Consider the following 72,089-nt stretch of genomic DNA (forward strand, 5'->3'; position numbering starts at 1 on the left):
GTAGTTTTGACTAAATGATTTTAATTTCATACAAGATTATAACAAATTATTTCAAACCAATTAGATTTTGTTGGAAAAGCATGAGTGCACTTTGAAACTTTAAGGAGATTGTAAAACTAATCCATATGAATCAAGTGGTTTATTATGAGACTTGCTCGCGTTATACTTTGTTTACACAAACATGGCTGGAGCTTACGTTGCGACACCCCTTCCCCACCTGGGACAGTCAGATCACCTTTCTTTGTTCCTCACCCCCAAATATGCACCCCTCATCAACCGTGTGAAGCCATCTGTGAAGACCATCAAGGTGTGGCCTGCGGGGGTAGACTTTGTACTCCAGGAAAGGTTTCTACACACAGACTGGAGCATGTTTGCTTCTCAAGCCACCAGTGGCTCTCACATGGACATTGACCAATACACCTCCTCTGTACTGGATCATATCAATACCACCATTGACAATGTTACAACCCAGAAGCAGATCACCACATACCCTAATCAGAAGCCATGGATGAACGGGGAGGTGCGACTCCTACTGAAGACACGCAACACGGCCTTCAGATCAGGAGATGCACAAGCCTACAGCACAGCCAGAGCAAACCTGAAGAGGGGCATCAAAAAGGCCAAGCACTGCTACACGCTAAAGATAGAGGGACATTTTTCCAACTCTGACCCTCGACGCATGTGGCAGGGCATTCAGGCCATCAGTGACTACAAACCCACCCACTCCACTCGCGCAGCCACTGATGCCAACTTCCTGAACGAGCTAAATGACTTTTATGCTCGCTTTGAAAGAGACAACAGAGAAACTGCCACCAAGCTCAAACCCTCAGCTGACCACCCACCAATCACACTCTCCTCTACAGATGTCTGCAATGCACTGAGTCGGATCAGCGTGCACAAGGCTGCTGGACCAGACAACATCCCTGGACGTGTACTCAGGGCATGTGCGCAGCAGCTCGCTGGGGCCTTTGCAGACATTTTCAACCTGTCTCTTGCCCAAGCAGCTGTACCAACATGCTTCAAATGCACTTCCATTGTGCCAGTGCTAAAACACTCTAGCCCGACGTGCCTTAACGATTACCGCCCTGTATCACTCACACCCATCATCATGAAGTGCTTTGAGCGGCTGGTCCTGGCACACCTAAAAGATTCTTTACCGCCCACATTGGACTCACACCAGTTTGCCTACCGTAGCAATAGGAACACAGAGGATGCTGTTGCCATGGCACTGCACTTTGTGCTCACACATCTGGACAATAAGAACACTTATGCACGTATGCTGTTTGTTGACTTCAGCTCAGCATTCAACACTGTCATCCCAACCAAGTTAATAGCCAAACTTGGAGACCTGGGCATCAACACCTCAATGTGCAACTGGATTTTGGAGTTTGTGACCAGCAGACCCCAGAATGTTCGATCAGGCTCCATCTGCTCCACATCCATCACACTCAACACTGGTGTACCACAGGGCTGTGTGCTTAGCCCGTTTCTCTACTCCCTCTTCACCTCCGATTGCAAGCCTGTGTATGGATCTAATTCCATCATCAAGTTTGCAGACGACACTACGGTGATTGGTCTCATCAGCAACAACGATGAGACTGCCTATAGGGAGGAGATCCAGCATCAGGCCACATGGTGCACTGAAAATAACCTGCTCCTCAACACCACCAAAACGAAGGAGCTCATCGTGGACTTCAGGAAAGACTCAAGAGGCACACACGACACCATCCACATCAACGGAACGGCTGTTGAGCGTGTCTCCAGTTTCAAGTTCCTGGGGATCCACATCTCGGCGGACATGTCCTGGACAACCAACACCTCCAGCCTGGTCAAGAAGGCTCACCAGCGCCTCTTCTTCCTGAGGACACTGAGGAAGAACCAGCTCTCCTCGACTATCCTGGTGAACTTATATCGCTGCGCAATAGAAAGCATCCTGACCAACTGTGTTACAGTATGGTATGGGAGCTGCTCTATTGCAGAGCGCAAGGCACTGCAACGGGTGGTGAAAACTGCCCAGCGCATCACAGGGACTCCACTACCTGCCATCGAGCACATCCAGAGGAAACGCTGTCTGCATCGAGCTCACAGCACCCTTAAAGACTCCTCTCACCCAGCCTACAGACTGTTTACTCTCCTGCCCTCCGGCAGACGTTTCAGGTCCCTCCGGACCAGGACCAGCAGACTAAAGAACAGTTTTTTTCCAAAAGCTGTCTCTTTGCTGAACTCTAACCCTCGTTGACCCAACTCCCCTTATACATGGCTAACTCTCCTCTCCCCCCTCACATCTGCCTTTACTTTGTTTGCACTACTGGAATGCTCATTTGCACTACAAACTGTTTAATACAGCGACATCTGTTTACTTAAGCATCTTGCACTACTCCACCTTAACTTGAATATGCTCATTTGCACTATATCATACATTGCCACACTGCTCATCTTAATCTAACTTATTGTACGCATTGATTCTATGATCATATTCATAGTACATATTCACCTGTATAATCTGTTTATAGTAATAGTAATCTGTTTATTATATTTATATAGAACATATTAACCTGTATATTCTGTTTATAGCAATAATCATCTCTATTTATATCAGTACATAACCATGTCCTGCACCACTGTAAATACTGCACTTTCTACTATTGCACTTCTAGTTAGACCCAAACTGCGTTTCTTTGCCTTGTACGTGTACTTGTGTAATGACAATAAAGTTGAATCTAATCTAATCTAAATACAAAAACGCGCAGCAAAATCCTCACAACACATGCAAATTAAAAAACGCGCTGCAAAAGTTCACAACACATGCAAATACTAAAACGTGCTGCAAATCCTCACAACACATGCAAATACAAAAACGAGCTGCAAATCCAATATAATCAACGTAAATGAGTGAAACATTTTAGAGTGCGTAAATGATGACAGAATGGTCATTTTTGGGTGAACTAAACCTTTAAATTTTGGTTTATCAACAATTTGACAAATTCCGTCACATTTTGCATTATAAAGTAAATTCCATTTTTATGAATGGATTCTGCATTTCTGTCCACGTTTTCTGCATCGCGGAAATCATAGGGCCATAAATGAATGCTATAATATTGAATTTAAGACTTTCTGATCCAATTTAAGATATTTTTAAGGCCTTAAATTGTAGAAGGCAAAATTAAGACTTTTTAAGACCCATGGTCTCTGAATAGATTATAAGCAAAAAAACAAAAACAAAAAAAAACATTTCCTTGTAATCTCACTTCAGGAATATCTAGCATTATCCATCCTGGTCTCTTTAAATCAAATACACTGCATTACGATTTCATTTTGTGGAATAGGGTATTTCTACAGCAGCATCCCCTTGCCTTTTTTATTATTACTTATTATTATGTGTGCCTTATTTATGGAATAACAGATCTAGCAGGTGTTTTATGACTTTTAAAAACTATACCAGATAAATAAAGTGTTTTTACTACACTAAAATGTGCCTCAGGTCAGCCTTATAATAGCTGCATTGCACTATTTTCATCTACTGCGGTATAATAAAGCATTGAAATATTGGGGCAACATAAGGAGTATTAACCTTCAGGCAAACCTTTAATACAGCCTCAGTCATGACAAGAAGCCAATTCATTCGAGCCTAGAGGGAATGGATTTGGATCAGAGTCACGACACGGAATATGTTGAGAAAAAAAGAAAAAGAAGTTGTTTTCAAGGTTAGCTTGACCTCTAAGAAGAAGAAAAAATACAGCGCTAAGCAATCTTATTACGCCACTATCCAGTTTTTAACATCAGTCTCTTCTGCCAACCATATAATGATTACTGACCTAAGCAAAACTTTATTCTGTCTCTGGAATTGTGTCAAAATGCCTACAATAAAGAGCTATGTCATGATTATACATCTCACTCGAATGCAATTGTCTTATGCTAGGAATGCTGAGACTGCACAATAGCGACATTATGCAGTATACAATCATTTCCAGGGACTTTTGCTGCCAAATGAACATTGCTAAGCTATATAAGTCACAGTGTGTTTTCATTTTATGAAGTCAAAATATTGTTCTCGGAGTCACACACTAAAATTCCATTACGTGCACTTACTGTCCTCGGTGTTATGGCATGATACATCTTCAAGTCAAGCACTTCAACAGACATTTTATGGACTATAAAATTTGCATAAACAATGCAGCGAAGATTTAAAGTGCAACTTGACACCATGACAAAAGAAGATAATCTACCTCTAGGGAAGAGACATGTCTATTGCCTATGAATAATATAGTGAAATCAACCGCCCGGCATACAAGAATTCTGTTATGTTCTACGGTAAGAAACATTCTAGACTAATGCAAAACCGAATATTACTATCCGTATCCATTATGCAAATCATTACATAAGTGCAATGGGAACAAAATGTGGCTTTTTTATGATTCAATGAAAAATCTAATTAAACTGATTCAGTGCATTTGGTTTTGACATGATTGTGAATTAATGACAACAAAAAAACTAACAACTGATCAACATCACTAAAAAAGCTAATGTGAATACAACCATTTTTAACAAGATACATACACTTATATAACTAAATATGGAGGACAGTAACTCCATATCCAGTTAATTCTTCAATTAAAATTAAGAAACCTTCATGTGTGTTGCTTTTTACTATGAATAACTAAATGTGTTATTTTAGGTTCTCCGTCTTCCATCATTAGCCTCTGCAAGCATTTATCCACCAATTTGTCATTTTTGGTAATCAACGAATTTGGACAAGCATATTAGTTTTCATCATTATGGGCCTTTTCAGCTCATCGGCTGCTAAATTAAAGTTTTATTTCAGGGACTTGGAAACAATCCCGGCTAGATTACTGTAATTATATGTATGCAGGCCTGTCTCAATCTCATGTCCAGATTGTTCAGAACATGCAAGTGAGATTTATATAAAGAATCAAAAATAAGATCACATATCCTCTATTAGAATCCTATTAGATATTAACAATAGAGTCAAAATGTATTTTAAAATGTTGCTTTTAGTTGCTTAAAAGCAGATTATTTGCTGAAAAGAATTTTTAGAATGGTCTTTCTCCACAATATATTTGTAAACCCCTTCATGCATATTCTATGAAAGCTTCCACCACGGATTAAACAATAAAAAAAGTAATTGCAACTTGTCATGTCACAATTATGAATATCTCGGCATTCTGACTTTATAACTTGAGTTTATATATTTCATAGTTGTGAAAAAAAGTCAGAATTATTCTCACAATAGAGACTTTATAATTCAAAATTCTCACCTTTTTCCTCACAATTGGAAGAAAAAAGTCAGAATTGCTAGAAAAAAAGTTGAGTTTTCTCCCCTTTTATTAAGCAAACACAGTATTACAGATAAATACACATAAAACTAAAGCAAAAAACTAAAATAAACCATGAAAATGCAAATACCAGACAAATAAGATTACGAAAAAACAAGAAGAAATGCATTATACAAAAGGAAACAAATGAACAAACAAAATAAATAAAAAAGCAATATGAACATATAAAAACATACACTTAACACTCACAAATATATATATACATACACACACATATAAAACATAGACTTAACACTCACAAATATATACATATACACACACACACACACACACACACACACACACACACACACACACACACACACACACACACACACACACACACACACACACACACACACTGTACTCCACATCCAAGTACAAAGCAATGAAAGTATGATGTTATTTATTATTTTTACCAACAAAACAATTATTTATGAAGAGTTTATATCTTGCAATTCTGAGAAAAAAAGTGAGAATTGCGAGATTATAAAGTCAGAATTGCACGATAAACAATTAATAATTGCTAGAAACTGTAAATAATAATTGTGAGATTTTATAACACAAGTATGAGTTCATATCTCTTTTTTTCCTCACAACTACAAGTTTATTTCTCACAAGTCTGATATTCTTTATTTTTTCTCATAATTCTGATATTTTCCTGACAGAATTGTACGATATAAACACAGTTGCGAGTTATAAAGTCCAAATTCGGAGAAAAAAAAAAATCAAGTGTGAGATTGTGAGTTGATCAGTGAGTTGTGAGAATTTCTTTGTTGAGATTTTATAGATTTCATAGATTTTTTATCTCACAATTCTGAGGGGGCCATAATTCAAAAGCCAGATCATAATTCTGACTTGTAACCTCACTATTCTGACTTTTCAAGTTTAAGTTTAAGTTTAAAATCTGAATTCTGAGTAAAAAAGGCAGAAGTGTGAGATATAAACACGCAATTGCAAGAAAAAAAGAGTGAGATAAAAAGTCACAATTGCCTTTTTTATTTATTTTTTATACTGTGGCAAAAAGCAGCTTCCATAATACTCTGCCCTCAGGTCATGCAATCAACTTCCTTCTGTCCCACTCATGCTGTAAGGAAGATTTCTCAGCTCTGCTCACATCAGATCCTCCTCCTCCTTCACTGGCACTTTTAAATCCAGCTTAGAGGTCCATTTTTATTCTCTAGCTCTCGATTCCATGTAACTTTTTTCCTTTCTATTATTTAGATTTTATCTGACTTGACATGGAAATCCCTCTCTTTGCGACAGCCTGATTTTTATACCCTTGAAATGTAATGATACGTTATAATGTGGATTCAAATGTTTGGGGATATTAAAGTGTATAGAAACGTACAGTCAAAACAATTAACCTGAAAAGCTAAGCAGGAGTGACAGGAGTTTAATCTTGCCATAATTCCAAATTACTGACTAATTTGCTGCTTCCCGGCTTGTTCTTAAGTCAAATAGTAAAACGGTCTTCATGCAAACAGAAATGGCATGTGAAGGCTTCAATAATCTCTCCCAAAGTGCTTATTCACTTTGGCGACAGAAATGTAAATCACTAGATTAACCACAAAATACTGTTCCTTATATTCCATCTGCTTCAGCCTCATCTCCACCCTCCCCTCTGAGTCTTGGTATAGGATGGAGAAACTCTCGCCATTACAATCGTACGATACCGTGCCCTGATTTTCTTTTGTCATGACAACGGGAGCACTGACACACCAAAAAGGCTGCTTGGCTTCATCCCATACAGTGAGACTGATCATGCAACAGTCCTGGAGACACCAATTACACCATAAAAAGAAATAAATCCTTACATAAGTTTAGAAGTAAAGTACTGTGAATTAAAGAAAAGTGTGGTGATAATGTACCTTGATAGTTCCATGTAAAGCTTCAGTCCTCCAAGGCAAGCTGATACCTCCAACCAGATGAGTATTTAGGGATCTGTTATTCTCGCTGATCAATTCCAGTGGAAGATAACCATCAGAAATCTGATCTGGAGAGTAAAAAGGAGGATTTATGCACTATGGAACATTTATGGTTGTCTATCAAAGATAAGATACACAGTGGCCACAAAAATAATTGAGACAATTAATTCTTAATTTATGAACACTAAATTGCACACTTGTATCAATGTCTCTGCATTAGATAAAAAATATAAAAACAAAATGTTATTTTATTTTTTATTTCAAATCATTTAAACCAAAAAAAATATGTTTAGTGGATGTATGAGGTCAATCATAAAGTATCCAAATACCTTTTGTCTTCATTTTGAATAATATAAACTATCATTAATTTTTCATAAAATTATGAAATCATATTATTATTTATCTTTTTTTCTTTTTCTTTTTTTTTAAGGTTTATGAAAAAGTATCTTATTCTCACGAAGGCTTCGTTTATTTTATCAATAGATACAGTAAAAACTGTAATACTGTGGAAATTACTGTAATTTAAAGTCAAGGCATGGACTCCACTAGACCCCTGAAGGTGTGCTGTAATATCTGGCACCAAGACGTTAGCATCAGAGTCTTTAAGTTCTGTAAGTTGTGAGGTGGGGCCCCCCCGGATCAGACTTGTTTGTTCAGCATATCCCACAGATGCTCGATTGGATTGAGATCTGGGGAATTTGGAAGCCAAGTCAACACCTTAAACTTGTTGTTGTGTTCTTTAAACCATTTCTAAACCATTTTTGCTTTGTGGCAGGGCGAATTATCCTGCTGAAAGAGGCCACAGCCACTAGGGAATACCATTTCCATGAATGGGTGTACATGGTCTGCGACAATGCTTAGGTAAGTGGTATCGTGTCAAAGTACCATCCACATGGATAGCAGGACCCAGTGTTTCCCAGCAAAACATTGTCCAAAGCATCACACTGCCTCCGTCGGCTTGCCTTCTTCCCATAGTGCATCCTGTTGCCATGTGTAAAGTAAAAGATAACATGATACATCAGACCAGGCCACCTTGCTCCATTGCTTCGTGGTCCAGTTCTGATGCTCACGTGCCCCCAGTTGGCGCTTTCAGCAGTGGACGGGGGTCAGCATGAGTACCCTGACTGGTCTGCGGCTATGCAGCCCAATACGCAACAAACTGCGATGCACGGTGTATTCTGACACCTTTCTATCAGAACCAGCATTAACTTCTTTAGAATTTGAGCTACAGTACCTCGTCTGTTTGATCGGACCACACAGGCCAGCCTTCACTCCCCATGAGTATCAATGAGCCTTGCATTGACCCAGTCGTCTATCCATCACAATTTGGTCCTTGCTCAAATTCTTACACTTGCCAATTTTTCCTGATTCTAACACATCAACTTTGAGGACAAAATGTTCACTTGCTGCCTAATATATCCCACCCACTACCATGTGCCATGATGAAGAGATAATCAGTGTTATTCACTTCACTTGTCATAATGTTATGCTTGATCGGTGTATTATCTTTAATGTAATTTATTCCTGTGATGCAAAGCTCAATGTTTCCAGACTTCAGTGTCACATGATCCTTCAGAAATCATTCTTATATGCTGATTTGGTGTTTAATAAACATGTCTTATTATTATCAATGTTGAAAAAAGTTGTGCTGTTCTTTTTTAGGATTATTTGATGCTTTAAAACCTTTTAGGATGAATAAATAGCAATGAGTGACTTATTAGGATGATATATGATATACACTGTAAAAAATTATTGTAAAAATATATTTGTTTAATACATATATTGCCATATTTTATGAAATATTTCTAGATAATGCTATTTGAGCATCAAGTTTAAGACAGTGTTAATAAAATATTGTCAATACATGTTGAAAATACTAGAAGGTTAAAAAAAACGTCTGAATTTTGCTTAGAGCAGGCAAACATTGATATAATTGAGAAGCTGGTGCCATCTACTGTTGAGCATCTACATCAACTCCCAGGGTACCTCAGAGTAAAACTGGCCAACTGCTCAATAATGTGCTTATATGGTTATCATTTAATTGGACTTTGTGCACTCTATAATAATAACAAATATATAAATGTACCTCTCCTGCAAAACAGCTGGGAAAAGCGGTCAGACATGATGACTCTCGCTGTATTGTGCAGTTCAATGTAAGCAGTGTATCCATGGAGACCATACTCCGGGTCCACATCATCAAACAAAGCACTGACTCCAGTTGCTGTACATGGACTAGCAGTATGAAAGAGGGATAAGGAAGGAAAAGAAAGAGATTAACTATAACGTTTGTCAATTTACATTTTTGTACTGTCAGACTGTAATGACAGTATGTAATAGAGACAGTATAAGAACCGATGAGTCAGGGCTGTACACAGTCCCCAAATTCACCAGAAGATGGCGTTATTACACCACCAAACTATACTGACGGTGATACATGAGTCATGACTGACATTTAGGTTCCGACAAACACAAACACATCTGTGATTAAAAGAGAGTGAGAAGAAAAATTTACCACAGGGATTTTTAAAATTGAAATACACATCACATTTTGTGAAGTATTTAAGTATTTGGTATGCCAGTGTCATTAAAAGGGGACAATGCAAACAGTCTTTTGTAAAGAGAGATGAACCTGAATAAAAGGTTTTACAAAGAAGGAAATAAAAGAATACCTGATGGACGTGTGAAGACTTCTTTCCACAAGTTTGTGAAAGTGCAGGTTTACTATGACGAATGCAATTCCACATTGGTCCTGTTTAAGAAGCACAGAGTTGTTGGATTATAAATTAAATATTATTACTAATACTACTATTACTACTACTATTAATAATAATAATTATACATACAAATTTGGAATTGTAAGATTTGTTTGATAAAAAATACAACATATTATTACAATTTAAAATATCTGTTTTCTATTGCCTGAAACGGAGAATCTATTTACACTAAGTGCAAATGGCCCGCAGTGTTGGCAAATGTATGCACTAATGCCACCTATTCACGTCTGGTTGTGCCAGACAAAATGACAGAAGACATTGATTTGTACACTGCAGCAGTATAGGTGTAAAAAGTGTGGCAAAAAGTTGACGCAAATGTACCCGAGGTTCGAATACGACTTTTGCAGAACTCACTCTAATCCATTTTCCCATCACATTTCCGATCGGAAAGGCATTTTTTTTTCAATAAAAATTAAGAAAATATTTAATATATTCTAATATATTCAAAATATTCTATTGGAAATAAAATTTCTAACGTATGTTTATCGGTTAGGGGTAGGTTTAAGGATGGCTTAATTTATTGTACCAATAAGGCAGTATTTATTTCATAATTTTAACAATCATAAAGTTTGCAAACTATTTAATGTACAACAACACTTAGGTGCAAATATTATCAGCCACTATTTATAAGTATAAATATCATCTAACAAGCGTAAATAGCAGAATGCCAGGAAATGCTGCCATTTTCACTTATTGTAAATAGAATCTATTTAAACAGTGTAAATTGCATCTATCACTATTTGCACTCTGTCTTCAGTGTCACATGACCCTTCAAAATCATACTAATATGCTGATTTGATGTTTAAGAAACATTTCTTATCAATGTTATAAACAGCTGTGTTGCTTTACATGGGGAAAAAAACTATTTAGTCAGCTACCAATTGTGCAAGTTCTCTCACTTAAAAAAGATGATGTGATTTTTAAAGACTTTATTTGCAAATTATGGTGGAAAATAAGTATTTGGTCACCAACAAAAAAAGCTAAATTTCTGGCTCTCACAGACCTGTAACTTTTTCTTTAAGTGGCTCCTCTGTTCTCCACTCATTACCTGCAATAATGGCACCTGTTTGAACTCATTATCAGTAAAAAAGACACCTATCCACTCCAAATTCCACTATGGCCAAGACCAAAGAGCTGTCAAAGGACACCAGAAACAAAATTGTAGACATGCAACAGGCTGGGATGACTGAATCTGCAATAGGTAAGGAGCTTGGTGTGAAGAAATCAACTGTGGAAGCAATTATTAGTAAATGGAAGACATACAAGACCACTGATAATCTCCCTCGATCTGGGGCTCCACGCAAGATCTCACAATGTGGGGTCAAAATGTTCACAAGAACGGTGAGCAAAAATCCCAGAACCACATGGGGGGACCAAGTAAATGACCTGCAGAGAGCTGGGACCAAAGTAACAAAGCCTACCATCAGTAGCACACTACTCCGCCATGGACTAAAATCCTGCAGTGCCAGACGTGTCCCCCTGCTTAAGCCAGTACATGTCCGGGCTCGTCTGAAGTTTGCTAAAGAGCATTTGGATGATCCAGAATAGGATTGGGAGAATGTCATATGGTCAGATGAAACCAAAATATAACTTTTTGGTAAAACTTGTTGTGTTTAGAGGAGAAAGAATGCTGAGTTACATCCAAAAAACACCATACCTACTCTGAAGAATGGGGCTGGAAACCTCATGCTTTGGGGATGTTTTTCTGTGAAGGTACCAGGACGACTGATCCGCGTAAAGAAAAGAATGAATGGGGCCATGTGTCGTAAGTATAAGTCATAAGGTTTTGAGTAAAAACCTCTTTCAATCAGCAAGGGCATTGAAGGTGCAATGTGGCGGGGTCTTAGCCTAGAAATCTAGACGCACCCTAGCGGCAGCAAATTTAATTTGCCCGCAAGTGTCGTCTAGGAACTCTCAATACACGTCTGAGCTGTATTCCTCAGAATCTGGACGGGCCAATCACATCGTGTATAGAGTCAGCGGGTGGGGGCCATAATGACGACGGCCGAGTTGTCATTGCCCCAAAACATCACTGCTCTAGAGGAGATCTGCACGGAAAATGGGCCAAACTACCAGCAACAGTGTTTAAAAACCTTGTGGTGACTTACAGAAAACGTTTGACCTCATACATATAACAAAGTATTGAGATGAACTTTTGTTATTGACCAAATACTTATTCTCCACCATAATTTGCAAAAAAATTATGGTGGCCTCTATCATCTTTTAAAATGGGAGAGCTTGCACAATTGGTGGCTGACAAAATATTATATATATATATATATATATATATATATATATATATATATATATATATATATATATATATATATATATATATATATATATATATATATATATATATATATATATATATATATATATATATATATATGTTTATTCCACACTGCACAATTGGAAAATACCTGCCAAAATCCCAAAGTGACGCCCTGTCCAATATATAGCATCTTGACAATCTTGTCAGCAACACCCAACTCACTGTGTTCTCCTTGAAGCTTTATTTTGGACATAACAGATTTCCAGCCCGGCCTGAAAGACACAAGATGGAAGCAACTACATCACTCACTTAGGTTGAAAAAAAAGGTGTATCTTTTGTATTTTTGGCATCTACCACACCTGCAAGGAGCAGGGCAATCGAGGGGCACCCGTGACACTCCACGAAGCTCAAGCGAGGTGAGCTGGTTGAAAGGAGGCCAACTGACAGCGCCCCAGAACACAAAAACAGCCATACTGCTGAAAGAGGCATGAGACTGCTCAAAGGTGCTCCGCCGTCCTCTCCCATCAGTCACTGTGATCTCCCATGTAATGCACAGACTCCTGCCAGACACACATGACACAAACCCCATCTGACACCTCTGTTCTCAGAGTATTTAAGGGCAATGCCTTTTTTGTTGTAGAAGTGGGAAATTATACAAGATAAAAACTAGATATAACACACACACACATATATATATATATATATATATATATATATATATATATATATATATATATATATACACAAGTACATAAAATGTATCATAAAAGAGAGGTCTAAGCAGACAAAAATAATGTTTCATCTGTATATTTGTCTTGTTTTCCAGTAAAAAAAATAAAATAAATAATCTTGAACATCCCTTGAAGATACACTTATTTTTGTGTTTAATGTTAAATATAAAAATAAAATTCATTGTTTTGAGATTCAAGCTTCATGATTAAATGTTAAACGATAAAAGATTGCAATCCTGTTCACAAATGACTACAATTCACTATATCTATTAAACATTTGACAAAATTCAAATCTGCATTTCCCTGTTAAAAATGACACTTAAAATATTTGCCAAATTCACTTTTATAAGGTGTTTGAACACAGATGTGTGTCCTCAGTTTGTGTTAACAACCAGCCTATAATGGTAAAAAAAAACAAAAAAACAAAAAACAATTATAATCCCCAACAATCATTATCTACCTTTTATAACACACTGTTTCATATTTCCCCTTAGACTGGGTAAACCCAGCCTGATCTGCCGGCGATTTGATTTCGCCCTGCAACTCAGTCTGAAAACCTGTATATTAATTTCTACTGCTTCTGTTACACTTTTGCAGGAAACAATAACAGACTGGCTTATCTGGCACGCTGGTGGCAGGTTTAACATGATGACGGAAGCGATGGGTCGTTGCCCGCTGATCACGCTCTTGTGGTCTGATTGATTGAAGGACTATCCAATTACGTACAGCGTCATTTGAATAATGCTCGTTTATCACGCCTTTTGTGCAGTAGAAAACACAGAGCAGACATTTTACGCATCTGCTTATTAAAAAGTTACTTTCATATTCATTATAGTAGTGAACATCAGCTCGTCAGGCGAACGAGACACATCAGTGTATGTATTACAAATGTCAAAGCGTAGCATTTTGAAAACGGAAAAAAGATATGCCTTGTAACCTGAAATCGCCTTGTAGCTATACTGTTGTTTATTTTTTGTATTTTTTATTGCGTGTCTCTTTAAATGGAAATGAGCTGGTGCTCCCCTCCCCCTTCCAGGAGAGGGCTCATTCTTTACACGAGCTTCGGATACTCCATCAACAACAACACAGGTGAATCTCACTCAGCCTAAATGTTAGAAATAACCAGTTGTGGAGTGCAGACTTACATGTTTGAACCAGAGTCAGGCACAGATGGAGAGAAAAGGTTTCAACTTTTAGGCGTCTGCACCTTGACATTTGCATTACATTACAAGATTATATTATTGTAAACGTAATGTGCAGCTGTTAATGGGGCAGCAAAGATATGATAGATACGAGAGAACAAGATAAGCTTCTAATAATCGTTTAGTGCACAAACCATATGAAACACTTCAAATCAGAGCGACACTAAGAGCTTATGCACATCCGGGGTGCAGAATGATGTTCTTAAAGGGTTAGTTTACCCAAAAATGAAATGTATGTCATGACCTAATGTTGTTCCACACCCGTAAGACCTCCATTCATCTTCGGAACACAGTTTAAGATATTTTATATTTAGTCCGAGAGCGTATGCAAGTGAATGCACACTATACTGTCCATGTCCAGAAAGGGAATAAAAACATCATCAAAGTAGTCCATATGTGACATCAGTTGGTTAATTAGAATCTCTGGAAGCATTGAAAATACATTTTGGTCTTCTGTTCCGTGTTTGTTTTCAAACCTCAAATAAAGATTCAAATGGTCATGAATCAGTGAATCGATCAATGATTTGGATCGCCAATGTCACGTGATATCAGCAGTTTGGCAGTTTGACACGCGATCCAACTCATGAATCAATAAGCTGATTCATGACCGTTTGAATCTTTATTTGAGGTTTGAAAACAGACGCATGAAACGAACTATCGTGTGATTGGTCATACATTTAAAGTGGGCTTGGTTAATGCGGAGAAATGCAGATGATCGGCACCTGCTTTTCTCGTGAAGTATGAATGTACTGGCCAGAACGAACTTTTTTCTTGTTCTTGCCACCTCGAGAAAACAAACAAATTGCTTTGTTCTTGCAGAGTATGCGGGAAATTCTCTATGCAGGAAAAACCCTGTATAACATTATAAATCACCAAAACCCAACCTCCAGTGATCTTACCAGAACTTTGGCAGTAAGACGGGAAGGCGCAGCGCCGAAATCTGATCTCAGGCAGAACTGTTGCAGTGGCAGATACCATAGACGGTAAGAGATGTGCAGCCAGAAGAAACACTAGCGGTTCACCCGCACATGTTAGCGCTCATTGTGCTGATTTACTGTTTGGCAGAGGCAATCCAGATTTATTGTAGGTGAAATTATAAACAGAACTGACCCCGACTGACTTTTTTCAGTAATTATAATTACATATTATATTGTTTAGTTGTCTATTCTGACTTTTTCTTTTTTAATTCTCAGTTACATTCTGAATTTATCCAGAATCTTTGAGCTCTATTTGAGATAATACATTTTGAACCGTTTATTATTAATTACATTTATTAAGCCAGTATAAAGCAAAAATCTAATACAGTTTAGTTAATAAAAATGTTGCCAATGAATATAATTTTAAAATTAAATATATAAAGGTTAAATAAAATAAAATTAAGCAAATTTGACAAATTTTAAGGGTGAAAATAAAAATAAATTAAAAAGGTACTAACTTAAGCCAAAGTATCATAACAGAAGGCTGCTTAAAAAAGTATGATGATAATAATAATAATAATAATAATAATAATAATAATAATAATAATAATAATAATAATTACTCTGTATCTAGTTTTCCTGTAAAAAGTATCCTAATTAATATTAAGACAACATACAATTACTTGAGAATCAAAACTGTGATGTTGAAATATGAAAACTAAAAGATTCAGTTAATTGAAAAAAAGATGATTATTTATTGATTATTTTATTTTAATTACTGTCAATAACCTCAGTAAGTTAATTTAGAGTAGGGAAATATTTGTTTGGCAAGATACAAGCAATGAATGAGATTAATTCTGAAAGATACAGGGCATTAGGTTGGGGAAATACTTAATATGATGCATCACGTGTGGGCACTGGCACCATATGATATCAATTAATGCTCTAAAACAAGATACAAGCAGAGTCCCAGAGAGATTAATAGCTGTTGTTTGTGTCTGAAAGTCAGTGGAGATGATTATTACCGAAGTAAATCTCATCCTCCAGTGTCTTTGTAACTGAGGAACCTATGGGGATTTGTCTGGGCAAGAGGTAGGGGCCAAGCAATTTATTTTTACAATTCACCCAGCCTTCTGAGAGGACCACAATTATTTTCATTCCCCCTGTATGCCACACGCTCTTTGAGTCGAAAAATTGAGTGGCCCGGCAGCTCTAATCAGAGGTTAAGACAACAGCACGCCGTGGCCTGCAGATCATCAAGCGTGTTTCCGTATCCCATCGCCCAGGAGCACAGAGCAAATCTAAGACGCTGACTCTCACACTCACCTTTAATAAGCCCAGACACTGCAGGAGGGAAAAACACACCTTGACATATATTTGATGGGGAATATGCCATCTTCAACAGATCAGGTCACAACAAAGACGTTATTTTGACTACAGAGTCTTGCTGCATATTACTAAATGTAGGGAAATATACAGAAAAGCAGTTGAAAGAAAGAAATCAAAACAACTAGAAATGGAGAAACTAAACTACAACTAAACATTGTGTGTGTGTGTGTGTGTGTGTGTGTGTGTGTGTGTGTGTGTGTGTGTGTGTGTGTGTGTGTGTGTGTGTGTGTGTGTGTGTGTGTGTGTGTGTGTGTGTGTGTGTGTGTGTGTGTGTGGACACTTCTGGTAAAAAGTTTGAGAACGGTCAGATTTCTAAAAATGTTTTTAAAGAAGTCTCTTCTGCTCACCAAGGCTGGATTTAATTGATCCAAAATAAAGCAAAAACTGTATTACTGTGATTTTAAAATAACCTTTTTCTATTTGAATACATTTTAAAATTCAATTCATTTCTGTGATTCAAAGCTGAATTTTCAGCATCGTTACTATAGTCTTCAGTGTGACATGATCCTTCAGAAATCATTCTAATATGCTGATTTGCTGCTCAAGAAACCTCAAGAAACATTTTGTACAATTTGTATTTATTGTTATGTATTGAATTATTATTTTAATAGAAAGTTCAAAAGAATATATATATATATATATATATATATATATTTGAACGACAATACAATGTTGAAACTTTTGAATGACAATGCAATGTTACAAAAGATTTCTATTTCAGATAAATACTGTTCTTTTGAACCTTCTATTCATCAAAGAATCCAAAAAAAATATTATTATTATTTTTTACATAACTGCTTTCAATGCTAATTAAACTGCCTATTTAAACTGCTATTTTAAAAGCATAACTGCTTTCAAATTAGAATGACTTCTAAAGGATCATGTGACACTGAAGACTGGAGTAATGGTGCTCAATTCAACTTTGCATCAAAGGAATTAAAATATATTCAAATAGAAAACAGTTATTTTACATTTCAATTATTGTATTTGATGCAATAAATGCAGCCTTGGTGAGCAGAAAAGGCTTCTTTAAAAACATTTTTAAAATCTTACCGTTCTCAAACTTTTGATGATTTCAAGAGCCACTCATTTTAAGATCATCCATTTATAACTAATTGTATTGGTCAACACATTTGTGAATACTCACATAAACTAAACTAAATTTGCAATAATCTCTAACCTTAGGATTTCCTCTGTATGACGTGGCAGTCCTGAATAAGGGTCGATGCGTTGAAGTTTTTTTATCCACTTGTTCACATTCAGGCCGGCAATTTCTTTGAAGAAAGTGTTTCTCCAGTACCCCTTTGGCCTCTCCTGCACACCTAGCAGGCCAAGATCACGTATCATATGATCTTCTTGGTTGGCTTTCTTCTTTTTGGTATGTTCACGCATATAAAACGGATACCACATAGAACTGCAGGGACATCAAAATGAGAAGGAAATGATTTTGATCTTTCCGCTTTGAGAGACAACAAAAAGTTCTAAAATAAATGGTCGGAAGAAAAACAAAATCACTCACTTGCTGTTTGACAGTTCATGGAAGAGTTTGTTGACAAAACTAATGCAGAAAAGAGATCCGGAATCCAAGTATGAGAGAATCCTGAGAATAATCTCTGGTGGCATCCTATTTTAAATGATAACAAAATAGATAAAATGACAGTCAGACAGACAGACAGATACAAATAAATAAAATCTTGTTTAATATGTATAGGATAGAGGATGGATGAATGGATGGACTTTAAACAAACAACTATTCTAGTGAGCCGAGCAAGAGAGTCACGGTGAAGCTAAAATGTACCATGAACTTGCCTTTCTAAGGAGTTTTTACAAGTCTTTATTGTGCGTTTGGATGTCATTCTGTGGAGTGATGGGTTTTGTACTGCCCTTTTTGTTTCTCTGTTGAGAAAATAAAACACAAACACAGTGAAACGATCTAGCAGAGGCAATAAAATATGAAATGGAAGATAGGAAAATAACCAAGAAAAGTAACAAACAACCTGGACAAGGATTTTGATTTAATAGTTGAGTGTTTCTCAGCATCTGGTTTCTGGGTCTTCACGGATTGCCAAGACATAATCTGTATCTTTTCTGAAACGTGTTTAAGAGCTTCTCGATTTGTTATCCGTTCAGTCTCGCTCTTCCGGCATCTCGCTGTCAAGGTAACCATGCAGCGCGTGGCCGCGCAGGTGCACTGCACTGCCAACCGCTTTAATCGCACTACACACCGGCCACATCCTCAGCTCACAGAGACTGGTTTATTTGAATGGTGGGTATATTAAACAGTTCAGCGTAGAATTAAAACATGTCATCCTGGAGAAAAGCAAAACGTTTCTGAGTTGTCGCTTCAATGTTTTTTTCTACTAACAGGTGATGTAAAAATCTGGATAAATACTCCCTCCAACAGGCCTGGAGCGGAAATGTAAGTTAGTTAGCCTAATCGAGAGCTTTTTAAACCAGGACCCTCGAACCAAAGGGTGGGCCCCCAACAACTATGCAATTTTGTCATGTTAATATTATATACAATTATGAATAAAACATTATAATTGTGTGTTTGAGACATGTATTCTAATGCTGCTGACTTGTTTTTGTAATCAGGCTCACACAATTATATAAAAATGTATATTTATATTTATTGGCCAAATGTTAGGAAGGTGGTATAAAATCATCATATGTTCTTGACATTACACAAAAGTTTGAAAAAAAAATCCTTGGCTTAATCTATACAACAAAATTAATTAATGGATGTGAATATGGATGTTGAGCTTTAAACAAACAAATAAATAAAATTGTGTTTTAGATAGATAGATAGATAGATAGATAGATAGATAGATAGATAGATAGATAGATAGATAGATAGATAGATAGATAGATAGATAGATAGATAGATAGATAGATAGATAGATAGATAGATAGATAGATTTTCCCTAACGTTCCCATTAAGTTATAAAAACTTTTTCTGAATGTTCTAGGAATGTTGAAGATAGATAGATAGATAGATAGATAGATAGATAGATAGATAGATAGATAGATAGATAGATAGATAGATAGATAGATAGATAGATAGATAGATAGATAGATAGATAGATAGATAGATAGATAGATAGATAGATAGATAGATAGATAGATAGATAGATAGATAGATTTTCCCTAACGTTCCCATTAAGTTATAAAAACTTTTTCTGAATGTTCTAGGAATGTTGAAATGTCCAGTTTGTGGAACGTTGTATTAACGTTCTCATTAGGTTATAATAATGTTAAATAACGTTCTTATAAGGGTGTGGAGTATGATGAAATAAAATATTCCTGTTTTCTCCTTTAAAGTATACTTGCTTTGTTTATTGACATCTTATTCTTTCTTATAACAAGGTAAAACCACTTTTATAATTGACTTTTATATTTATATTACATTTATATTTAATACATAGTTTACTAGATTTTTCTTCTAATTGTAAAAAATATATCGAAAATAGCATTTAAGTGTCATTAAGTTGTCTCTGGATATACAAATTATGTATTTGAAGTTTGAGAAAAAAGCTGTATGACTAATTTGTAATGACTAATACTTTTTTAAATGTAGTAACGTTTTTAAAAGGTTCCACTAACAATGTAAGAATAACATTGTTAACTAACTATTGTTAACTTATGTTTATAGCTAACGTTTTTAGAACGTTACTCAATAGCAAATAACATTGGCACAACGTTTTAATAACATTACTGAAAAAAGTTTTTTTTGATAACTTTGAGAGAACTTTCAGAAAACGTTAGCCAACGTTCTGAGAACGTTCCCTGTTAGCTGAGAAGAACCTTTAATATCCAAAGAACCTTTCCATTGCACAAAAGGTTCTTTATAGTGCAAAAAGGTTCTTTAGACTAAAAAATGGTTAGAAAAAAAATTATTCTTTAAAGAATCTTTCACAAAACAGTTCTTTGGGGAACCAAAAATGGTCCTATGCATCGCATCACTGTGAAAACCCATTTTTGGTTCTTCCTGGTATACCTTTATTTTCAAGGGTGTACATAGAAAGATCAAGAACTCAATCACTCTTTCTTATTAATGGTTGTAAAATATTTTACTTGACATTTTAATAAAGCCGAAACTAGATAAGGGAATGTTTGTATATGGCGGTCTAGGCGATCTGAAGAGTGATGGTGGTCTGCTGCCTGTCAGATTAAATAGTCATATAACATTCACAATAATTCACCGTTTCATGTGGTTGAGGAGAACTCTTCTCTGTGGGTATGAACAGCTCTGGGCCTCGTGATACAGGTCCAGTGCCCACCCAGCTTGACATTTGATGTTTTCTTTCTTTCACTCGCCCTTCTGCAGGCCCTAGGTCAGCCACTGCTCTCAGATACTCAATGTCAACCTCCACAGAGCCTGTCACTCTCCACCCACAGTGTGATGCTTGTCAAACAAGGTGCACGGAGAGTCTGATGTTGGAGGAAGGGTGATGTTGACTATCTGTGAACATGCATGATCTCTCGGTAGTTCACCAGCACTAAGCTGGTGTTGCAAGAGAAGTTTACTTGGATTGTATTTTAAAACTGTCGTTCTGGCTATTATGCTAGAATCTTTGATAAAATATGGTTGGGATCGCATTGATTATTATAAGTCTCCCAAGTATCCTAAAAGTCAAAAACTATGTGAAGTGCCTATTATACTTCTGATATAAAGATGATGAGTCATTCCATTATGAATTAAAGCAGTATACCCATTTCATTCTTTAGAAGCTGTCTGCCATGATCGTCTTACATAATATTTCCAATTAGCAACTTTGAAGAGTGAGGAAAAGTATTAATTAGGGAGGTTAAGAATTGGTTCAGTGGATATAACATACTGAGTAGACCTGTCAAACCCAACATTACACTTTATACACTCTACAGCAACTCCAGAGCTTCGCTGAAAAGCTTTTTAAAAGATAGAAACCACAGAACTGAGACGAATGGTGATTGGGCATATGCATGAAACCACATGTTTTAACAGCTTTGTTTCCCCTTATTTATCTGTTTAACATAATTTCTGTTTGATTTTAGGAGTTTCAGTTTTCAATTTGTCTTCATCAGAAATTAAATTCAATTAAGAAATTCAATTAAGTTATTGAAGAAGTGCAAACACATAGGTTGTAGCTCACTCTGATTTTACTTAGATCTTTAAGGCAACTATTAAACTTTTACATTTAAATGTTTTAATTTGTGTGTGTGTGTGTGTGTGTGTGTGTGTGTGTGTGTGTGTGTGTGTGTGTGTGTGTGTGTGTGTGTGTATTATTTGAATACACACACATACATGTATATATTTAAGACCTATTTGCATACTTGCATATATATATATATATATATATATATATATATATATATATATATATATATATATATATATATATATATATATATATATATATATATATATATATACATACATACATACATTAAAACGTCTTAAATATATACATGTATGTGTGTGTATTGCATCTGTATACATAATAATTATACACAGCACACACTCAGAAACTATGTAAACACTTATTTATTTATTTATTTTATTTTTTTGGGTGTGATTAATCGCGATTAATAGTTCCACAGCCCTAGTTTATTTACAACAGTTGTTAACCCACAAACATAGAGATGATCCTAATCATAGGGTTGATGAGAGGATCATATCACTTCTTCTCCACAGGGTGGAGCACACGATTTTTGTCTGACTTTCAGGGCATTCCACCTGGATGCTGATATTTCTACCGTGCATGTCAAATTAATTACTGATATTAAGGTATATAATATCAGCTTCAAATTCAAAACAGGATTTCTAATCCTGTATGCAAAATTGTATATTTGCTCTTTGTATGGCTATGTAAAATAATACAGACGCACCTAACAAATCTGGCAGCGATATCGCAAACAAACACTTAAATGCAATTATCTGGTCGTGCCTGAGTTTTATGTTCTGAAACGTCCGCTCCAGAATTATTACTGTACTTGAAAAGAAGGGATGGGCGTGAAGCGCCCTCTAAAAAGGATGAAGGAGCAATTGCTTTTCTCCACTCTTATTGGGTGCGCGCTTCACTCCTTCTCAAGACAGCTGAAGGAGCAGGCACACAGAATACACCTAACTATGGATTTAACAGGTAACAGAATGACAGAATGAAATAGAGAGGAGGCTAAAGAAAACAAATAGAAATAGATATTAAATTGCATGATAGTGGTGTTGTTCTTATTGATTGATTTATTTCATTGCAAAGGGTATGCGATGATAGAAGTGATAGCCTATATACTACAGGGGAAAATATAACTGGAAAACTTTTTGAAATCGTGTTAATATGCGTTAAGTGAGCTAAACAATGTTTAACCTTGTATTTTAGTCGAGATTAGATGTTGCGTATCGTTGCGCAATTTAATATCGCCAAGTCTGATATTGATAGCATATGTGCTGTATAGCTATTTACTGAGAAATTATTATTCGTGTACTGTTATTGCTTTGAAAAATATGTTTGTTCTGATTTCTCGTTTTTTCTCATTCAGGAAACATTGTGCAAATACTCTTGAGCACATCAAACTGATGCGCATAGACGAGAAGAAAAGGAGTGTGTGTGACGGTGAGTTACAGAGAGCGAGTAAGTGAGAGAGAAAGAGAGAGAGAGGTTAGTCTGAACCAGGTGATAGAGCCACATCAAACCTCCAAGGGGCTGCTGGTTAGATCAGTTTGCACAGGATTCTTGTTCCGATCATGGTGCCAGCAGCCTGTCCCGGACCCTTTGCCATGCTGGCTCTCGCCTTTCTCCTGGGATGTGGCATAGGGCTCTGTCTTGGCCAGAATGACACGGAGCCCATCGTTCTGGAGGGAAAGTGTCTGGTGGTGTGCGACTCCAACCCCTCTTCTGACGGAGGAGTCACCTCTTCGCTTGGGATATCTGTGCGCTCCGGTAGCGCCAAAGTGGCTTTTTCGGCCGTCAGAGGGACAAACCACGAACCTTCGGAGATGAGCAACACATCCACGACCATCTATTTTGACCAGGTCAGGTGTCCCGTTGATGACTTTGTAATCACAGGAACTGTAGCTCGGGAATTGTAGCCAGAAACTTGACGAAGTGACATGTTTTTATTATATTGGACGAATATACATTTTAACCAATTAATTTGCGTAAATCTCTTTTGTAAGTCTCTAATTTCCCCTCTGTGTAAATATTATTTAGGTAAATCTATCCAGTGTTTCTCAGACATAAAGTGTACGGCTAATTATCGCCAACCAATTAAAACAAAAAATAAACTTTGTATAAGGTTAACAACAAGCGAACTGTGTTTAGATTAACAGTAATTTACCCGCGGTTATTAAAATAGACCTGTAGTAATTACAACTGACCTGACGTGTTGGCAGGTTTGGAATGCGCTTATGGCAAGCCGATTTAACATGTAAACAAATGTAGTGAGATCAGAAATGTATTTGTAACCATTATGATATATACTATAGTGCCTTATAAATAAATGCTATCTAAAAAAATAATAAAAAATAAATAAAAATAAAAAATAAAATAAAAACCTGGTATAACTGGAACTGATACTATTAGCTGACTACTTACAAATAACTAAATAAGCAATAGTAACAAGTAGCCTAAATTAATCATTTAAAATCTAATAAAAAAAAACTGGTACAACTGGAACTGATGCTAGTAGCTGACTACTTACAAATAACTAAATAATAAAAGTAACACCTCTTATTTCCCCCTGTGTAAATATGATTTAGGTAGCCTAAATGTATCCAATGTTTCTCAGACATTACGTGTACATAAGGCTAATTATCACCAACCTTTCACATATAGCCTAATAGCCTAAATTAATACTTGTAAAACTGAAATATCGACCAACAACAATTGTAATACATACTTAAAAATGTATTGTATGTGGACCACATATCACCATAGAATTCAATGGATGTTGCCAGAAACAATAAAATGTTATTTCTCACAATTGGAATATCTATAGAAAAAAGAAAAGAAAAAAAAGTCAGCCTGCTAACAAAACTGAAAAAGATACTCATTATTGATTAAAAAGTAATATATATATATATATATATATATATATATATATATATATATATATATATATATATATATATATATATATATATATATATATGGTTTATGTTGGTTGTAACAAATAAATGTTAAATCAGCTTGCCACACTGCGCTCGGAAGATCCGCATGTGTCCGTGTAAAATTGCAGAACTAAAAGTACAGTAAATGTAATGGAAATCAACACATTTCCATTTGCTAGTGGATTTGTAACTCGTCATGTTGCTTTTGTTTCAGGTCTTAGTAAACATTGGGAATCACTTCGACCTAAAAGCGAGTGTGTTTACCGCGCCACGCAGAGGAATTTATAGTTTCAGCTTTCATGTGGTCAAGGTCTACAACAGACAAACCATACAGGTGAGCAGAGCGGCATATTCCTTTGCACAAATTACTATTGCAGTCACCTCTCATGCTGTGCGTTATTTATGAACCCTCGTGGAAAGCCGATTCTCTGCTTTCAAAGGACTAAAGTGCGCTGTGTTCTGTTATTCAGGTTAACCTGATGCAGAATGAGTACCCGGTCATATCTGCCTTTGCTGGGGATCAGGATGTCACGCGGGAGGCGGCGAGTAACGGAGTTCTACTGATGGTCGAGCGCGAGGATCGAGTCTATCTCAAGTTGGAACGAGGGAATCTAATGGGCGGATGGAAATACTCCACGTTCTCTGGATTTTTAGTCTTTCCCCTATAACTGACTCGCTAACGTGTTCCTGCGAGTGATATTTACAGGAGACCGAGGAAAAATGAGTATCTGTTCTTTGAACAAAACTGAAATAAGGCAAAACTGCATATGGGAGTTCCCGCCTTTTTTGGCCGCAGCGAATTTTCAGTCGCGATTGTTCTTGGATTTTATCGATTGGAAACAATTCGCAACTGACAATTACCTGGACCACTATATAAATGAGAAGATATTTAAGACGAAGACGAACTTCAAATCCCGAACTAGGTGTATTTATCAGTGCTTTATTTTGTGTTTGTATAGCCTTAATGATCCGGCTTCCGTCCAGTGAGGTGTGTGGTGTGGAGCTGCGGAAGTGCTTTATGGCCCCAAAGCATTTTTGCACGAATGGAAGATTCCTGTTTTGTGCTGTCAATGATGTGTCGTTTGGATGCTGAACATACTGAAAATATGCCAAATGTAGGCCACCTGCTATACAGTGATTATTAATGAGAAAAAAAAAGAGAGAAAAAAATCATATATCAGCCAATGGAGAAGTCTTAAAACTTTTTGCTAGACATCTATCTAATTTATAAAAATACATATTTACATTATGGTGTGTTCTACATTCCGGATAATAAGTAGCTTTGATTGATTTAGTGTTCAGTGACAATGCTCACAAGATGTAAGTTGTGGAAAAAGAAAAGTCCCTATATAATGTTCCGCCTAATAAAATATTGTATTGTAAACATATTTACTCAATCTTTTTTATTATTAACGTTGATTATTTTTTTAATGAATGATACAATTCGTATTAATTAATCGCGCATGCGCAAAAGGCATTTTTCTTTGCTTGACTGCGATGAAAATAGATTTGCAATAAAACGGCGCTGTCCATGGTGCTGAAGCAACACCCGGACTGCAGAAATCTTCTCAGAAGTCTCAAGACTGGATGATAAACAATTGTGTATGCTGCTCTAAGTACATTAATACTTTTTTGCGACCTTTAATCATTGTCTGTCCTTTAGCAAAAACACAAAATATTTTCCTAAAGCCTCCCCGATTACTGATAATAATGATACAAATATGAATGGACTGAAGCAAGGTGATGTTAAATTAGCCTTAGCTTTAACCACTGCTGGCCCATAGGCACGCACGCACGCGCGCGCGCGCGCACACACACACACACACACACACACACACACACACACACACACACACACACACACACACACAAAGAGAGCTGATACAAAAAGTGAACATAAAGATTAACTCATAACTGCGAACAGACATAAATGTATCCCTTTAGTTTAAACATTAGTTAGACATGTAATTAGAACAGAAATAACATGTGGCCCTGTATTCTCTCTCTCTCTCTCTCTCTCTCTCTCTCTCTCTCTCTCTCTCTCTCTCTCTCTCTCTCTCTCTCTCTCTCTCTCTCTCTGTGTGTGTGTTTGTCTGTAATATATATATATATATATATATATATATATATATATATATATATATATATACACACACACACAGAGAGAGACACACACTACAGTGGTGTAAAAATATTCGCTGGTCTATGGTTCATCAGAAATTCTGTTTATTCATTAAGGGAAGCTGGTGCATAAGGTTAAAATTCATGCATGCAAATTGAGGTCTCCAGCTCTGTTCTCAACAGACTAAAGATACAAAATGTCTATGGTATTAGTTAGATCATAGATCTTACAGCATAACCATTTTAAAAGCGTTGCAAGTTGCAAGGCATGGCTCACATGCTTCAAAGCAAGGCACTTCATTTCTGAGTGCTGAACTGTATGTGCACATGTGTACTGGACTGTGGCATGAAGGGTAATTTAAGGTGTCAGTATTTTAATAACGGCTGTCATAAGCCATAAGTGTACTGAAGAGCTAGGGTGACTGTGTCTCTTTCAGATCCACTTAGTTTTAAACCCGGTATAGAGTGCATAGGTGAATATAATAACACATATATTATAATAGATTTAAAAATGAATGATTCATTATGGTTTAACATTGTCAAGCATTGACATTTAAAAATAGAAAAGCAAACTTCAATGAATTTCTCATTCTGAGATCTGAGAGTCTTTTGGCATCAAGAGATTTTATGTGTAATATCCTTTCGGTCTTAATATGAATTTTTTATTTTTTTTATTTTTATTTTTTAATTGCTAAAAGCATTTGGATCAAAGCTTTTAAATAAAAGGTTACTTTTTTACCTATAAAAATTCTTCTGAAATGAACTATTAATTAACATTTTAGAAAAATATCCTTCAAGTGTCAGTGTTTTCCAGGTCAATGCGACATCCATTTTTTTTTCAGAGTGAGAGAAAACAATTTACAAAAATCTTGCTGGTTTCTTTCTGTTTTTGTTTTCATCATCATATAAATATATATTTATATATATATATATATATATATATATATATATATATATATATATATATATATATATATATATATATATATATATATATACATATATATATATATATATATATATATATATATATATATATATATATATATATATATATATATATATATATATATATATATATATATATATATATATATATATATATAAATTAGGCCCCCCTTATAGGCACATTCCCATTCTAGGCACACTGAAGTAATCAACAATACTATTTAATTAGTCGTATACATAATTTATATTGTGGTTGTCATGGAGTTATTTATGATAGCAATATAAGTTCCTAACCTCCCCTAATCATGAAAGGCAGCTGATGACCTCATGTAGCTCCGATCTCTGCACTGCTATTGGTTCTCAGACAGTGCATAATGAATGTAACAGGTAGATATTATTGGCAGGCCTCATTATGTTGTATTAGTTTCAAAGAAAGCTGGAGATAGTTCTCTACTGATAAAATTGATTGTGGGATGAGCAGCCTGTTGTTTGACATAGACATATACACAGCCCATTAAAGAAGTTAGATCATAAAACACCCGGCGCAGTAAATTAGTGTACTCACAGGCATTTTTATGCATGCACAGATGGCCAAACGCTGTGTATTTTTAATTGTGAGAGAAAAAAAACTGCAGCACCTTAAAATACTGAATTCTGTATGGAAAATATGGTTTTCCGTTTATGGACACAAAAAGAGTTTTTCTCCAGAAGGACAATGCTCATTAACTTCCAAAGTGGGCTGATTTCAGAGCTCAAGTTTCATACAGTAGATCCGGCATGATCATCAATCTCCCAGTTATCTCTCAGCAAGACACACACTTGAGCCATTTAGGTTCTGGAACTGCATACTAGTCGTAAATAATATTATCAGTTGGTTTAGGGTTTTAAAATCGACATGAAACGTAAGTTGCAACAGTCTTTTCTTCCCTATAGTGACGTATAAGAGAAACTGATCTTGAACAAGAAAAAATGGAACGGGACTTGATTTTTGTCCATTGGGGTTTGATTGGACGGTTGTGGTTTGCTATTGCTGTGATGTCATTTGAGTGACAGGTTGTCCCGCCCCCACAGCAGTAAACGCATCATCAAAAAGAAAAGATATGACGCTGCAAGAGGGAGAGTTATTTTGATTAAACATTATGAGTGCACATGATGTTTATTCATCAGTTCAACCCATTTACAACTGAAATACAAGTTTATCTATTACTCTATTCTCTTATTTATTATGTCGAAACAACAAGCATAGCAGGTGAGTTGCATTATGAACGGGTTTCTGCTTCAGTCTGAATGGGTCACCTTCTTCCCAGCATGCACCAGGGCATGAATAATTACAGTTATTAATTACTCAATCGCTTTGGCTCAATTCTCATATGAGATATTCTCAAATCTCTGAACAGCTCATTTCTTGTTCACATCAGAATTGAATTTCGCATCGATTTAAGCTAATTGTTTTGGCACGTGTGCAAAAGAGTAAGTTCAATTGTTTACAATTTGCACAAAACTGATAAGTTGATAATAATAATAATAAATACATGAAATGTTTGTAATGTTTAATAAATTGGCAAATGGCTTGCCATTGAAATGGAATCACAATCTTAACAATCAACCAACCAATCAAGTTTGGAAGCATATAGCAGGATATATGGAGTTTTCCCAGCATGATTACATTTTTGAAAATGAAGGTACGTCACAACCCCTAAACAGCAACAGCAGAAAAAAGGAAGATATGTAAAACTGTGTTGTATTAGGGGAAGAAATAATAGAATATGTAAAAAGAACAAGCAACTGTGAATTTTTAGTTTGCATTAAACTCATTTCTACAAAAATAAATGTATTGTTTAAATAAAAATGTTCGGTCTAAACACTTTAGGTGTTTTTAACTTATTTAAATGAATTATTTGATACAGCGCATGTATTGAGTACACACATGTTTTACATTTACTTAAATATAGATAAACCTATCAATACCATTAACTCTGTCCCTAACCTTACCCGTATGCCACCTCAATAGCAGCACAAGCTTTTTTCAATAATACAATATGAACACAATTAAGTAAACTGAACTAATTTTTTGATGAAGTATGACAGACACCAGAGGCGGACAGTAGTGGAGTATTTTTACTTTCCAAGTAAGTTTCATATTGAATATCATTTAATACTTAATTTCATTTTAAAATGTAGTGCTGTATACTTTTATTACAATTTTATAATGAATAAAATTATAAAAAAAATTAAATTATAAAATTTTACTGAGTACAAGTACGAAAGTACTATGTTTAATGCAATTAAGAGTTAAAGGTAAAAAACAACTACTTTTATTTATGAAATGTTATTTATGAAATGATAGCGACATTATACAGTATATTATGCTTCAGAATGTAGAGAAGTAAATGTTTTCTACAGAAAAACACTGATAACGTATATACTTAAAAAATTGACTTGAGTAGAAAGTAAAAATACTCCACTACTGTCCGCCTCTGACAGACACCTAATATAAAGTGTGAGCAAATGTCCATTTTCTTTTTGTGTACTACAGTATTTACTTTTACCAGTCAATTTTTACCTACTGCTGAAATCTGTATTTAAAAGCTCAGTGATACACAAGAGCATTCAGCTAGACAAAAATGACATTCTTGAATATTGTAGAAAACAATAAAATACATGACATTTGTAGGCTATATAACAAATATTTAATTTAAAACATTTTGACCAGGTGTCGCTCACACAATGACAAAAAAAAAACGTTTTATTTTGGTGCATTAGCCAATTTACTGACACAATAACTAGTTTTTGAAGCATGAATGACTTTTTTTGGGGTGAGTAATTACAATTTGCAGACATTCAATAACATTCTGATGTTCAAGCAAACAACTGAGCTTAGTTTAGAGAATGTTAAAACTGTCGCAAATAATTTTACAAAGCAACTGAGGCAAACTGTAATAAGGATTCACTGTTTGACCGTTTGCCAGATTTAGTTACTGTCACAGTTTTGTTTTGTGTGTACCTGTCTGCCTGTTACCTTCAATTAAACTATGATTCACACTTGATTCCTTTACTGTCGTCTTCCTGCCTATACACACAGTTACACTGTTTTTCTTGATTTTGTTGTCATGTGATGTCATAATGCATATATTCCTCTGCTAAAATTGATCAGAAATTTTGTTCATGCCCCGTGTTTCATGTACCAACTATTGAGGTCTGTGTGAGGTATTTCAAAGTCTTGTGATTGTTCTTACTTGTAGTACAAGCACTTTGCTTTAATATAAATTGCTATTAATAAAGGCCTTCTGAAGCAAATCGATGCGTTGAAGAAAAATATCCATATTTAAGTTCAAGTTGCGGCTGATCGCCTTTCATATGTTCAGAACAAGATTCACTACTATTATAAAGTTTGGATTAGCCAGGACTTTTTCAAAGTTGTCTTGAACGGGCTTTGAAAAAAATTGTATGCTCTTGCCTGAAGTCAACTAATGACGTTTGTGTGGTTTTTATAAGTAATAGGCTCTCTCCTGAACGCTGGGTTTTGATGGGCGTGCAGCACTGTAGACTTAAGTAAATGCCCACGGCAGCGATTGGATAAGATTTTAATATTTAATGTGCTTCTGCTCCCCTGTCGGTTCACATGAGGGAGAGAGTGTTTAGAAAGCGGCAACCGGAATGATTATCTCGATCACATGGCTTGTAAAAGTCTATATCAAACAAACAGAATGATTTATCTCTAATTTACCCGCGATTGATTGGAATATTATTTTTTATTACTTGGCCAGCCTGGTCGGTGGATATGAGCGCGAACCACACTTGCGCAGTCGCTCGAGTACCCACCATTCAAATATCAAGTCAAGAGAGTGAACAACACAGATCAAGAAAGGAATATTATCTCACTATTTAAGATTCACCGGCCTGCCGACAGGCTTATTTATGTTTTGGTAGCTCGTCTGGAAAGCACATAGCCCCGGGACATTGGGCTTTGCGAACTCCCTGGCCCATAACATTACATGTCTGTAGTTTGAGCCTGATCCCAAATCGCAATAAACCAACAAATACAGGATTCTCCAACCTGTGACAGCATGCTAAAGGTATGTTCTGTTAGACAAACCTTACAGAAAAACGTACAACCACATGAACTTCACATGTGCAAAAACACATTTTGGGACATTTGTGGACATGTGATCACATGTGAAATTCATGTGTTTTTTTCTGTAAGGGATGTACACATAATCAATAAAATATGTAACAATGCAATATTATCACATATAAAAAACGTTTTACTCACGTAAGTGTGTTGCACCATTCCTGTTGGATCTAATATAGAAGGCACAGCATTGCATTTTAATCTCAATATGTCTGCAAATCCAGTATCGACTTGTTTTATTTACAAACAATTCTGCAGTGAAATTAAGCAAACAAGGCACAGCGCAATAACTTGCTATTTTGGCATGTTTACTGGCAATCCGTTTAGCGGATTAGGTAGGTGGGCGGGGCTACAGAAGCAGGTGTACATATTTATCTGTTGAGGCGGCGTTTCCCCCATTCTACTACATCATTGATCAATATATATTTGAGAGCACTTGTTTTCTGGGACTGGTGTCAATAAAAGCTTTTCTTTGACTAACAAGGAAGTTTTCAGCTCTGAAACTTACTGGATATTCTTATATCACAATGACCTTTTATATATCAAAGTCTCAAGGAAACGTTGATTTCTGAATTCATCACCCCTTTAAAGCCGCACTTGGCTACTTTTGCTCTCGGGGTCCCCCTACAGTTTGGAAAAAATAATGTCCTCAACTACTGTCGTAAGATCTGTCATCCTACAACAGGGGATGCCATCGCGCGTGCATTTGTTGACATGACAACCCTGATAGCCCTGAACTAGTGATGCGCGGGTCGTCTCATAACCCGCGGACCCCGTATGTCTATTTAATGGTCGCGGGTGCGCGGCGGGTTGTAAAAATATATACAGTGGTGCGGTGCAGGCCAAATAACTTCATAAAAGTGGCGCCGCGGGTCGGTGCAGCACTAACAGTTCCCCTGAACACTGCAAGAGGAGTTCAGAGTTCTTCTGGCGTCGCGTGTGAAATGTCTTCAACCCAGGTAACGTTACAGTCAGTGGCATATGTTTCAGCATGTCATATGAATATAATTTCATGGGTTTTATTTTTTTCAAACGCCAAATAATCACGATGCTTACGTTTACAAGCCAGCGTCATTATAGTAGTCTATTGGTTACTGTTTTACAGAATCTATATGATACTTCAGTTCAATGTTTGAGTGGTAGATAATCACCGTAACAAGCATGACAGCATCGGTCGGGCACGCCTCCTTCAGCTCACGCCGACGAGCAAACGCTGGTCACATGTTGATCCTCGTCCTGCCTTTAATCCCATCACTTTTTTGTTTCCTCTTATTGCTTTCCTCCAACAAAACCTTTTCTTTCTTATTTGTCTCTGCTGCTTCGGACATGACTATATTATCTGACGAACAAAGTTGGGCTCGCACGTCCGAATTTAAGGAAGTGTGTGTGTTGGTGGAAGTGACGTATATGCCGTAAAGCAGTCGAATTTTGTAGTTCTTTTTGTTCTCGGGTTACTACCCGAAAGCCGAAGTTTAAAAGTACGATTAAAAACGATACAGACCCCATCAGGCTATGGCAGACGTGTCATTCAACCTATTGTAAGTCGATTTATCATCACAAGAGTCTTAAAAAATATATTATGAAGGTTGAAAAGTTACCTAGTGCTGCTTTAATATAAATCAGATTTTATTCGTCTGAAAGAAGAATGTCTGACTTGAGGGTGAGTATATATAAACTAATTGTCCACCTCTATTTTAAGCTGTTTTTGTTCACCTGGATGTGCTTGATGTTAATTTTCATGTTGATATAACTTTATTACCAAGTTAAGCAAATAGTTTTTGGCATTTAAACAATTTTTGGTTTTGTTTACATTGATGTTAAAAGGACATTGTCAGATTTTTACCCCAGAAAGAATGTGAAACATATGGTTATATCATTCTCAGTTTTTAATTTTATTTTACATTTATTAGATTTTACACACTTAAGCAATAGCGTATCACATAACAAATATCCCACTTTTCTTCAATATTGTGCAGCCCTACTAAGAACTACAAATAATTATTTAGAAAATATTTCATACTAAACTTTACATTCGTGTGTTCCTTCTGCTGCTGTGATTAACCATTAGCGGTCTCCCAATTTATAGGCTCGTAACTGCATCTCAAGAGTCCAGAGGAAGGTAATCTAACGCAGGAAATGGCTCAAACCAATATGCTTCCTCTGAGATTGGCCTGGACAATCAAAATGGTGAACAGCATTGTGCACAGCTTTTGAGCTCTGATAAGAAACCTTCATCTTGAGGAAATGTCTACCTTGACTTTCCAGAGGGATATACAGAGATCAATTGTCTCCTTGAGACACAGAGGAAACACAACAAACGTAAATGTCATTATTCTTGATGTAACAATTAATGATAATGCATTATATATGAGAAATCGTTGAATTAAACAACATAAATGACTGTGGCTATGTTCAAAACATCCATGTTAAATGGCATCTGTTAAACTACCCCCTTCATTCAGGACAATTACCACAAAAAAATAATAATACATTGAACAGTTGCATTTTATGGCCATTCCTAATGGATTTATCTACCTGTTTAATGCAGATTTTCTTGTTAAATGGCTCTCCTTAATTTTCAAAGCTCAATTGTCTCTTGTCTTTGCATAAGGGATACGGTGATATTTAACACCGGTGCCATACTTTTCATATAGATTAAAGCTTTGCTCCAGGGAAATGGCACCTCGATGGAGACGTTTCATCCTCAGGCTCGAACATTTATATTCATATACATGCTCATTTTAACTCAGTCTTCATCTGAGCATGATATTTTAGCATGTCTCTTCTTGAATGCACACTAGCAATTCTGTATGGCATGTGAAAGAATTCATAATTAAAAATGAAGGAGATGACAGGGAGGACAATTCAAAGAAACTATATTAAAAAAGAATAAGAATAAAAAGGCAGTGCATCAAGAGGCAGCTACTTATAGCAAACAAAGAATCCAAAGCAAACAGCAGCTATGAGGGAATACTGTCAGGAGATTCTGCATCCAGACGATCCCTATAAAGGAGTTAATTTTAAAATACACAAAGAAAAACATAAGAAAATGATCCTGCTTCTGCATCTGCAAATTGCATATGCTAAGTAGCAGCGTTACTATGTGAGTGCATGCATGCATTTAATTTGTGACATTCATATGCAGGCTATACTTAATTTTGAACAGAAAGCAAAGCGTGATTGTGCTGGAAAATCATAAATATCAATGTTTATATTTAGTTTGCCTGGAAATTCCCTGCATGGCACAGTGATTCACAGAGAACATGCTCCGAGAACAACTCTGCAGTCAGCAGTTTTCCAAATCTCATATGAACAGGAGAAATATAAATGGTATGATACAAACATAATTTTTCAAATTCCTCTATGAAAATATGTATTTAGATAAAAACTAAAAACTTGAGCATTTGTTTAGGCTACATTGAAAAGCAAATTTGAAATATGAGTTGGTCACATGATTTTTTTAGTTGGTTCATAATCACCATTGTCAATGGCAATGGTTTATATTGGGTGCTCTGGGTAATTGAAATTGAAAATCTCTCAATTGATACAAAAGCAACAGGCCTGGACTTCTCTATTCCTTCACTGTCGTTGCTCCCCCTTTATGCTCTTGTCATTCCTCCATAAAAAAACGAGAAACGACCGACCGACCTCATCCCGTTCTCACGGTCCCTCAGCCTCACTGCTCACCACACATCGTTAGCTAACTATGGTCGCAAGTTCCGTTGTTATCAACATAATTCAACCAGTCTGTGTTTTCCGAAACCATAGCTCCAACGAACATTCGCTAACAGTGGCGCAAACTTGTGTGGTTGTAATGACAGATCTCAACCTGTGGTTAAAAGCAGTTTCTTGTTTGCATAAAAAAAATCTTTTTTTTAACTCTTTTAACTCTTTCCCCGCCAAACATGGAATTTTGCGTTATTTGTGAGAAAACGCTTGCAGGCCAAAAACAGAATTTTCCATGTTTCCATTGTTAGACGCTAGGGGACGCTATTACACATCTTCTGAATGAGTACTGAACCTCCTCCTGATCGAAACACACGCGAGTAAGACGGTGTAAAATGAGCGATTGTATGTAATCATATAGATATGGAAAATAACGTGATCATCAACATTAAACATAATATGAATCAAAAATGTTAGTGAATGAAATGTGGAGCCAGGACGAGCTAAAGGACTGTGAAGCATTAGGAGTGTTGATGGACTCAATCTCCTCCATCTGTGTTTGAGCATCGCTCTGAAACTGATCTGGATACAGTTTTCTCAGCTTTTTGTTCAAAATGTTGCTTTTTTATGAAACTTAACCATATTCAACTGTTGATAAAAAAATTAATGCAAGAAGCAAAATGAAAATTAAATGTTTTTTTTTTGTTTTTTTGTTTTTTTAAAGAACAGGGTCAGCTGTTTCTTTTGAAATATTACGGAAGAGAATTAGGGCCAAGCTAAAAAAAAATAAAATAATAAAAAACGTAAAATTTTGAGAAAAAAGTAGAGATACAATCTCGAGACTAAACTCATTAAATATCGAGAATAAAGTCGTTGTGTTTTGAGAAAAAAAAATTATATTTTGAGAAAAAGTCTAAATAAAATCTTAAGAATAAACTCATTAAATATAGAGAATAAAGTTGTGTTTCGAGAAAAATCATTTTATATTTCGAGAAAAAAAGTCGAAATAAAATCTTGAGAATAAACTCATTAAATATCGAGAATAAAGAATATTTTGTTATGTGAATATCTGAACATATAATATGTACTGTAATATATACGGATTAGGGCCAAGCAATAATAATAAAAAAAATTAAACCATTTCAAGATTAAAGTCATTATAATGCAAGATTCTCGTTAAATGCGAGAAACTGGTTAAATTTTGAGAAAAAAAGTTTAAATAAATTCTTGAGAATAACGCATTCGATCAGATGTAGGACATGGCAGAGTTGGATCACTTAGTCAAGCTATATTTCAGACTTTCTTTCAGTAACAAAGAAATACAATCAACTTTAGCTAATTATGACAGAATTATAATTAGCATTCAAATTATAAAGTGAATTTGCAAGAGGCTAGGTCTTTTTAGAAGAAAAAAAATCAGTCCAATTCGCGTCATGTACTCACTTTTGTACAACCTGAAATGGAATTTAACGGGGGTTTTTTTCTCCAAACACAACACATTTATTCTCAAAATGTAATGGGTTTATTCTCAAGATTTTATTTCGACTTTTTTTCTCGAAATTTAACACGTTTTTTTCTCTGAACACAATGACTTTATTCTCGACACTTAATTAATTTATTCTCAAGATTGTATTTCGACTTTTTTTTCTCAAAATGTAACGAGTTTAGTCTCCAATTATAATGACTCTAATCTCGAGATGGTTTAATTTTTTTTTTTTATTTCTTGGCCCTAATCCTCTTCTGTATATATTACATGCGCAGATATTCACATAACAAAATATTCTATGAGGTATTAAATTTTGGTGAAAGTGGTCAAAAATCCTGGCGGTGACTGGCAACTTTTTTTGTTTTTGTTTTATAATAATCAATAAAGTCAAAGTCAAGGAAATAGTCAAAAGATGTAAAGAACCTTTTCTGAAGAGTGCACGTGCGCGGACGTGCTCTAGTAAGAACAAGCCTATGATTAAATCTGGAAATAATGTGAAATACCTGAGAAATATAAGAATTAGTCCTCAAGTGCCAAGTCCATAATTTATAGTAAAAAAAAAATCTAGCATGAATTTGATATCAAAATAATTCATTAAAAGCAGTTATTGCTACCCCACCTGCGTGACATCATTAACCAATGTGGTTGAACGATTTGCAACAATATGGTTTCAGGAAACAGTCTTGACTAGCTATACAGTCATGATTTCGTCAGCAATGCAACATACTAAGCAGTGAGTCTCATCGTTGTACAGGAAACACAACCCTGGTTGAAATGCGCACATGCAAAGCCGGGAGAAGTGCCCATACAAGGAATTCTGCCCCTTATAACATCATACAGGGCCGCACTAGAAAGAACAAACTTTCTGAAACTGAACAGAAATACTCTGTCATACGTCCAGATCATTTTTTGAAACTTTGGCCATGTTTAGCATGAGAATCCAACACAATGTAAAACATTACTTTTAAAAGTAACTTTCCTCAACATTAAGTGTACCTAAGAATACTTCCGTATTAATAGAGTACAACTGCCTACTTTGCCATGAACCAAAGCAACCGGCTATATTCATTGGCATTAAACACTGGTAATGTAGGTGTTTGCCAGGCTGTTAAAATAATACAAACAGATGGCAACAGAAAAAGCATATACCATTGATTAGCAGCCTCAGAGCTCACAGTAGATCTGTCTTTAAAGGGTTTATGAGTTATCATTAAAAATAAATTTCCCTATGGAGAAAATGAATGGTATATTTACTTACTTGTCTCTTGCACTCTACATTTCTATTGCTGCAGTGTGTGTCCATTTTGTTGCTTGGCCAGCTGTTAATGCAAGATGCAAGAATGCAAGATAATATTGCATTCATATTCGCATAATTTTCAAAAATTATGTGGACATCATTTTATCACATTTCGCCATTAGCATTAGTATTTGACATGTAAAAAATGGGCTATATAAATAAAGTTGATGTAAAAAGTGTGAAGGTTTAAGCACTTGAAAAAGAAAAAAATAGGACATAAATATTAGTTGGTTCTTGTTAAGAGTGAACCTAAGTGTGAACACTTTGAACGTGAACGTTCCGTGGTGCAAAAATAAGTGTGGTTTAAATTAATCTTAATTAACGCGTTAAAGTCCCGGCCCTAATATATATATATATATATATATATATATATATATATATATATATATATATATATATATATATATATATATATATATATATATATATATATATATATATATATATATATATATATATATATATATATATAAATATATATAAGTATATTTTAAGTAATCTGAATTAAGTAATTTTAAGTAATCTGAATTATTTAATTGTTTTGAGTTTTATTAACTTGTTTCTTTTCATTTAGACGAACTTAAATTGAACTGAAACTGGGCTGGAATTTTTATTTCCCAGCATGCTTTGCCATTACACTTGAAAGGGGGAGTAAATACTCAAATTAAATGTTATTGATTTTTCTGCAAGATTTCTGCTTTTTTAAACAGTCTCTGTTGTGTGGTGATTTTTCGGAAGGTTTACCATCACAGTGACGAGTGGAGCATGAGTTTAGTTTGAGAACAGATATATGTTAAATATTCCATATTTTCATACTCTCTCAGAAATTGCTTTGCTAAGCTAATGCTATCAAAGTATTGAGTTACAGCTTAGCATTTTAGCATTATCAAGTTAGCATTTAATGAAAGAAGTTTCCACTATTAAAATATTTGAGATTACATAATTGCAGTGAGGCGGACAAGCAAGAGACGTGGGAGGAATGAGCGAGACCGGTGCGTGACTGAGAATGAGCATCACCTGCGAGGCATCGCACATTCCTGAGGGAGTTCGGAGGCATATAAGGACGAGTGGGAACCAGTGAAGGACAATCACGCACCGGTCTCGCCCGCTCCTCCCACGTCTCTCGCTTGCCCACCTAATTTTAAGTTAAATGCATGAATTTTCTTCCTAAAATATTTCAAGTTAAGAGCAATTAAAATGTATAAGTACAAAAAAAAGCCATTTCTGCTTACTTAAACTTTGAATTTCTTAACTTATTAATTTTAATGTAACTAATTACGCTATGAATTTGTTGTTAATTAATGTAAAACATTTTTTAAAGTTTTGCCAACTTATTTTGGTTTAAAGTGTATAAGACTGTGAGATGCTGTCTCTAATTAGTTCAGTGATGTGCCGACTAGAAGAGGAGTTTTTATGTGCGCAGAGAATATATTAATGCTAAAGAGATCAACTTCAGATACCACTGACGGCAACAAACCATCACCTGCACATAAGACCCAATTAAAGATTGTGTGATGCATCTCTTGTTCCGTACCATGAGAGAAATGCTGAAAGGTACAGACAGACCAAACTGGATAGCCCGTGTGGGATCACAGTGGTCACTCTTGATAAATAGGGATGTGTTCATCACATCATAGACCTGCAGATAAAAGGTAGAGTGGAAACATTAAATCAGTCCGCGAGCCACTGAAGTCATTCTCGCCTGCAGCGAAAAGAAGGACTGTAAGGAGAGCTTCAGGCGTGTTTAAAGGCAAAAGAACAAAATCAAAATCTTCAGGGGAGAATTAAAGTTCAACTGCAATCAATTCAGCATAGTACACAGGTGATTCACTCGCAGTTTCAGCACACGTGTCAGTCTACTCAGTTATACCATCACCCTGAAGGACAACACAATAATGCTCATTTGAGTAATCAAGTGTATTTTGAAATCATGGAAATTTGCATAAATTCACATTATTTAGGAATGCATTAGGTCCACTGGATTTTATGTCCTAACAAATCCGCGGTTGAATTTGAATAAGCATAAACCAGGTGTAGCCAGAGGCGATGTAATAATAGTAAGCCTATGCTGAGTCTGACTGCTCTTCAGGGCTTCAATGAACACTAATGAAACACCACTTCAAACATTAACACAAGCCCTGCTAAAACAAGAGACTCAAGTGTGCAACATTTTCAGGTTTTAGTGTCTGTTAGTCAAGTGAGCCTAGTCTCTTTAAATGAATGAATATTTCAGGAGTATTGTTAATTATGAAAAAAAATCTCTCTCTCTCTCTCTCTCTCTCTCTCTCTCTCTCTCTCTCTCTCTCTCTCTCTCTCTCTCTCTCTCTCTCTCTCTCTCTCTCTCTCTCTCTCTCTCTCTCTCTCTCTCTCTCTCTCTCTCTCTCTCTCTCTCTCTCTCTATCTATATATATATATATATATATATATACCGGTCTCGCTCGCTCCTCCCACGTCTCTCGCTTGCCCACTTAATTTTAAGTTAAATGCATAAATTACTTTCTAAAATATACTGTAAATATATATATTTAAAAAAAGTAGTAAAATACATTGTTAAGGAGTTAAATTTGACAACTTTAAAGGCGATTTCTAAATATTTAGATTTTTTTTTCTTTTTGCATCCTAACAAACATCAATGGAAAGCTAATTTTTCAGCTTTCATATGATGTATAAATCTCAATAAAAAGTACCCTTATAACTGGTTTTATGGTCCAGGGTCAACAGGTTTTCATTGTGATCATTGTTTCATTCTTGTAATTTTTCCCAACATTTTAGGGCTTTTGGCATTATGTTATCATGACTACAATAAAAATTGAGTTTGTTCACACTAAAATCAAAATAACAGGCATATTAGTTACATTCTGTGTGTGTGTGTGTGTGTGTGTGTGTGTGTGTGTGTGTGTGTGTGTGTGTATATATATATATATATATATATATATATATATATATATATATATATATATATATATATATATATATATATATATATATATATAATTAATTCATAATTTTATATATATTCATAATTGTAAATATTTTTTATTATAAGTAGGAACTCATTTTTTGTGCTAATCAACATTATGCAACAAGTGCTGTCAATTGAGCTCAACTGAATTATTCCTTTGAATCGTAAATTACTACAATTCTATAAAATGTTGACTGGAATTTATTAGCCACGTTGAAGTTCATTGATCCATGTGTTGACCTTTGAATGAAGGTGCAGTGTCGTCAGCATTGGGTTGTTGGTATGGTAAGCAAGAAAAAAAAGATGCTTGAGTTGCCTGTCATGTATTAAAAATGAGAACTTTGCCTTCTGGCCTTTTTTTTTTTTTTTTTTTTTTTTTTACAGCGTAGCGTAACATGAGATATCTTTGCGCCTGCACTGTTGACTGTGAAACCAGAGGCCAATTATACAGTAGCTGTTTGTGTAAGTTTCACCCAGTCCACTTAAAGATCACCCACTTTCTCGACCTGAGGAAGAAAACACAGTTTGACACATAATCACCACTGACAAGGCTAAATTGTACTTCAGCCCACCGTATTCGTTTTTAATTGCTATTGTGATACACGTCAGGGAGGATAATTGCTGCGTTCTGAAGCCATTTTAGCCGTGGTTTAATGATAATCTTCGATTACAGAGAGTAATGAGAGAACTGTCTTTCGACAGCTCTGTTCACTATTTGTGAAGCCTACCATGTTTGCCTATTCAAAGTCTGCACCACACACATCCTGGCCCAGTTCTTGGGAGCTTCCCATCTGGTTTGACAATCTGTTTTGATGGAATTCAGTTGTTTTTGTTCCTCTCTCATCTTAGCAGTGCGCCACTGCTTGATGTTTCAGAGTTTCCTACTTTAAAGCACGGTATAAAACTTAGGCGGGATCACAGTTCTGAATATCAATAGATCAGTTTCACGTCTGAGAGAATGTGGCCTTCTGTGTTCAACTGAGATTTACAACAAAAAGAGGAAATGTTGAATCAGTTCATTAATTATTTAAGTTATTCAACCATACTCGGAAATACTCGAAATACATCAAATCAAATTTGACCGTTTCCTAATGAACATTTACTTGTCTTGTGCATGATTTTGTGTTTTTGTTTTTTTGTTTTTTTTAAATCTTTGGACTCAAATAAAAAGCCTCTACAATTTTTCTATCAATAATTTTCAGGGAAATTCAATATTGCACAAACCAAATTGCCACAAGCTAGCTAACAGTCTACTGTCTTTTTCTGTTATTTTTTGTTTTTGACTTGTGATATGTCAGTAATCTGTATAGAGGCAGGACTTGTGTTTTGTTTTGCTGATATACCATCCAATACCTATCCTAAAGCAAAGAGCTCGAGCAATGTACTGTTGCTATGGTTACCGCCCCGGGCAAAAAGAAATTCAGCGAGTGTCTATTTAGTGTACTCAGATGTAGTTTTCTCAGATGTGTGGACTTTTATTTAACTTTTGTGGGTACTAAAGGACTGTCTGAAAATGCTCTTGAAATAAATACATTCTCATTCAAAGGACTCAAAAGTCTCTTTTGCTAACAAAAGCTGCATTTATTTGATCAAAATACAGAAAGAAACTGTAATATTGCAACACGTTATTACATTTAAACTAACTGCCATTTGTTTTAATATATATTTCAAAATGTAATTTATCCCTGTGAAGTCAAAGCTGAATTTTCAGCATCATTACTCCAGTCTTCAGTGTCACATAATCCTTCAGAAATCATTTTAATATGCTAATTTGCTGCTCAAGAAACATTTCTTAGTTTGGTAACAGGTTTCCTGCTTAATATTGTTTTGTGGAGCAGTATTTATTTGAAATCTTATGCATGTAAATCTCTTTACTGCTGCATCCTTGCTAATTAAAAGCATTCATTTCTTATTTTCTAAAAGTGTCATGAACTGGCTTAAAAAAAAAAAAAACAATTGTTGTCTGGGGTCAACTTGTGACATTTGTGTGTTTTTTTACATTTAAAAACATCATAACTAATATGTAATAGGATATTTTCTACATTGGTTTTGAGGCTCTCTCAAGAAAGACTCGGTTTTGATGGCCGTGCCGCACTGAAGACTTGGAAGTAAACGCCCATGGCTAGTATTGGATAAGATTTGCATATTTAATGAGCTTTTGCTCCACTGTCATTCACATGAGGGAGGGATTGTTTTGAAAGCGGGAAATCATAATGATTCTCTCGATCACAGGGCTCTTAAATGTCTTTATCAAACAAACACAATGATTAATTTCTAATCCACCCACGATTGATTGGAATATTTTTTATTATTACTTGGCCCGCCCCAATCGGTGGATATAAGCGTGAACTGTGCGCGGGCACACACAAACACACGGGCACACACACACACACACACACACACACACACACACACACACACACACACACACACACACACACACACACACACACACGTGCGCGCACCCTTCAAATATAAGTAGATCAAGAAAGGAATGTTATATTTCACCATTTAAGATTCACCGGCCTGCCGATGGCTTCGTTTTGGTAGCCCGTCTGGAACACACATAGCCCCGGGACATTGGGCTTTGCGAGCCCAAGGAGTCGCAATGAACCAGCAAAAAAAGTATTCTCCAGCCTGTGACAGTGTGCTACGGTAACAATGCCATACTATCACATATAAAAAAGTGTGTTGCACCATTCCCGTAGGATCCAATATTAGGAAAAGCATTGTGTTTTAATCTCAACATGTCTGCAAATCCAGAATCGACCTGAGACTTGTTACAAACGATTCCGCTGTGATATGAAGCAAACACACATACAAGGTCTTACGCACATGAGCTGGAACTTCATTAAAAATAAAGTTAAACCACACATTCCTAATATTAGGATCCGCAGGAAGCTTATGCAGTGACTGTGTTCTTCCACAATATCTTGCTATATTCTTTGGCATGTTTATTGCTGCTGCCTAGCGAGCCGAACAGCTCCACAAGTCGGTGGCCGGGGCTACTGAACTACACATACTTATTATTCTGTATGGGCGTGTTTCGCCACACTATGACGTCAAGGTGTGGCACATTCTGAGAACGATCAATTTCTGGGCCTGGTGTCTATAAAAGCTTTTCTTTGACTAACAAGGAAGATTTCAGCTCTAAAACTTGCAGGATATTCTCATATTACCATGACCTTTTATATATCAAAAGCTCAAGGGAAAGTTAATTTCTCAATTCATCACCCCTTTAGTGTATAGACCCAAACATTTAAATGGTAGTGTACTTTTAAAGTGCTAATGTCATACAAACCTTTTCTACTATCTAAAATATCAAGAGACTGTCAATAGGAGGGTTCAAAGTCATATTCTGCTCCAAAACATGATGTTTAGGTCATCCATTCAAAGCATTTGAAAGCCAAACCATGCAAAGCCCACTCAAACCAATGACACGATCATCCAATGAGGACACACTTCTACCAAGGTCAGAATCCCTGGCATCCATTTCGTGCAGGAAATCTCGAGCAAACAATTTACCTTGTGTAAATGTGGCTCACAGAGCAGAGAGATGTTCACCTCAACGCCCTCTGCGGAAAAAGAGTGGCTGTCTGCACGCGTTCTGTCAGCAACTCCTGACACTCCTCTCAGATGTTCAATCCTCCCCTCCACCCTCTACCCACCCCCACGCAGATCTCCCCCGACGGAGCGGGCGGGTGAGAAGAGACAGAGGGTTGTTTTGCTGGAGCATTTTTGAATATTCTTTTGTGTTCGCTGTTTGCAACTCCCTCTTTTAAATCACAAAGCCGAAGACTTTTTTAAACGCAAAAAGCTGGCGTGGTGGAGTATTTCTCCCCACTGAGAGGATGGCAGCATCCACTCGCTCTTTATGTTTCTGTCTCTCTCAACGACTGTTTTAACTTCCCTTTTTTTCCCCCTCGTTTTTTTCCCCTCCCTGTTTTTTTTTTTTTTTTTTCGGCGCACAACTCTTTTTCTTTCTGACTTCACTTCAGAGAAGTTATGGGGAAAGTGTGGAGATTTTTCTCAGCGCTTTCATCCTCCTGCAAAGTGAACAGAAAAGAGCATGTGTTGAAGCAATTTCCAGTTCCTCGGTGCTTCGCTTCACTAGCGTCTGTTTAACCTCCCAGAGTCCCTGCCTGTCACTACGTTCGCTGCCCTGCATGTACCCCGCGGTCCCCGTGCGTTTAACTTCCCAGTGTTTTTTAACCGGAAGATCTCGCAGCACAAGTTAAGAGAGCTTAGTTTTCGTAAACTGATACGAGCGGCCCTGTTCAAACATTTACATATTTTGAAGCTGTTCTTTATTCTTTTTGTCACTCCGGTAGTGTCCCAGGTGTTCCATTTCACCAGTAATTGAATAATGTAAAAAGGACAAGAAAGACAGGCCTCGTCGTTGCTCCAAGCAGCCTCAGGCAGCTGCTATTTTATAGCTATTACCATTCTTTTTAATATGGAATTTAATCCGTATCCCCCTCTGCGTTTGGCTCCTTCCTCCCAACAACTCTCCCTCGTGGATCAAATCAGTAGAATATAAGAACACGCAAACATTCCAAATTGGCTTCAAGGAGTGCTAAAATCAATCTGTGCTGAAAATTGCAGGCAGTGATGCCTTGGGATATTTGGAAAAGGAAGAAACCAAGGCTATGTGCGGTTATGTGAGCCGTTGCATTGCGTCACGGTGCTAACCAAATGACTGGCAACAGTCAAAATGCAGGTACAAGTAAACTCCCGCTCGAGGCTAAGAAATCAATTTGTGCATGTGGTGTGTTCTGACGATTGCATAAATCAATCATTTGCATAACATCCGCAAGTGTTGTTTAAGAAATAACCATGTATTAATGGTATGACTTTATCCATTCCATACTGGTTTTAGACAACACGGTCTCACTCCTATTCGTCACATATCGACGCTTGTTCATTTCCTATCGGCCTCACTTTTTAACGCACAGGGTACTCCATTGATTTCAATCAGAAACCTTTGGCGTCATATACAGATGCGTTGGGCATGGTTATCGTCATGATGAAACTATATATTGGGTTATGTTTTTGCCATTAACTATTATTAACTACTATTGATTTTTTTTATGAATATATGAGCATGCAATATATCAAAAGAGCTGACCCTCTTCTTTTAAACAAATAAACGGAAAAAAGGACTTACTTTAAAAAAGTAATTAGCTATAGTTACTCACTATTTCCAAAACATAACTGAGTTATTAACTGAATTACTCTATAATAAAAATAACTCGTTACCAGGGAAAGTAACTATTTGCATTACTGTAAAAAAAAAAAAAAAAAAAGGTTGCTATAAGTCATAGAATTTTGATTTTTTTAACCAGTTTTCCATTGAAATAAGATGGACAGACAGGTGTTTGTACATAACTTTCGGTAACTATTGCACGTCGACAGACAGCAAGATGTTTATCCTGCACTTCAAGTATTATCTTTGTACGACTGCAGCCACAATTTATTTAAAAAGTACAAATATTCCAAGTGTTCCGAGGCCAAACGATTGATTTGTGTGAATAAAATCATCAACAGTGATCAGCGTCGAGTCCATCCGCCGAAGATCATGAACACATTTCAAATATTGCCGCCCAAAGAAACTTTATGCAAGCTTTGATAGTGAAATTGCATTGGCTGTCGTATGTCTTGTGACCAGTTGCATCAATACGTCAGCTTAAAAAGCAGGGATCCAGCAAACCAATAACCAGCATCCCATGCTGGGATCCAGCCTGCAAAACATACCTAATGCTGGTGACAAGGGGGGTATTCCAAAAAGCAAGGTTTACTTTCTGTCACATATACCCTGAACTCTCGGTTGATTAACCCAAACCTTGCTTCCTCGAGGTATGCTGGTTCTAAAAACAAGTCCGGGAGTAAGTTCAGACTCAGAGTATGTTCCCGGTTAACACAGAGACATTTTCAACAGATCAATGAATCAATGATTCACCATGGAAACAGATGCTAAGAAAAAGTGTGTTCATTCTATTTCATTCTTCTTTTGTTTAAAGCAGCAACAACAAAACAAAAAAACAAACTTCTTAAGGGCCACAAAATACACTTAGGGTCCAGAGGGTTAAACATACCCAGGTAGTTCACATAACCTGATTTCTGGAATACCCACCCAGCAATGCTGGATTTATCAGGAGGGCTGTCTTTTGGTTCTGCCTTCATTGTTTTCCATGTTTGTCTCAGTTTCCCAATGCGTTGGTTATTACATTCACCGGTTCTGTTAATTAGTTCCCTCAATTGGTCTAGTATTTATACTCCCTGTTTCTTTCAGTCAGCTGTCTGATCTCGTCTATGGTTTACGTTTGTGTAAGCTGCTGAATATTCTCAGTTTATCTCCTATGTTTCCCTGCAGATTTCTAAATAAATATTGTTTTGTTTGACTCTCAGTTGTTGTGCGCTCCTTGCACTCACGTTACGTGACAGAAAGACGATAATTTGAGGAAGGATTCACCTGTCTTGTGTCCATAGAGTAAAAGTCAATAGGGTGCAAAACAACAATGGACCCAATTGACTATAATTGTATGGAATTCTTTTTTTTTTACTTAAAGGCTTAAAGGGATAGTTCACACAAAAATGAAAATTTGATGTTGATCTGCTTATCCCCAGGGTATCTAAGATGTAGCCTAGGTATATTTGTTTCTTCAGAAGAACACAAATAAAGACCGTGGAACAAAACTCCAACTGTTGCCGTGCAATTTTTATAATGCATGTCAATGGGGTTTAATTCTATAAAAGTAAAAAAAAAAACACATAGACATACGAATACATGTTAAACCCATGTGGCTTGTTGTGACACATTGATGTCTTAAGAATAAGGTCAAAATGCCGGCACGATCATAGAGATATTCATGAAAGTTGCTATAAGTCATAGAATTTAGATTTTTTTTTAACCAGTTTTCAGGCAGACAAGTGTTTTTTGCTGCCCGAAGAAACTTTACGCAAGCTTTGATAGTGAAATCGCATTGGCTGTCGTATGTCTTGTGACCAGTTGCGTCAATACATCAGCTTTGATAGCAGGGATCCAGCAAACCAATAACCAGCATCCCATGGGATCCAGCCTGCAAAACATACCTTATGCTGGTGACAAGGGGGGTATTCCATATAAAAGACATAGATTGTCTTCTCTTTTTTTGTTCCTCAAATAAAGAATCAAACGGTCATGACTCAAGATACGGAGCACGTGTCAAACTGGCAAACTGCTGAAATCACATGACATTGGCGATATGAATCACGAATCAATTTGCTGATTCGCGACCATTTGATTCTTTATTTGAGGTTTGAAAACAAACACAGAAGAGAAGACAATGCTGAATAAAGTCGTATTTTTGGTTATTTTTGGACCAAAATGTATTGTCGACGCTTCAAACGAGTCTAACTAACCAACTAATGTCACATATAGACTATTTTGATGATGTTTTCATTACCTTCTGGACATGGACAGCAAGTGGGCATACACTTACATTCAAAGGACAGAAAGCCCTCGGATTAAATCTAAAATATCTTAAACTGTGTTCCGAGGATGAACAGAGGTCTTACGGGTGTGGAAGGACATTGGGGTGAGTCATTAATGAAAGAAATTTCATTTTTGGGTGAACTAACCCTTTAAATACTCAAACCAGAACAAAGGATTGTAAATGATTGCAACACAACACCTGGTTTCGGGGGAGAGGTTTTAGAGATCTTTGAAGAGATCTGAAAAAGAGAAGCGCAGAATTCTCAAACGTTTCAATCTTTCTCATCCTACTAGTGACTACAGTGAAATGGAGACCAATTTAACAATCACATCTCAACATTTAAAAAGACAACGTACATGAAAGGGGTAAAACAATAGGTTCACAAAATACATCATATGTAGTATATTTGCATTCTGTGACTTGAATCAGGTGGAGGGGAAGAGAGAAAGGGGAAAGGGGAGAGGGGCAGGGCAGTCACACTCTTTCTGTGAGATCTTCTCTCCAGATTTGTGAGTTCCCTTTATCGAGGGAACTCAACACTGCGTCGTCGAGTGACGACACTCTGGGAACGCCCCCAGCGTGACGGCTCTGAAGTATGAATGAAATCAGCCACCAATCCGATTGGTGCAACGTCCTGACGTAGTAGGCGACGGCGTAAGCGGAAGCTATAAGAAGGCGCCGCCCCAAACGAAAGACAGTCTTTGCTCTTCAGCGAGGCGCTCTGTGTGATATTGTATGTCTGTCACCACATTAAAACAAGCGAGCTGTTTAGGAGGTGTGTGCACCCGTGCCCGCGCTTCATTTCGGGCTCGGACACACACCGGCTGTGTGTGCAGTGTCTCGGGGCGCAGCACGCTCGGGCAGCGCTTGAGGGTGCCGCCTGCAGCGGGAAGCTGCCGCTCCGGGTGCTGCGCTCACGGCTGGCCGTGTCTAAGGAGAGCGGCCGGGCTCGCAAGCCCCAGGGATCCGGTCCCGCGTCTGTTGAGGCAGCGCGGCGGCGTAGATCATGGGGCTCACAACTGGGTCTCGCGACGGGAGGCGGGCATGCGGAGGCATCTTCCCAATCCTCGTCCGATGATTCAGACGCTCTTCCGCCTCGTGAGGAAGCCCGCGCTGCGGCTTCTTCCTCCGAGGCGGAGAACCCGATGCTCGAGCCGTCTGATTCTGAGGAATCGGACGCGCACAGCATACGCTACTTCATTCATAAAATAAAGGCGCGCCGGCAGCTCTCGAGGGGGTTGTCTGTAGCTGGCCAATGTTCCCATTCCTCGTGTGGAAACCCACGCTGTGGCTTTTTCCCTCGGGATGGAGAATTAGATGCTTGAGCAGTCCGATTCCGAGGAATTAGACGTGCTCAGTATCGAGGTAGCGAAGTAAAATGAGAGCTTGCGCTTCATAATGCAAGGCTTAATCGCGCGTTGCCGAGGCAGCGCGTAGATTACGGTCTGTAATATTAGTGAACACACGCCATCGGTGCACATGTGATACTGTTTGGCGCGAGTGCAGTCAGCTCCTGAGGGTGCTGGCTGTGTTTGTTGAGTATCTCGCAGCGTACAGTCGTGCGTTTCGAGTGTTTCAGCCTCGCGCCTGTGGTCTTTCATCTCGAGGGATGAAAGCCAAATATGTTGTAACGAGTCGAATCTCGCGTTGCTGAGGCAGCGTGTAGATGACGATTCGTTAAATACATGTTTAAACAGTATCGTCTGGGAATTAGGGCTGTATTAATTCTGAGGAATTATAATTAAACATTATCTGACTTTGAGGAGTTGGGTATGTTTATTCAGCCTATTATTCAGACCATGTTCACTTGAGGGATGATTAGGGGCGTTTAATTCTGAGGAATTAAATGGGATTTATCTAACTTTGAGGAGTTAGATTATCAGCCTATCATCCAATTGTGTTCACTGGGCTTTTTATAGCCCCTCTCCTGGGGAGCGATCGAGGTCGCCTCCCCTGTGGAGCTTTCTGGGAGTCGATGCTTGCAGTCCGCCGTCTACACGCTCGGACCACATTGACTTCCAGCGAACGCATGCTGCTCTAGCCGCCTCTAGAAAGACTGCAGCTGGGCAGCGAACGTGTTCGCGCACCGAAAATCCTCCCCGACTAAGCCCTGCAGGGTGGCCCTTCAGGGGGTCGGGCAGGAGGCGCGGTGGGTACCAGAGACCAGCCTTGAGAGGCTGGTTCCCCTAGTCGAATATCTCGGCGCATAGTTATGCTCCCGAATATATCTACTTGGGCCCTGTGTACCGTGGGCAGAGGGTACAGACCGCAGTTCAGTGTTCCAACACCGAATTCTTCGGTGTGGTCTGGACTGGGGTGTACCCAGCCCAGTGGCCTGCGGGCCAGCCCCCTCTCCCGGGGAGCGATTGAGGTCGCCTCCCCTGTGGAGTTTTCTGGAAGTCGATGCTGCGATCCGCCGTCTACGACGCTCGGGCCACATCGATTTCCAGCGGACGCATGCTGCTCCAGCTGCCTCTAGAAAGACTTGCAGCGGGCCAGCGACTGCGTTCGCACACCGAAAATCCTTCCCGACTAAGCTCTGCCGGGTGGCCGCTTCAGGGGGTCGGGCAGGGGGTTCGGTGGGTACCAGAGACTAACCCCGAGAGGTTGGTTCCCCTAGTGGAATATCTCGGCGCATGGCTATGCCTCCCGAATATTTCTGCTGGGGCCCTGTGTACAGTGGAAAGGGGGTACAGATTACAGTTCAGAGCTCCACCACCGAAGTTCAGCGGTGTGGTCTGGACCGTGGTCCCCCCGGCCCAGAGGCAGGTTATGGAACAAGAAGTGCAGTCTCTGCTGGTCAAGGAGGCGATAGAGAAGGTCCCTCCGCCAGACAGGGAGTCGGGCTTTTACAGCCGCTATTTCATTGTTCCCATAAAGGGTGGGTGGCTTACGTCCAATATTAGATCTGAGGTACTTGAATCGGTCTCTGAGGAGATTCAGGTTTAAGATGCTCACAATTCAAATGATCGTGAGCTGATCCAGTTCGAGGACTGGTTCGTCACGATAGATCTAAAGGACGCATACTTCATGTCTCCATCCTTCCTGCCCACAGGAAGTTCCTGAGGTTCGCTTTCGGGGGCGAAGCGTACCAATATCGGGTGCTTCCTTTCGGTCTAGCTCTTTCCCCTCGCGCGAGATGGTGATTCGGCATCGAGATGTCGTTTTAGCCCATCCCAGGTGCTTGGGGCTGAGACTGAACACAGCCAAGAGCGTGTTAACACCCGCCCAGAGGACCATGTTCCTCTGTGTAGTATGGGACTCAACCTCGATGCGAGCGAGCATGTCTCCCGCACGGGTGGGTTCCATACTGGCGGAGGTCTCAGGAAGGAAGCTAGGCCACAGCCGCACTGTGAAGCAGTTTCAGAGACTGCTGGGACTCAGGGTAGCAGCGTCCAACGTGATTCCGTTCGGCCTGCTATACATGAGGCCCCTCCAGTGGTGGCTAGGGACCAAGGGGTTCTCCTCGAGGGGAAAACTTTTCCGTATGATCAGGGTAACGCGCAGATGCCTTCGTTCCCTCGTCATATGGAAAAATCCGAGGTTCCTGTCCCAAGGGCCAGTGTTAGGAGCGTTATGTTGCAGGAAGATCCTTTCAACAGACGCCTCCCTCACGGGCTGGGGCGCGGTCATGGAAGGCCGGTTTACGAGAGGTCTGTGGGGGCCCCAGCATTCCTCCTGGCACATAAATTGCCTGGAAATGTTGGTGGTTTACAAAGCTCTGAGGAGTTTTCAACCCAGACCTCCACGGCTACCATGTCCTGATACGATCCGACAACATGTCGGTAGTGTCGTGTCTAAATCACCAGGGGGGTCTGAGGTCGCGCCCACCATGCAGGTTGGCGCATCAGATCCTCCTGTGGTCCCAGGGGAAAGTGTCGTCTCTCAGAGCGATGTACGTCCCAGGGGACCAGAACCAGGGAGCAGATGTCCTGTCGAGGCAGGGGCTGAGGCCCGGGGAGTGGCGGCTCCACCCAGAGGTGGTGGAGGCCATATGCGAGAGGATCAGCCCGGTGGAAGTGGATCTGTTTGCATCTCTAGAAACGACCCACTGCCCGCTGTGGTTTGCCCTCAGGCCTCCGGCCCCGCTGGGGCTGGATGCCATGACACAGACGTGGCCGAGGCGGCGTCTGTACGCATTTCCCCCGATCGTTCTGCTCCCGGGAGTTCTAGAGCGAGTCCGCCGGGAGGGCATCAGCCTCCTATTAGTGGCACCCCGGTGGCCGTTCCGAGTTTGGTTCTCCGACATTGTGGCGGCCCCCCCATGGCAGGTCCCTCTGAGGAGGGATCTGCTGTCTCAGGCAGGGGGAATGATATTCCACCCCAGGCCAGAGCTGTGGGATCTCTGGGTCTGGCCCTTGAGGGGGCACAGTACCCAGAGAATGGCCTGCCACAATGGGTCGTGGAGACCATTCTCAGCTCTAGGGCTCCCTCTACGAGGAGACTGTATAGCCTTAAGTGGTATGTCTTCACTAGCTGGTGTAGAGAACGGGGGGTGAACCCAGTTAACTGTGCAGTTGCCTCAGTGCTGGAGTTCCTCCAGCACCGTTTCTCCGCCGGTTTGACCCCATCCACCTGAAGGTGTATGTGGTTGCCATAGGGGTTTTCCACTCGCCTTTAGAAGGGGGCCCGCTGGGCAGACACTACTTGGTAGTACGGTTCCTCTGTGGGGCTAGGAGGTTGAGGCCTGCGGCTTATCCCAGAGTCCCAGCTAAAAGGGGACCTGGCAGTGGCTCTCGAAGGGCTGGTTGAGGCCCCCTTCGAACCATTAGAGTCGGCTGAGGCGAGAAATCTGACCCTCAAGGTAGCTTTTCTCCTCGCTATCACTTCTCTGAGGAAAGTGTGGGGGACCTTCAGGCCTTGGCGGTAACGCCAACTTGCTTGGAGTTTGCCCTTGGTGGGGTGAAATCTATCTTGCACCCCAGACCGGGCTACGTGCCCAGGGTCCCATCTACGGGGATGGGGTCGGTGTTTCTTCAGGCATTTCATCCTCCGCCTCACGCGACGGCAGAGGAAGCTAGGCTGCACCTGCTCTGCCCTGTCAGGGCATTGAGATTTTATTGGACAGGTCAGCTCATTGGAGTGCTTGCGTCCTGAGTGTGCCTGGTTTCCAGCTTCACACGGACGTGCGTGTCTCGGTGTGGCATAGTGGGTATTGACGTTCCCAGAGTGTCGTCACTCGACGACGCAGTGTTGAGTTCCCTCGATAAAGGGAACGTCTCGGGTTACTATTGTAACCCTTGTTCCCTGAGAGGGAACGAGACACTGCGTCTCGTCGCCACACCTACACGTAGAGCGCTCGCTTCATCGCAAAGGCTGTCTTTCGTTTGGGGCGGCGCCTTCTTATAGCTTCCGCTTACGCCGTCGCCTACTACGTCAGGACGTTGCACCAATCGGATTGGTGGCTTATTTCATTCATACTTCAGAGCCGTCACGCTGGGGGCGTTCCCAGAGTGTCGTCACTCGACGACGCAGTGTCTCGTTCCCTCTCAGGGAACAAGGGTTACAATAGTAACCCGAGGCGTTTTTTTTGCTTTATTGCAGGTTGTTGGATCTCAGCTTTTGTCTTAGCAGTAAAACCCATTCTTACTTTAGGGATGCCACTATTCTCAATATAATATTGAACCGTTTGTTAGGGCATAGATGGTTTAATACGATCTTGTCAATTGCGTTTTTTTTTTTTTTTGTTTTGTTTGTTTGATTTTTGGTTTAATTAATTATTTTTATTTCTCTCCATTTGAAATATTTCTCTGTTTATAACAAAACCAGCTGAGAACCCCAATGCGAGAGAGATCTTGAAAAGATCAGGAAAAGCATATTTTAAAGCATTTGGATATATCCTGAAGTTTGTGGCTCAGGTGCTCTTGTACTTGGTTAAGTAAACGGATGGGGCCTGGCAGGGCTGATCTGAGCAGAAGACAGCCACATCATTAGGGGGAGTTCAGAGCCTCCTTTGCCTCTGGGGAGGAGATGACAGCTCATCACAGCCTTGGGGTTACCTTTCTTTAAAAATATGTTAATCAAAAGGCGCTAGGGAGAATTTTAATAAAAGGAGATCAAATGTATTCTTTTTTTTTTTTTTTTTTTTAATAATTGTCTTTCATGATTTAGAGGAAATACTCAGTACCATCTAGAACTATATCTGACTAATCATCTTGGTCATACGGAGAGACGGCCATGTGATGGAGAATAATTGGCTACACACTGTCCAGAAAGATTCACAGCTTTCATACAACTACACCTGCAACTGTGAACTAACTGAACTTGTCTTCTTTATTACTGTTCATGGTTATTTATAAAGGAAAACAGAGACGTTTTGTGGCAGTTTTGTGGCAAGTATGGTGAGATTATTATGAAACACTGTGCCGGGATTTATTTGATGCACTGATAGCAGGGTGAAACAAAATCAAATGAGAAAAATTAAATACAAATATATATATATATATACAATAAAATGAATTAAAATAAGATAAAATAAAAATGTAATTCCTTATAGTCACGATTAAAGAAGATAAAGTATCTTACATGTATAATACTCTGCAAATATTGAAAAATATAAAAGCATAATTCTAAGCATAATTCAGTAATAACTGAGTTAAAAATAAATGAATTAAAGTGAGATTATGAATACATTGATAGGACTCAGTTGCAATAATGCATTATTGATATAAGGTCTGTCAAAATAAATAAAATAAATAAATTAAATGATTTATGGTCATGATTTAAATATAACAATATTAAATAAATAATACCCTGTAAATATAAAAAAGAAAATATATAAACACGTAATTCTAAGCATAATTCAGTAATAACTGAATTTAAAATGAAGTGAAATACAGTGATATTATGAATACACTGAGGGTTCAGTTGCAATAATGCAACACTGATATTAGGGCCGGCAGTAAATAAATAAATAAATAAATAAATAAATAAATAAATAAATAAATAAATAAATAAATAAATAAATAAATGGATTACAAGTAAAGTAAAGGAACCAAAACAAAATAATGCATAATTCAATGCGTTCCTCATAAATTGTTGCGTTGGACCTATATGACGACCCCTCTTTCTCTTTTTTCTTGTCTCTCATTCATTCTCCTTTCTCTCTCATATTGTATACTCTATCACAGCGTACTGTATGTAATAGAGAACCGTCTTGAACTCCGCGCTTTGTTATGTGTTGAAACAATTGCGCAATGAAATCACATTAGTACATCTTAAAGGCAGAGTCTGTGAGATCCAGACAGTTTGTACACAAGACTATTCACATGGGAGTCTTTGTCAATGCTAATTGGCCCACCAACCTCTGGCAGTGAAGCAGAACAGCATTTTCTACACAGAACACTTGTTAACTAGTAAATCCAGCTGAAGAATCCACTGTTTGAGCTACAGCATCTTGGGATGCATTTAACCTGTGATTGTACATCAGGAGAGAATTCGGAGATCAGTGACCGAGAGCAGGGCGTCCCTGAGGCCTTCTTAAAGCTAGATTTTGCAGAAGAAAAGATAATGCTGCCAGAAACATCTCATTTCTCATTTCTCTCCATATCATTTCCAAAAGTAATTAATCAACACATTGGCATTGTCTCATATCTTCTAGAATTTAACAACTACAAATGTGACACCGCAAAGACAACAGGAAGGGAAAACTTTTTTTTTTTCTCCGCACTTTCTTCAAGCCATAAAGCTTGGGTCATGATTAATGGCTTTAACACATTCAAATGCCATTTTGCTTCAGATAAATAAATGCACACTTTCTGAACAAGGACATTTTCTTTTCACATAGCATTTAACAAACACTAAACGCTGACCTTTTAAGAGAGATTGAATGGCCATTATCGTAGTGCAAATATAAATATGGTTATTTACTGCATACTGTCGAATTTATTTTTGTCTTTAGATTGCATTTCTTCCTTTTGCTGTTGTCTTATTAAAACAAATTCCCTTTGTAGTCTGCAGCACTCAATAACAAATACAATATCTATAGTTTTACATAATTAGAACCCATGGGTTTTTTTTTTTTTTTTGCACTACAGCTTTAGTTTGTTTTATCCAACATTAAAGGAGCAATTTGTTTAATTTCTCAAGAGTTTAACTCTAGCTTACAACAATGGTTGGCCAAAGACAAACTTAATTCATTTCATTGGATGAACTGAAATATTAGTGTGTAATCTTTAGCAGTAACTGTTGTCATTTAGTCTGATTTATTTCCTTTACATAATTTAAATTTGCACAAGGGACGCTGGATTAAATGGAACATTATTTGAAAATGAGTTACAGGTTCCCTCGAAGCACCACCAATAATTCTGCATTAGTCTATGAAATATTTAATAAGGCTCTGAAATATTTATAACAGATGGATTTTGGAGTAAAGATACATTTTCTGCCCCTAAAGTACAGTGAAATTCTTATGAAACACATTATGCAATGTTACTTGATATCAAAATCACCTATATCAAAGTGTGTTAGAATAAAGCTCCCAATAAAGATAATATAAAGACATTATAGGGCAGGGGAAAAAAAAAGATTTGTTTGTTGCATTTCCATTGCATCTTGCCATTTTCCTTGTGATAAATATATATATATATATATATATATATATATATATATATATATATATATATATATATATATATATATATATATATATATATATATATATATTCACTTTATATTATTTAAAAATTTAAAAAGAAAGAAATGCTAAAACATAAAATTAAATACAAAACAATAAAATAAAACAAAACAAATATAAAACAATATTAAATTAAATTAAATTTTAAATATTATAAAATAATTATAAATATAAACACTAGTAAAACTCACTTTTTACCATCACTTGCTATTAGAGTTAAATAAACAAACAAACAAACAAACAAACAAACAAATAAATAAATAATACATGAAAAAGAAAGAACTACTAAAACATAAAAAAATTATTAAACTAAATTATAAATATTATAAAATAATTATAAATATAAACATTCTAATGAAATTCACTTTGCACCATTACTTGACAACAGGGCTGTAAATAAAATAATAATTAAAAAATAATTAAATAAAATACACTATACAATTCAAATAATCACATATGTCAAAATTTGTTAGGAAAAAGTTCCCAAATAAAGATAAAAGACAATACTGGGCCAGGCAAAATCATTGATATATATAAAAAAGTTGCTTTAGAAGTCAATATTTAACTTGTGTTTCCCTTTCCATTGATTTCCATTATATTGTGCTATTTTCCAGGGTCAGTGCTGTTTTTTGGATGCCATGTCAATTTAATACTGCTTTAAAGTTGAAAAGTGTGTATCAATAATTTTTTTATGATGTACCTAGATGGTCGCAAATCACTTTTATGCAGCACCCAAATTACTGTTAAAATTCACTTTTGTGCATTCTTTACATTAAATGTGTAAATGTCTTCGGTCCTCCCATTGCTAATAGAAGGCGTATGACGCAGACTGACTCGCTTACAGCGCTCATAGGCCCTTCCGCAGGGAGAATCTTTCTTCTGCCAGGCCCATTCCAACATAAGAGACTTGGCATATCTGGCTCCAGGGAGCTCCTCTCTTTCTGTGCCAACATGCATGTTTGCTCCCTGGGACCCATCCGTGGAAACCTCCTCTCTGCTCTGCTCTCCTCCATCTGTGGCCATCACTGCGGTCTCAGACCTGCAGTTAGCGCAAAGCCATCTTTACTCTCATTTCTGCCCACTGCTGTGATGTGCTGAAGGCTGAGACCCATAATGAGCCTCCATCTTACCACCATCAAACCACACAACGCTCTGAACGCACACTCCACCGCAGACGCAGGAAGACAATAAAGCACAAATGACATGAACAGATGGTCTTTCTTATTGTGCCCTGAAATGCAAACACTGAATATCTTTACAGGCTGGGTTCATCATTCGGCCTTCCCCAGTTATGATCCGCTATCGGCAAACACCTGGCGAAGGAATTTAACAGTGACAAACAAGAGCAGAAGATTGAAGGTTATTAAATACATTGATTTTTTTGTTTGCCCACTTACCAGAGTAATTTAAGTGTAGGGAAATTCAAGTTCTCAAACTTAACGTATACATGGTGGTTGAACATAAATATGTGCAGGCAGTGTGTATACACAAACACCCTATAATGGTAATGGTAAAAAAAATCCACCCTCTCCTTTTTTTATATTCCCAATAAATCATAAACAGTGTCTCAAAATGAGCCATTTCTATAAATTGTGACACAATGTAACAGGCCCCGCCCACAACTAGTGACTGAATCTGCCCGGTCGGCATAAATCCTCCCCTCAGTGAGCTGTTCACAATTCGCCCTTTATCTCCTTGCTAGAACAGTTAAAAAACAAAAAATGTAAAAAATTATTTTCATATAATGTATGTGAATAATTAAAGATATACACATAGGTAATGGATGTGGTTTAGATAACATAATATGTTGAGTTTCTATTGTTTTAACTAATCTCCTTTATTGTATTAAAGGTGTCATGAACTAGCTTTTTATTTTTTTATAGTGTTGTCTGAGGTCAACTAATGACGTTCGTGTGGTTTTTACATTCAAAAACATCCTAACTAATAAGTAATAGGCTATTTTCTACACTGGTTTTGAGGCTCTCTTCTCAGTTTTGATGGGTGTGCCGCACTGGAAACTTGGAAGTAAACTCCCTCAGCTAGGATTGGATAAGATTAGCATATTTAATGAGCTTCAGCTTCAGTTCACATGAGGGAGGGATTGTTTTGAAAACAGGAACAGGAATGATTCTTTCGATCACAGGGCTCGTAAATGTCTTTATCAAACAAACACAACTTGGCCCGCAAGATCGTTGGTTATAAGCACAAACCGCGCACAAACACAGACACGTGTGCGCGCCCAGAAAAAGAAAGGATTATTATTTCACTATTTGAGATTCATCTGCCTGCCAACGGGCTTATGCTTTAGTAGCCTGTCTGGAAAACAAATAGCCCCAGGACTACTATTACACCTGAGACTTATACTACATTGTAAAAGAGGGGCACAATAGGTCCCCTTTAAAGATAGTTCACCCAAAAATTTAAATTCTGTCATTATTTACATACCCTGAAGTCGTTCCCAACCATATGGCTTTCTTTCATCTGTGTAACACAAAAGAAGATATTTAGAACAATGTTTACAACCAAACAGTTTCTGTTGCTATTTACTTCCATTTGATGTTTTGTCTATACAACTAGTCAACATGTGTGGAAGTCAACAAAGTAGTTATCAACATTCTTCAAAATATCTTCTATTATGATTAGCAGAGGACAGACAAGCATACTGGTTTGGTATGACATAAGGGAGAGTGACAGATTTAATTTTTGGTGGACTATCCCTTTAAGCTTATTTGTTTCTTTTATTTAAAATATAATCAAAGAATCAAATGGTTATTTTGGCACTTTGTTGTTGTAAAAAAATAGAACAATGATGCAAATGTAGTGTTATTGATACATTAATGTCATGCATTTTTTTTTATTTAAATCTATTGCTGGTTAAGGGAATAAAGCCATCTTTTCTTCTGAGATGCAGTGTCCCGCCGCACAGGAAACCTTAGAAGCTCTAAATCGATCCAAACTGCATTATTTGTCAGGGGTCCTTGCTCTTAGTTTCTTTTTAGTTGCCTACCGCATTCTGCGAGAACACCTCCTACCCGGCATCCATAGCAGGTTCATTGCTCTACTTTCGGATAATTCTGTGGTATTAACTGGCTAGAGTTATTACCCTTTATATGAGATGTCTGTGTTGAGAGCAGTTTATGAGATTCTGGTCCCGGTGGAGAGGAAGATGGAGTTGAGGCAGGCTGTCATCCAGAGCGGTATAATAGCATCAGTTGGGAAATACACAATGCCATGGATTATTGATAGAGCTGTATCTGTTCTTCTGCTGACAAATCTGAGAGCTCCACAGAAGGGGCACGTAATCTTGAAAAATATCTCTGCTAATCTGCTCATTCCACGCATTCTCTTCCGAGTTTCTCTCTCTCCCTTTTTTCTTCATCTCATACTCTTTTTTTATTATGATAAATGATCAGTGGCTTAATGACAATAGCGATAGTGTGTTAAACAAAAAAAAAAAAAAAAAAAAGGAAACCGATGAGGCTGTCTTGCATGCTCTTTTGCAAGTGCAATGCATTTTGGAAGGATTTTACCTCTTTAAAGTAAAATGCTGTAGTGCCTCGAACATCTAATCGTAAATCAAAGTCTACTGGCATGTTCTGTTTGGAGTCTGAGAGCCCCCGAGACCTCTTTAAGAACTTAAAAAAAGGAACAATGTTGAAGTATCAGGGTGATACAGTAACAATTATATAGTACATCGCAAACTAATTTTCCATTTGATAATATGCTTCAAACATCTTGCATATTTTTTTTTTTTTTTTTTTCTATTTGGGACCTCAGAAACATTGAATGAAGCCTTAAATATTATTAGATAGGATACCAGTCCTATATTAAAAAATGTAGTTTATATTTATACAAAAGCAAATAGCCCACCTTGTTGGCAAAAGCTATTTTACACTAACTCCACCCACTGACGTCTGATTGGGCCAGACAAAATTATGGAAGTGGGGTGTGGGGTGATTTTTGATGTAAATCAAGTTTGCATTTTGCCAAACTCGTTCTACTCCCTTTTCCCATCCCAAGTCGGAAAGGCATTTATTTTCAACAAAAATTACGTAAATATATTATATAAAGTGTTTAATGTGTGTTTAATAATAAAGTGTTTAGTAGGGGCAGGTTTAGGGAGGGCTTTATTGTTTCAATAAGGCGGCATCCATTTAATAATTTTAATACATATAATAATTTACATTCTGTTATTATTGCATACTATTTAATGTACAACAATGAGGGGCAAATATATCTGCCACTAATTATAAGTATGAAACCAAACTACATTTATTGCAAATCATTATTTTCACTTAGTAGATAATAAATAGAATATATTGCTATTCAAACAGTGTACATACCATATATAGCTAAGAAAATATGCTATTTACTACAAATAGCCACTTCCTTAAAAAATATATCAATAATATCTATCAGAATATTTACTGAATCAATAGCTTTAAATGTTTATATAATTTATTAACACTATTAATTTACTGATTTTATTAGAAAATTAAAAAAAAAAAACATTTAAAGTTACAGTAATTATTTTTTGGTAAGTTAACTAAAGGGTTAATTGAATGATTTGAAAATGATTAATAGAATAATCGCAAAAAAGTATCAGTAGATAAATAGATTAATCGGAATAAAATTGTTTAATTTACTAATCGAAGAAAAAAAAATCAATTATCAAAATAATTGTTATTGCAGCCCTAATTATAAAATTATGATTATTATCATACGCATGCATCACTGGGATCTGTGGGACAAAAAGAGTCAATCAATTTAAACAGTTGATAAATGATTCAAAATAAAATAAGAAAAAAATAAACAAAAATGCCAGTGTCATTTTTATTCTAAAATACCTATTTCTTCTTTGAGCGATTATACTTTTTCTTATGCTTTCTAACAGTTACACGGTGTCTCACAAACTCTGTTCCAAAAGCTGATATTAGGTATCAGGAGCATCTCAGCGCACTTCTCCTCAGGAGCTCTGCCTAATTGGTTAGAGTGGGCCAAAATATGCTCATATTGCAGCAACTCAGCCTCATTTCCATACAAAAAAACATAAAGGTGACCTAGATATAAGATTTATTTATATGTGAGAGTTTTTTTCTTTCTTTCATATTTGGTTGGAAGAGGTATCAAACAGTGTGCTGGGGATATATTAAAGACATTTTTCAAAGCCTTCTACAAAGTGAAGCATCCAAAAAAAAAAAAAAAAAATTCTGCGCCACTCACTGCTGTGCTGTGTTAGTGGAAGACTCACACTTAATAGCGACTAAAAAATCCCACTCCCTCTATTTATGGTTGTCAGTTAAGTACATGCTCTGGCAGGACTCCAATAGACAGAACACTAAGTCACCTATAATTTGCCTTCCTGCGGTCTGAATATTAAATTGGCAGTTGAGGGCTTTGTGATTCACAGATCCAAAGCCTTTTCGTCTATAATGCTTATTAGTCATAGCATATATAAGCCTTTTCTGCTGTGGCATTAGCGTGGCTAACATCACTGGTGTCGAGGCAAGTACCTCCAGTCAGCATCTGGGTGGCTTCATCTCAAACCGAAGCAATTTATTGGTTATGAGATACTTCCCGTGTTTCCCTGTGTTAAGGATGTTCCACGTAATCTGATTGTACTGTATTACGATAGCAAGACACACTTTCTGTCTTCCAACTCCCCACTGGGGGGCTATAAAAGCTCAAAGTGGAAATAATTGGTGAGCATATTAACCAGCCCGCTGTCGTGCGGGAGAAACGTGCACACAGGCTATCAGGGTGTTGTTCATTTCATATATAGGACGCAGCGAATTAACTTGCACCGCTAACTTCGAGCGCACCTGGGAATATTGCCGGTATTATAGAGGGTAAAGCGGAATGTAATTACCAACCGTAAATCATCGCCATGGGCACAATTAAAAACTTTGCAGACCGCAGCCTTTGATTGCAAATTGAGTAAGATACTGAGTAGGCGGGGGTGTTGTTAATTACAGAATATGTGTGCTAAATAAGTATTAACAGGGCTATTTGGGAAGGGAGGTGTAATTACCTGCGAGACCTTTACGGATAAGAAAGGATATGGTCTGATCTAAAGATGAAATGGGGCTATTTGCAGGTCAAAACATTAAAATGCATGTTGAGTAGGTCATGTTATTGTGAAACGAAAAGAAGTGGATGTATCGGATATTTTCAAAATAGAAAAAAGTGTCCTCATCTATCTGGTTAACCATGGTAAGCAGAAACCCAGTGATGAGAGAAAACTAGGCAAATGCACCACCAACATTCAACTCTGTTTATTAATTAAGAAGCTCAGGGTTTCATAAAATCAGAAAAAGCCTTAAACAGAGACTCAGACAAGTCTCTATGTAAGGCTTAAACTAATTATTTTCATTGTTAAGATCACTCTAAATAATTACTTTAACACATTTTGAATCAAAACTTAATGGAGCATCCAAAAGGTTTGATATTACTGGTAGCACAGTTTGTGCTGTATAATGTGCTGTATGAAATACCATATCGTTTTGGTATTGGAAATGGCTTTGTGAGATGTTTGTGAGACTATTTATGTATACAGTGCATCCTGAAAGTATTCACAGCGCTTCACTTTATTCCATAGTTATGTTACAGCCTTATTCCAAAAATGATTAAATTCATTATTTTCCTAAAAATTCTACACACAATAACTCATAAAACAATCTAATAGAAGTTTGTTTAAAAAAAAGGGCACATTGGTATGCATTGCCTTTGCCATGACACTCAAAATTGAGCTTAGGTGCATACTATTTCCACTGATTCTCCTTGAGATGTTTCTACAACTAGATCCACATGTGTCCACCTGTGTTAAATTCAGTTGATTGGACGTGATTTGGAAAGGCACACACCTGTCTATATAAGGTTCAAGTCCATAACCCACAGCCAAGCCATGAAGTCCAAAGAATTGCCTGTAGACCTCCGAGGCAGGATTGTATTGAGGCACAGATCTGGGCAAGGGTACAGAAAGCATGTATGCAGCATTGAAGGTCCCAATGAGCACAGTGGCCTTCATCATCCGTAAATGGAAGAAGTTTGAAACCACCAGGACTCTTCATAGAGCTGGCTATAGATCAGGGGAGAAGGGCCTCTGGTCACTCTGACAGAGTTCTAGTGTTTCTCTGTGGAGAGAGGAGAACCTTCCAGAAGAGCAACCATATCTGCAGCACTTCATCAATCAGGCCTCTATAGTAGACTGGCCAGACGGAAGCCACTCCTCAGTAAGAGACACATGACAGCCTACCATGGGAAACAAAATTCTCTGGTCTGATGAAACAAAGATTTAACTATTTGGCCTGAATGGCAAGTGTCATATCTGGAGGAAACCAGGCACCGCTCATCACCTGGCTAATAACATCCTACAGTGAAGCATGATGGCGGCAGCATCATGCTGTGGGGATGTTTTTCAGTGGCAGGAACTGGGAGACTAGTCAAGATCAAGGGGAAAGATGAATGCAGTTATGTACAGAGACATCTTTGATGAAAACCTGCTCTAAAGAGCTCTGGACCTCAGACTAGGGAGAAGGTTTATCTTCCATCAGGACAATGACCCTAAGCGTGTTGATTTTTTTTTTTTTTTTTTTTTGGATCAATGAATGAGCAATTAACCTATCGGTAAGCCCCTCCCCTCGAACGCAGAAGAGCCAAAACGATGTTCCTGTGGTACTGTAACACTGATTCCAGATAACCTGAGAGGAATTTATTTATTTAAAAAAAAAAAAAATTGTGGTTGTCATAAGTTATGATTAAAGTTAGTGATAGGTAACTAACTGTTCTCACGTAATGGTGTAAGTTATGTTAAATCAAAAAACACAAATGATGGTCTACATTTCAGTGCATCTCTCCATATTAAGATTGATAAGACTCGGGGAGAAATATATTAACAATAGTGCATTTATTAACAGCTCAGCAAGCTGATAGTGTACAGAGTCATTTTGGCGTAGGCCCCGTCCGAAGAGCATAATCCGAGGGTCTCGGATCTGCAATTCCTGCCTGAAGACGAGGGCAGGGGCGCAGCCGACCCCCCGGTAGGGTATGGACAGGGCCATCCTGGTGGTGGTGGGGAGGATGGGGGTAATCGTCACTTCAGTATCTGCGAACTCAAACATGTGTAAGTACAGAGCCTTTATACCGTGAGCATGAGAATATCATTGGATTAGAGTGAAGGCATTAAGTGACGTAGTAATTGAGTCTTCCCAGCAGAACTTATGCTAGAGCTTTCATTTACATGTAAATTAATTTAACCTAAGCCTGTGGTACATGAACAGTGTTATCATCTGTGTATTGAGGCCACTCTACTATAGTATTGAGGCCACTCTACTATAGTATTGAGGCCACTCTACACTCTAGTAGGCCACTCTACTATAGAGGCCTGATTGATGAAGTGCTGCAGATATGGTTGCTCTTCTGGAAGGTTCTCCTCTCTCCACAGTGAAACACTGGAACTCTGTCAGAGTGACCAGAGGCCCTTCTCCCCTGATCTACAGCCAGCTCTAGGAAGAGTCCTGGTGGTTTCAAACTTCTTCCATTTACGGATAATGGAGGCCACTGTGCTCATTGGGACCTTCAATGCTGCATACATTTAGCTGTACCCTTCCCCAGATCTGTGCCTCAATACAATTCATTATTTTAATGACAAATAACAAAATTGCTTACCACAGCTATGCTGACGACACTCAGATCTACTTAGCACTATCACCTAATGACTATCAGCATACTATCATCTGAAAAATATGGCAAGAATTAGATGCTTTTTCTCCAGGCAAGAGAAAATCGTTTCATGCTTTCATCACCAGTAGGGTGGACTATTGTGATGGCCTTCTCCCCGGCCTTCCCAAAAAGACCATTAGACAGCTGGAGCTCATAAAGAACGCAGCTGCCAGGATTCTGAGCAGAACCAGAAAATCAATTCAAACCAAACCAAAAAGTCAGTTGTCCTGATGGAAGATCCAATCTCAGACCATTATATGATTTCTTGCATAGGCAGTTATGTTTAGATTTCTTTTGTATGTTGGTATTTGATAGAATCCATGATGCCATGTATCTGAAGATGTCAAGGACCTCCAGAAAAAAATAGGCAGGCAACATTAAAGATCTAGTACTATATTTAACTGTGGGCATGGGATTATTTTTATTCATGTGCGCACCAAACCCATCTGGTGGGTTTGCTGCCAAAAAAGCTCTTTTTTTTTTTTTAGTTTCATCAAACTGCAGAACCCGGACCCTTTTGAAGTTCCAGTTGTGTCTGACAACTGAATATGCTGGAGTTTGTTTTTAGATGAGTGTGGATGATTTTTCTTGAATCCCTCCCAAACAACTTGCAGTGATGTAGGGGCTGTTTGATATATTTTTTAGGCTTTCTGACCCTAAGACTGCAATTCCCCAGCTGTGATCCTTGGAGAGTCTTTGGTCACTCAAACTCTCCTCCTCACTGCGCATTAGGACGATAGAGACACACATCCTCTTCCAGGCAGATTCGTAACATCTTTAGTTTATTGTAACTTCTTAATTATTGCCCTAGGGTGGAAATGGATATTTTCAATGCTTTTGCTATTTTCTTGTCACTTTCTATTTTGAGAAGCTCCACCATCTTTTGCTGCACATCAGAACTATAGTCTTACTAGGGATGGGTATCGTTAAGGTTTTAACGGTATTACTACTCTTACCGATACTGCTTATCGGTCCGGTACTTTAACGGTATTCTTATCGGTACTTTTTGAGATTTTATATATATACATACATACATACATATATATACACACACGAACAATTAACAAAAATACACAGCCTACACATGCAGTGCTTTCATTTCAGGAAGAATTCTAGTAATCAAATGTAAAATAACACTGTTCATCATAAATAGCCAAAATAATGCTTGTTAAAGCTGAAGTTATTCATTCAAGAGCTGTGAGTGATTTGCTCTTTGCATTTGGTTGTTTAATTCGCAGTAATTCGTCAGCATGTTTATTTACACCGCTGCCTCTTTAAGACAGATGTGCAGCTCTATAGGCGACTGATAATAGGCAGATGAGCTATATTTTCTCCTGACTATATCCATAATAACTACGTCCATTTTAGACACAAACTGTGTTGTGTTTAAGAGACTCTCCAAGCCGGTCATTTTGCTATAGATGTTTGTGTACATTTGATCGTTTAGACGCGAGTGTGAAACCGAAAGTGTGATTTGCTCGTCTCCTTGCGGCTGTTTCAGAGCGCGCGCCGACTTGGGAACAATCTCTTGCGCACAGTTTTGTGCATTTAATCGCTCTTTTTATTATTAAACGCATCCCACAATTTACCAACAGTAGCTAGACTGTATTTTACAACAATCACTGATCGTGCTGATTCTGTCTTACGTTTGAGTTTTAGGGAGAAATGGCGGCGTAGGCTACAAAGGGAATTAAGTTGCGCTAGACATAAATATTATTATTATAATCTTTGGAAGACAACATCTAAATCTCTTGCGGCTCCGCACATTTATTAGTCTCTCTCTCTCTCTCTCTCTCTCTCTCTCTCTCTCTCTCTCTCTCTCTCTCGTCACGTGTATTATCAAAAGTACCGACAGCAGAACCGATAACGTCCGAGCTTATCGATACTACGGTCTTTCAAAATTCACCCCCGGGGCCCGTTTAATACCGGTTTTCGGTACCCATCCCTAAGTCTTACTCATTGTGATGAATGATTAAAGGAATTCGGCCTTTGGGTTTCCACATATTTACTCTTGTGGAAAAAGAAGTCATGGCTGGACAATTTCATGTTCCTAGTCACCTTGGTGTGCTATATATATATATATATATATATATATATATATATATATATATATATATATATATATATATATATATATTAATTAATGGGAATATACTTCAGAGATATTTCTAGGGGTGCCATTAATTGTGGCCAAACGCATTGGAGAAAAACATTTATTTCAAAATGAGAGTTTCCCCCCATTGCCCACTTTCAATAGTTTTGCCTCATTGAAAGGTTAATTTTTTAAATAAGTTTTTGAATGAAATTTTGATTGACAACCGCCTTTACTCATATTTACCAAGGGTGCCAAATTAGTGGAGGGTATGTTCTTTACGTCCTTACGTTTACATGTACGTTCTTAAGCCGATTATGCCTAATAAGCCGACAATCAACATGGTCATGTAAACGCAGTGACCAGTTTTCTTTTATCGAGTAAGGTCATAAACGGCGTAAGCATAAACCGGTCGGGACAGGTAGTTTTTTGCCTCTTACCCCGATTTTGCGCTGCATGTAAACTCATTAATCTGCTTTCTGTTGGCTTATTGAAGTGTGCATGTGTGATAGTTGACCAAAAAACGCAAACTTCAAGCAGATTTAAATTAATCCAGACAGATTGAGCTAGCTTTTTGCATAAAATAAGGACATATATCACAAACGCAGACTCTTTTAAGACCCAAAAAATTGTAAAGATGTGTTCTCATCTGATGCAGCAGAAGTAGAAGAGGTGCAGCCAAAACGTGGCATCTGGAACTACATGAGGGATAATATGAGCCACAAATCTCCTGCTGACACGTTGCAAGATTTAACATCACAACTGATGTAACAGTTGGAATACTCAGAGTCAGATACGGACATTATTATTTTTGACGTCACTACAAGTAAATAACCTGGTTTATTAATAAAGTCATGTAGACGCGGTTTACTTGCATTGTCAGTTTATTGGTTTGCATGTAAATGGGAAAAACGGCTCGGGTTATGTATATAACCCATGTTCCCTGAGAGGGAACGAGCACTGCTTCGGAACGACAAAATGGGGATGCTCCCTAAGCATCAGCGAATCTGAAGTCCGAATAGACACTAGTCCAATCCGATTGGCGTGCTTGATGACGTCATTGTGACGCATACCCAGAAGTATAAAAGGGGAGCCGGCGCATAATGGCGGCAGCTATTGCTCTGAAGCATGCGCTCCAGGCGTGCCGAGGTGTGGAGGCGTGACGCAGTGCTCGTTCCCTCTCAGGGAACAAGGGTTATATACATAATCCGAGCCGTTCCCTTATCGAGGGAACTTCCCACTGTGTCTGAACGACGAAACGGGGAATGAGTACCCACTAGGCCACACCGAAGGTAGCGCCTGCCCTAGTGTGAAGCCGGAAACCGGGCACAACTAGGACTGGAGCACCCTAGCACCAGGCGTCGTAGGGAGATGCAGGCTATAAAACCTGATAAAGGTGTGTGGGGTGGCCCACCCAGCTGCCTCGCAGATATCCTGCAAGGGGACCCCAGAAAGGAGGGCCACCAAAGAGGCCATGCCTCTGATGGAATGAGCCCTCACGGCCATAGGTGAAGGCAAACTGCGCACCTGATAGGCCATGGTTATCGCCTAGACAATCCAGTTACTGATTGTCTGAGTAGATGCAGGCAACCCTTTCTTGGGTGAGCCTTAACACACCAAAAGCTGTTGAGATCTCCTCCACTGTGCAGACTTCTCCAAATACACTCTAAGTGCCCTAACCGGGCAGAGTAGGTGAAGCCTCCCTTCTTTCGCCGTCACGTGAGGCGGAGGATGAAATGCCTGCAGAACCAATGACCTGACCACCCTTGATGGGACCTTAGGTACATAGCCTGGCCTAGGATGTAAGATGGCTTTTACTCCACATGGGGCAAACTCCAGGCAAGTTGGCGTTACCGCCAAGGCCTGGAGATCTCCCACTCTCCTAAGAGAGGTAATGGCCAGGAGAAAAGCCACCGTAAGGGTAAGGTTCTGCTGACTCCAATGGCTCGAAGGGGGCATCAGCCAGCCCTCCAAGAACCACTGCCAGATCCCAGGTTGGAACTCTGGACCGAGCCGCAGGCCTCATCCTCCGAGCCCCACGGAGAAACTGTACAATGGCAGCCATGTACACCTTGAGTGTGGATGGGGTTAGACCCGCAGAGAAGCGATCTTGGAGGAACTCCAGCACTGAAGCCACTGGGCAGTTAACTGGGTCCACCTCACGCTCCCTACACCAAGTGGAAAAGACATTCCACTTAAGGCTGTACAGTCTCCTTGTAGAAGGAGTCCTGGAACGGAGTAAGGTCTCTACCACCTCTGCTGACAGGCCAGCCTCTAGGTACCTGGCCCCCTCAGGGGCCAGACCCAAAGGTTCCAAATCTTCGGCTGGGGGTGAAATATTGTGCCTGCCGCCTGAGACAGGAGATCCCTCCTGAGAGGAATCTGCCATGGATGACCTGCCAGCAGAGCTATGATATCCGAGAACCAAAGTCGAGTCGGCCAACGGGGTGCCACCAGAAGTAGCCTGACCCCCTGTTGACGAACCCTCTCCAGGACTGCCGGGAGCAGAGAAATCGGGGGAAATGCGTACAGACGCAGCCTCGGCCACGTCTGAACCATGGCATCCAACCCCAGCGGAGTTGGATACATGAGGGAAAACCATAGTGGACAGTGGGACGTTTATCGAGATGCAAACCGGTCCACTTCCACTGGGCCAAACCTCTTGCACATGGCCTCCACCACCTCGGGGTGGAGCCGCCACTCCCTGGGCCTCAGCCCGTGCCTCGACAGGATGTCTGCTCCCTGATTTTGGACCTCCAGGAGTCCGGGACATACATTGCCCTGATGGACAACAGTTTGCCTTGGGACCACAGGAGGATTAGAAGTCGATGCTGCGATCCGCCGTCTATGACGCTCGGGCCACATTTACTTTCAGCGAACGCATACTGCTCTAGCCACCTCTAGAAAAACTGCAGCTGGGCAGCGAACGCATTCGTACACCGAAAATCCTCCCCAACTAAGCACTCCATCGACGCTGAGCACATCTAATTCTTCGGAATTAGATCGCTCAATCATCTGGTTCTCCATCCCGGGTAAGAGCCGCATCGCGGGCTTCCGCACGGGAACGGAGAACAGCAGGTTACTACAGGCAGCCCCCACGGGGACTGCCCGAGCACCCTATTTTATGAATGAAGCAGTGTGTTTGGTGCTTTAACATCACCTGCCTCGATGCGGAGAACATCTAATTCCTCAGAATCAGACGGCTCAAGCATCGGATCCTCCAACCCGGGAAGATGCCGTCAAGCGGGCTTCCACACGGGGAGGAAGATCGCCTGAACTGTCAGAGGAGGATTGGGAAAGTGCGAAACCCTCTGACAAGTCCCACTGTGAACCCCATGATCTGCGACGCCGAGCCGCCTCAGCGACTGCGGGTCCAGAACCGTGGGGCTCACGAGGCTGGCCGACCTCATAGAACACAGCCAGCCAAGAGCGGAGCAGCCTGAGTGTCAGTCTCTCGCAATGCTCACAGGTGACTCCCTCGAGAGCCGCCCAAGCATGCTGAACACCCAAACACTGCACACACAGCAGGTGTGTATCAGAGCCCGAAATGTAGCGGGGACACGGATGCACACACTGCTTAAACTTTCTTTCTCCATATTTATTACTTTTCTCTTTTACACACTTTCACAACTGGACAGACAACAGTAAATAGACAGACAATCACAGAGATCGCTATGCTGAAGAGCAATAACTGCCGCCATTATGCGCCGGCTCCCCTTTTATACTTCCGGGTATGCCGTCACAATGACGTCATCACGCACGCCAATCGGATTGGACTAGTGTCTATTCAGACTTCAGATTCGCTGATGCTTAGGGAGCATCCCCATTTCGTCGTTCCGACACAGTGCTCGTTCCCTCGATAAGGGAACTGGTTATTTCAACAAGCTGATTTTTGTGAATAATCAGCTTACTGGTGTGC

The 72,089-nt window shown here is 38.3% G+C and overlaps 2 protein-coding genes across 2 annotated transcripts; one reads left to right on the forward strand and one right to left on the reverse strand.

Moving 5' to 3' along the window:
- Positions 1–6,167: 6,167 nt before the first annotated feature.
- fbxo15 (F-box protein 15) lies at positions 6,168–18,870 on the reverse strand. Its single transcript, XM_067435030.1, has 10 exons — positions 18,547–18,870; positions 18,359–18,445; positions 18,069–18,173; positions 17,730–17,963; positions 12,670–12,870; positions 12,459–12,582; positions 9,931–10,010; positions 9,348–9,493; positions 7,205–7,329; positions 6,168–7,108 (listed from the first exon to the last, which is right to left on the reverse strand). The coding sequence occupies exons 1-10, from the start codon at positions 18,714–18,716 to the stop codon at positions 6,839–6,841; spliced, it is 1,542 nt and encodes a 513-aa protein (XP_067291131.1). The 5' UTR covers positions 18,717–18,870; the 3' UTR covers positions 6,168–6,838.
- A 3,669-nt stretch (positions 18,871–22,539) lies between these two features.
- On the forward strand, positions 22,540–26,023 carry cbln2b (cerebellin 2b precursor). Its single transcript, XM_067434641.1, has 4 exons — positions 22,540–22,671; positions 23,066–23,558; positions 24,850–24,969; positions 25,106–26,023. Exons 2-4 carry the CDS (start codon positions 23,271–23,273, stop codon positions 25,301–25,303), a joined length of 606 nt encoding a protein of 201 aa, XP_067290742.1. The 5' UTR covers positions 22,540–22,671; positions 23,066–23,270; the 3' UTR covers positions 25,304–26,023.
- The last annotated feature ends 46,066 nt before the right edge of the window (positions 26,024–72,089 follow it).

Source organism: Pseudorasbora parva, chromosome 24 (assembly GCF_024679245.1).
Source record: "Pseudorasbora parva isolate DD20220531a chromosome 24, ASM2467924v1, whole genome shotgun sequence".
In the NCBI taxonomy this organism is placed as follows: Eukaryota; Metazoa; Chordata; class Actinopteri; order Cypriniformes; family Gobionidae; genus Pseudorasbora; species Pseudorasbora parva.

Bases quoted from the DNA above. Each gene is read 5' to 3' on its own strand.
- fbxo15 (XM_067435030.1), bottom strand. From the start codon at position 18,716: ATGGTTACCTTGACAGCGAGATGCCGGAAGAGCGAGACTGAACGGATA. The intron at 10,011-12,458 runs GTATTTTCCAAT...CTTCTTAAACAG, and splicing joins TCACTTTGGGATTTTGGCAG to GACCAATGTGGAATTGCATT. The intron at 7,109-7,204 runs GTACATTATCAC...TGGTGTCTCCAG, and splicing joins CTTTACATGGAACTATCAAG to GACTGTTGCATGATCAGTCT.
- cbln2b (XM_067434641.1), top strand. From the start codon at position 23,271: ATGGTGCCAGCAGCCTGTCCCGGACCCTTTGCCATGCTGGCTCTCGCC. The intron at 23,559-24,849 runs GTCAGGTGTCCC...CTTTTGTTTCAG, and splicing joins CGACCATCTATTTTGACCAG to GTCTTAGTAAACATTGGGAA. The intron at 24,970-25,105 runs GTGAGCAGAGCG...TCTGTTATTCAG, and splicing joins ACAACAGACAAACCATACAG to GTTAACCTGATGCAGAATGA.